General features: G+C 37.2%; 1 pseudogene; it reads right to left on the bottom strand.

The window, feature by feature from the left end:
• Positions 1 to 48,271: 48,271 nt before the first annotated feature.
• On the bottom strand, positions 48,272 to 49,874 carry LOC103232337 (CTD small phosphatase-like protein 2; annotated as a pseudogene).
• Positions 49,875 to 72,089: the final 22,215 nt, after the last annotated feature.

Below are 72,089 nucleotides of genomic sequence, written 5' to 3'. Positions count from 1 at the left end.
CCAGCCGGGCGCAGTGGCTCACGCCTGTAATCCCAGCACTTTGGAAGGCCGAGGCAGGCAGATCATGAGGTCAGGAGATCAAGACCATCCTGGCCAACACGGTGAAACCCCGTCTCTATTAAAAAAAATTTTAAAAATTAGCCGGGCATGGTGGCAGGCATCTGTAGTCCCAGCTACTCGGGAGGCTAAGGCAGGAGAATGGCCTGAACCCAGGAAGCAGAGCTTGCAGTGAGCCGAGACTGCGCCACTGCACTCCAGCCTGGGCAACAGAGCTGTCTCAAAAAAAAAAAAACAAAACAAAACTCAGGTAACCTTTCTGAGCTTTACTCAGACAAGAAAATTCACTGTCCCTAGATTACATTTTTGTTGTAAAGAACCAAATGAAAGTATCCATGGAAAGTATTTGTTATGCTGTCTGGCCTTTAGTACAGATCACTACATGACTTTTGTTACTATTAACATTATTATTATTGTTGTTGTTAGAATCATCATCATAATTATTTTACTAGCCTCAAAAATAGACTGTAGCAACTGTGGCATAAATTGGATAAAATAAGTGACTTCCAAATGAGTTGTACTTTTAAGTTGTACTTTTAAGTTGACACTAGACCAATAGAGAAGAAGAAGAAACAATGAAAAAATTACGCAGGACCATTGTAGCATTATACTTCACAATCAACAGATCTGAATTCACAACTTGACTTGATCACTTACCAGCAGTGTGACCTTGAACAAATTTTTTAACCTCCCTGAGCCTCAGTTTTCTCACCTGTAAAATGAAGACAATAATATTCCTTCACAGTTATTGTAAGACCATATCGTATATGTAAGTCATTTGTCATAAGGCCCATTATAGAGTAGGCATACAATAGATGTTAGTTCCCTATCCTTTCTCTAAATTATATCACCAGCTCAATCAAGTCTTTTTCACTCTCCTTTTCCCTTCTTACCTTCAGACATTACAGTGGCATAAGAAGTTTTACAGTTCAAGGATTCAGTTTATAATTTCAGTTGAGAAGCTTACATAGATAAGAGTTATATAGACTTACATATTATGTGTTTATATATATATTATATATGTGAGTTTTATATATATGTATATATTCTTCATTTCAAAAGGGTTGATTATTTTTGGAAGGTTCAAATTGGTAAATTACATTTCAGGAAGATCATGCAAATCTAGTTCAAGCATCAAGAATGCTGGAGGTGAAAAGGTAACTTTCTATATATATGATTCTCCCAAACTTAGGTTGTGATTTTTACCTGGTCTCATTAACTAAAAAGGATTAGGATTAGTCAATGCTTCTATTCAGGATCGTAGTAAACAATCAAGATTTATTGAGCTGGAAGGCAGCAACTTTCTTTTTGAGTCAGGGCTAAGCTAATATTCTAGCATAGTTCTGTGGGTTTTACTAAATTATAAAGCTCACCCACAAGTCATAACCAACTTGACTCAATGAAGATTATGTAGATGACACTGAAAGGCTGCAGAATAACAAATTCTAATTCCAGTATTGTACCAGGAGGTGGCTATTGCTCCCACTTCTTCTTCTCTGCCTCTTTCCTTCCTTGGTTCCTCATAACTGAGTACAATGGTGCCCTAAATTGCAAACCTAAATTGTTCCCAGCTCCTGATCCAATTCAAATTGAAGGAGATATCAGCAGATCCAGACGCATCATCCATTTTAGTTTCAATTTCAATGAGCCTCCCTGAGATCTGATGGCTCAGTTAACATCTCCAACGCTTTTGCCTTTTTTCCCACACCCCCTTTGCTACCGACCCACAATAAAAGTCAGTAGTGAATAGTAATTATTTGCATGGATTCTGAAGTAGACTGCCTGAGTTAAAATTCTAGCTCTGTCAATTACTTGCTGTGTGGCTTTGGGCAAATCATTTTACATCGATATGCCTCAGTTTCATCATCTATAAAATGGGGTAATGATAGTATCTAGCTCATAAACTTCTTGAGAGGATTAATGGTGAGAAGACTTGTAAAGTGCTTAATGCCTGGAACATAATAAGCACTTCATGTTCATGGTAATGAATTTTAAAAGTCTGAGATCCATTTTCTCAGGGAAATGCTTCCCCTCTCCCTTTCTAATTTGTAGCTCTTCTTCCCACCCTCTCCTTCAACACCCACTCCCATGTTGACATTGTTCACTAAGCTTCTGACTTGGTCACTATTCTAAATCCCTACTAGATTTCACAGCCTAATACCTCAATCCTCTTCCAGGTTTGGGCAGACTTGAAGAGAAATATGAGATGATGAGCTGAGCACCAACTGACCGACTTAACATCTGACGTTCTGTATCTATGCTCCACCAGTCTAACCAGGTTTCCCAATACCTACAAGTTTTCCAAATTGTGACTAAGACAGAATGTCTGTCTCTGGAATAGCATGTCCAACCCACCTAACTGAAGCTCTGTGGTCCTCTACCTTTTCCTCCTCTAGTTGCTGGTCCTCTACCTTTTCCTCCTCTAGTTGCCCCCAGGATGCAAGGAACAGACAAGGTGTAAAATCTAGGGATGCAAAGCAATGTCTAAATAAGATGTCCTGTCCTCCCTAGGGCAGTATTTCTAAAAACAAACAGGCAAAAATTCTGTTTCACAAATGAGTAATCCCATCTTATTTAGATAGAGTTCCTGGATGATTGAACAACACCAAAAGGCAAACGCCGATCTTATTCCAGACAGACTACAAGAATAGAAAGCACCATTCAAAAACTAGAAAAGATATTACAAATATGAAAACTACATTAAATGTTCTTATTTGATGAAGGGAAATTAAGAACAGGAAATAAAGGGCTTTCCCTGCTGAGTCTTAAGTCTGAATAAGCCTATTACAATAAATTAAAATATATTATGTAAATCTTCCATTTTTATTTGTAGAATATTTTCCTTCCCAGGATCTCAAAGCACTTTGCAAACATTAATTACCTATCAGTATCTGCCTGTGGTAGGACTATTATCATTGCCTCCTAGATGATGAAACGAGAACAGAGAAAGGTTAAGAAACTTGCCCAAAGCCACATGGGGCAAACTCTGAACAAGAACCATTTGTTGTTTCTGAGTTTACAATAATGAGCAAATTAAAAGTGCAATAATTTTCTTTGTAATTCAGAAAACAACGTTCTTTTAACAGTCGTCCCTAACCATAAAAAAAGGAAGTCTTTTTAACTTCCCTTAATGTGGATACTTTTTTTCAGATAGTACCTAATTATGGTAAATTGCTTCATTCCCTAATTGTTACTGCAAGGCAACTAAACATTGTTACGTTGACTACTCAAGAGTGGATTGTTAATGGCCTTAATCATCAGATAACCTGGCAATATAATCAATGTAACTGGGAGATACCTTGTGGAAACAACAAGTAAATCAAGTATAAAACATAAATTTACAAGGGAGTGTTCAATTCTATTGTTTTACGCTTTGTACGATAAGTTGAAAAATCTAATTTCACAAAGAAGCAGAAGGAGATGTTAATACTATTTTGTTTACTCTTTGCCAGAACCCCACATGCCTTGATGTATAATGCTGGATTCTCATCACACCAACTTAGAACATCTTCACACCTTTCTGGCAGATATGAAAACAGTTTGATAATATTCCGTTTGTATGGCTGTGGGGTTTATTAGGCTGTTCTTGCATTAGATAATACATGTTTTTCAAATAATAAAAAGCAAAAACATCTTCTTCCTAACCCTAGCTCTTCCATCTCCAGTTCACATGCCCCTAAATGGTAACCACTATTAATAATTTGTATTGTCTTTCAAGAGCTTATTTTTATTGTTTTTTTGTTATTTTTGTTATTGCATTTATAGACGAATAGAAATATATTTTCTCTGTGTCCTACCCCAAACATAGATTACCATTTTGAATTTTAAATATTTTACTTAGCAATACATCTTAGAAATATTTTCTTATCAGTACCTAAAGAGTATCCTCATCCTTAAAAAAAAAATGTTACAGTTCCATGGTATTCTATTGCCTCAATGTACCATATTTTATTAGCCAGTTCCCTACCAATATAAATTTAGAATTTGTCCAATCATTTCCTACTACAAACACAGATACAATCAGTAACATGGAACATATGTCATTTTACATATGAGAATATATTTGTAGAATATGTTCATAGAAAATATATTGCTAGGTTAAAAGGCAAATATACACTATGGTTTTGATGGATTGTCCTCCATAGGGATTGTATCAATTACATTCCACCAATAATGAATAAGTAAGAATGTCTATTTCTCCATGATATAGCTTGGATATTTGTCCTTGCCCAAATCTCATGTTGAATCGTAATCCTCAGTGCTGGAGGTGGGGGCTGGTGGGAGGTGTTTGGGTCATGGGAGTAGATCCCTCATGGCTTGGTACTGTCTTCACAACAGTGAGCTCTCAAAAGATCTGGTCATTTAAAAGTGCACGGCACCTCCCACCCTCACTCTCTTGCTCCTGCTTTTGCCATGTGATGTGCCTACTCTCCATTTGCTTTCTGCCATGATTGGAAGCTTCCTGAGGCCTCCCCAGAAGTAGATGCTGCTATGTTTCCTATACAGGCTGCAGAACTGTGAGCCAATTAAACCTCTTCTTTTTTTTTTTTTTTTTTTTTTTTTTTGTGAATTGCACAGTCTTGGGTATGTCTTTGTAGCAATGCAAAAACAGCTTAATATACCTCACAGCCATACTAACAGAATATTATCAAATTGTTTTCATGTCTGCCAAAAAGGTGAAAATGGTATCTCATTGCAATTATCTAATTATGAGTGAGGTGAGCATCTTTTCATATGACTAAGAGCCTTTTCTATAAAATATCAATTTGTATTCTTTGCTCCGTTTTCAATTGATTTTTAGTATTTTCTTATTGATTTATAGGAAACATTTATATATTAGAGATAATAGCCCATCATGGATATAAACCGCAAATAAATTTTTGCCAGTTTGTCAATTATCTTTAAATTTTGGTTTGGTGGTTTGCCATAAAAGATTTTTTAATTTTTAAGAAATAATATTATTAATATTTTATTATTTTCATTTTATGTCATAGTTAGAAATGCTTTTGCCACACCCAGATCAAAAAACATCCCCTCTCTACAGTATAAAGATTTGGGGGGCTTTATGTTGGTGTGTGGAGGGGAGTGAAATAGGAATTATAAAGATGACTTCAAAATAAAGATCTGGTCTTAAGAAACAAATATAAAATAAAAACAAAAGGACCAACCCTATTAAATAAAAAGGCAAACGAAATGTTTTAAAGTTGAACCCTCACTAGGATAACCAGAAGATATTTTGTGTTTTTAGCATATATTATGGGCCAGGGGATGATTCTTTGAACCTAGAAGGGCTAACAGATGAATTGCACAGATCAAGAAGCAACAATTTTGGTTGCCTGTTGAATAACCAGGGCCTCCAGATAGTGTAGAAGTGCTGTATATAGAGAAAAGCATGACTCTAGAGAGCAACAATTCAGCAAATTCACTACGGAATCAGCTCAGTGAACAACTAACACCATATGTGAAGTTGTTAATAATGATCAATTTAGACCTTAAAGAAATGAGGAGACACATGAAAGCTAGCATGAGTTTGTCAAAAACAAACCATGTGAAACCACAATGCCATCCTTCCTTCAACAGGATAAGTTTAGTGTATATACACACATACACACATACACACACACATATATATACATACATATAAAATATATGTGCATATATATATACACACACACACATATATATAAAACTTGGTGGAGACTTGGACTAGCAAATAACTTTTTAAAGAGGCAAATTAGGTGAAAGTTCCATAGATGATATGTTAGATGTAAAACTAGTTCAAACAAATAGAGTAAAAAGAGTATTACTAACAATTCAATACTGGACTGGGTGGAGGTGTCAAGTAGGTCCCTTAGGGGTCCACTCTGAGTTCAATACAATTCAATATTTTCATTTACTACTTTGAAAATAGAAGATAGAGGATACTAATAAAATTTGCAGGTGTTCCTGCACAATGCAGGATAGGCATAAAATAGAATGTGAGCAAGACAAACTTTTTAAATGGACAGAAATCAATAAAATAAGATTCAATAAAGCATTCATAAATGTAATGTGATTCACAAAGAATAATCAAATGCACCAATGTAAAATGGAATTACAACAGAGTCTAAGAGTTATAGTAGAAAGTAAAATGAACATGTATCAGCAACAGGACTGTCAAACCCCAAAGGCAAGTGCTGATCAAATTACAAAAATGAATCTGTTTCCTAATAGAAGAAAAGGGGGGAAGGTTATGATAGTCTATAAGCACTTCAGCATCTGTCCAGGGTGTCAACCTAAAAGATAATAGATAAGTGGGGTACAGAAGAGTGTAAAACCAAAAGAATTCACATAGGAAAAAAATAAAACAAGTATAAAATAAAGATAAATGTAGAAGCTAAGTGAAGGAAGTAAAAGTACATACAGTTGATGAGAGCAGAAGCCAGAGAGAGGCACAGGGAGAGGGTAAAGTAGTGGAAGGGAGGAAAGTGGAAAGCAGAGAAAGGCAATGGAGAAGGGAGGGGAAGGGAGAGAAGGAGGAAAGGAAAGGAGGGTAAAGGAGTGGAAGGGAGGAAAGTGGAAAGCAGAGAAAGGCAATGGAGAAGGAAGGGGAAGGGAGAGAAGGAGGAAAGGAAAGGAAGCAAGACTTTTTTGTAGGGTTTTTTTTTTTAATAATACTTCAAGTTCTGGGGTACATGTGCAGAATATACAGGTTTGTTACACAGGTATACACGTGCCATGATGTTTTGCTGCACCCATTAACCCATCATCTACATCAGGTATTTCTCCTAATGCTATCCCTCCCCTAGTCCCCACCCCTCTACAGGCCCCAGTATGTGATGTTCCCCTCCTTGTGTCCATGTGTTCTCACTGTTCAACTCCCATTCATGAGTGAGAACATGCAGTGTTTGGTTTTCTGTTCTTGTGTTAGTTTGCTGAGAATGATGGTTTCTAGCTTCATCCATGTCCCTGCAAAGAGCATGAACTCATCCCTTTTATGGCTGCATAGTACTCCATCGTGTATACATGCCACATTTTCTTTATCCAGTCTATCATTGATGGGCATTTGGGCTAGTTACAACTCTTTGCTATTGTGAACAGTGCTGCAATAAGCACACGTGCACATGTGTCTTTAGAGTAGAATGATTTATAATCTTTGGGGTATATACCCAGTAATGGGACTGGTCAAATGGTATTTCTGGTTCTAGATCCTTGAGGAATCACCATACTGTCTTCCACAATGGTTGAACTAATTTACACTCCCAAAACCAGTGAAAAAGCGTTCCTATTTCTCCACATCCTCTCCAGCGGCTATTGTTTCCTGACTTTTTAATGATTGCCATTCTAAGTGGTGTGAGATGGTATCTCATTGTGGTTTTGATTTGCATTTCTCTAACGAACAGTAATGATGAGCTTTTATTCATGTTTGTTGGCTACATAAATGTCTTCTTTTGTGAAGTGTCTGTTCATATCCTACGCCTACTTTTTGATGGGGTTGTTTTATTCTTGTAAATTTAAGTTCTTTGTAGATTCTGGATATTAGTTCTTTGTCAGATGAATGGATTGCAAAAATTTTCTCCCATTCTGTAGGTTTCCTGTTTTCTCTGATGATAGTTTCTTTTGCTGTACAGAAGCTCTTTAGTTTAATTAGATCCCATTTGTCAATTTTGGCTTTTGTTGCCATTGCTTTTGGTGTTTTAGTCATCAAGTCTTTGCCCATGTCTATGTCCTGAATGGTGTTGTCTAGGTTTTCTTCTAGGGTTTTCATGGTTTTAGGTCTTACATTTAAGTCTTTAATCAATCTTGAGTTAATTTTTGTATAAGGTGTAAGGAAGGGGTCCAGTTTCTATTTTCTACTTATGGCTAGCCAGTTTTCCCAACACCATTTATTAAATAGGGAATCCTTTCCCCATTGCTTGATTTTGTCAGATTTGTTGAAGATCAGATGGTTGTAGATGTGTGGCATTATTTCTGAGGCCTCTGTTCTGTTCCATTGGTCTATATATCTGTTTTGGTACCAGTACCATGCTCTTTTGGTTACTGTAGCCTTCTGGTATAGTTTGAAGGCAGGTAGAATGATGCCTCCAGCTTTGTTCTTTTTGCTTAGGATTGTCTTTGCTATATGGGCTCTTTTTTGGTTCCATACAAAATTTAATGTAGTTTTTTTCTAATTCTGTGAAGAAAGTCAATGATAGTTTGATGGGGATAGCACTGAATCTACAAATTACTTTGGGCAGTATGGCCATTTTCACGATATTGACTCTTCCTATCCATGAGCATGGAATGTTTTTCCATTTGTTTGTGTCCTCTCTTATTTCCTTGAGCAGCGGTTTGTAGTTCTCCTCGAAGAGGTCCTTCACATCCCTTGTAAGTTGTATTCCTAGATATTTTATTCTCTTTGTGGATTTTTTTTTTTTTTGGAGACAGAGTCTCGCTGTGTCACCCAGGCTGGAGTGCAGTGGCGTGATCTTGGCTTACTGCAAGCTCCGCCTCCCAGGTTCATGCCATTCTCCTGCCTCAGCCTCCTGAGTAGCTGGAACTGCAGGCACCCGCCACCAAGTCTGGTTCATTTTTTGTATTTTTAGTAGAGACAGGCTTTCACCATGTTAGCCAGGATGGTCTCGATCTCCTGATCTCGTGATCCGCCGGTCTTGACCTCCCAAAGTGCTGGGATTACAGGCTTGAGCCACCTCACCCAACCCTCTTGGTAGTAATTGTGAATGGGAGTTCACTCATGATTTTGCTCTCTGTTTTTCTATTATTGATGTATAGGAATGCTTGTGATTTTTGCACAATAATTTTGTATCCTGAAACTTTGCTGAAGTTGCTTATCGGCTTAGGGAGATTTTGGGCTGAGACGATGGGGCTTTCTAAATATACAATTATTCATCTGCAAACAGAGATAATTTGACTTCCTCTCTTCCTATTTGAATACCCTTTATTTCTTTCTCTTGCCTCATTGCCCTGGCCAGAACTCCCAATAATATGTTGAATAGGAGTGGTGAGAGAGGGCATCCTTGTCTTGTGCTGGTTTTCAAAGGGGTTTCCAGTTTTTGCCCATTCAGTATAATATTGGCTGTGGGTTTGTCATAAATAGCTCTATTTTGAGAAACATTCCATCAATACCTAGTGTATTGAGGAGTTTTTAGCATGAAGGAGTGTTGAATTTTATTGAAGGTCTTTTCTGCATCTATTGAGATAATTATGTGGGTTTTGTCATTGGTTCTGTTTATGTGATGGACCACGTTTATTGATTTGCATAAGTTGAACCAGCCTTGCATCCCAGGGATGAAGCCATCTTAATCGTCGTGGATAAGCTTTTTGATGTGCTGCTGAGTTTGGTTTGCCAGTATTTTATTGAGGATTTTCATATCGATGTTCATCAGGGATATTGGCCTGAAATTTTCTTTTCTTGTTGTGTCTCTGCCAGGTTTTGGTATCAGGATGATGCTGGTTTCATAAAATGAGTTAAGGAGGAGTCCCCCTTTTTCTATTGTTTGGAATAGTTTCAGAAGGAATGTTAGCAGCTCCTCTTTGTACTTCTGGTAGAATTTGGCTGTGAATCTGTCTGGCCCTAGACCTTATTTTGTTGGTAGGCTATTAATTATTGCCTCAATTTCAGAACTTGTTATTGCTCTATTCAGGGATTTGACTTCTTCCTGGTTTAGATTTGGGGGTGTGTATGTGTCCAGGAATTTATCCTTTGGAAGCAGGACTTTTTAAAGGGATGAAGAAGGACAAGGGGAGAATCCATTCAAAAGAAGTTTTATTTGTGTGAAAGCACAAACGAGTTACCCAAAAATTGGCGGTGGGCTTCCCAATAAATATTTTAATTGGAACGTTTCCAAAGAATACACTTGTAGTAATTTAGATCCTTCATTGAATATGATCTTCAGATCAGCAAAGAAATTATAAAAAAATCACCACAGGCTTATAAGAAATTTGGGGGCAAAATCACACTTAAAACGGTAGAAGAAAGTACTTTTAATTTTTTTTTTAATTTAAAAGCTCCATGAGTTTCAAAGCAATGCAAATTAGCCAGGAGCATGTCAACAAAAGGAAAGCAAACAGAGCCATACATTTCCCTTATAAAGTAACATTTGTTATTTATTTAATATCAGAAGTAAAACGTGGCCATAAGAAATTTTGAAAATTATTGGAAAATATTTTTGTAGTTAAAATTATCTATGGTCTCAACATCATTAACACTGATGTCTTTACTTGACTCACTCAATATATATTTTTAATTTGTATAATTTTGTATCTGTGATTGTATATCTGCATTTTTATTGTTTATCATTATTAATATCTTCCCAAGTGAATATTTTTTGAAAACATGACTATTAATAGCTGCATTATATTCCATTTATGAATGTTTATAATCATCTTGCTATGGTTGGATATTTAATTATTAACTTTACATCATTATAAATAATGCTACATAGTTTAATATTTTCTTAGCATGCATTCTGAGAATGTAAACATAAAATGTGAGCATTTTATAGTTTCATATATGTTGTATGTTATATGTGCATATGTGTATATAAACACACATTTGGAAAGAGACAGAGAGAAAAAAAAAATTGTTTTCCAGTAAGGTGGCTTGCATTCTTCCCAACAATATATTAAAATATGCATTTCACTTTATGCATGCCAGTATTACATGAGCAATAGTTTTAAGTTGTATTTTTTAAGTTACTATATTTGATTTTTAAAATTTCTGTGAACTCTCTTATTTATGTATTTTGTCTAGTCAACATCATTTTTGTTAAATTCTTATTTATATATTAAGAGCATTAGTCTTTGACCATATCCATCAGAAACATTTTCCTAACTTGCTTTCTGATTATAATATATTTTATGCTTCTTAGTGGATAGAGAATGTAATATTTATGTACATAAACACATTGAGTTTTTACTTCATGATTGCCTCTTTGCTTTTATGCTTTGAAAGTTCTTTTCCAACCTATTATCAGTTAATTATTCACTTATACTTTATTCTAGTATTTATGGTTTCATTTTTCATATTTAGCTCATGAATTAACTTGGAATTTATTTTAGTGCATGATGTGAGGTGAGGCTTTCTTTTTCAAATAGTTAACCAGTTTTCTCAACATTGCAAAATAATCTAATTCTTACCTCACTGATTTCTTATGATCCTTTATCATATAACAAGTGTGTTCATTAATTGGGTGTGTTTTAAGGATTTCATGAAAGATAAACTGACACGGAATATCCAGACAATGCAGGATAAAGAAGAGTACTTCTGCAAAAAGTAGAGAGGAGTAAACACAACAGAGGAAGCAAGGGAAAGAAGACACAGTAACCAGAGACGAGCAAGCAGGACAGCTGAGGGAATGTGATGAGTTTCCAATGCTTATAAGAGACTGTGTAAAGTTACACAGACGACAAAATGGACGAAAGTACTTGAGTAAATGTATGTGTGGTGACAGTGGGGAGGGGCACAAAGAAAGACCAAAGTGAAAGAGAATAATAGACCTTACTCTGTATGGAAGCTGACTATCTGTAAAAAATAGGCGGGAGGAGGAAGAGCTCTCAGAAGGAAGGAAGTAACACAGAATTTGAAGCATGTCAAAAGACACAGAAAGAAAGGCATAAAAAGACAAAAAAGATGTGGTAAAGAAAACGACAGAAGCTAAAGGTCAAGATCCAAAAAAAAAAAAAAAAAAGAAAGTACTATCAGGAAAGTTTTACACAAAGAACCATCAAAGAGGAACCAGGCTCATAAAGTAAAAATTGATGGACTCCTGAGGACATTAAAAAATGTCTAAGAAGCAGAAAGAAATAGAATATGACCAGGGTGAGGATGAGTCTTGTAGAACATTCTAATAACAAACAGGAAGTTAAAATGTGAGGGCAGCAGGAAAGATCTCTACCCAAAAGAATAGCATGTGGAGGAGGAAATGTAAGCCTTAGCCAATAGACTCTAAAAATGTTACATCATGACAATTTAGCATATTTAGAGAACACTTGGACACAGGGCAAGGAACATCACACACGGGGCCTGTCATGGGGTGGGGGGAGGGCGGAGGGATAGCACTAGGAGAAATACCTAATGTAAATGACGAATTAATGGGTGCAGCAAACCAACACGGCACATGTATACATATGTAACAAACCTGTATGTGGCGCACATGTACCCTAGAACTTAAAGTATAATAAATAAATACATAAATACATAAACGAAAAGTATAATGTAATACACTTTGAATAATTATAAGGTAGTATTAAATCAAAGTTATATGAGGTTTTTTTTTTAAATGAAGTCTTACTCTGTCACCCAGGCTGGAGCACAGTGGCATGATCTTGGTTCACTGCAAATTGTGCTGCCCGGGTTCAAGTGATTCTCCTGCTTCAGCCTCCCATGTAGCTGGGATTACATGGATGCACCACCACACCTGGCTACTTTTTGTATTTTTAGTAGAGACGGGGTTTTACCATGTTGGTCAAGCTGGTCCCGAACTGATCTCAAGTGATCTGCCTGCCTCGACCTCCCAAAGTACTGGGATTACAGGCATCAGGCATCAGCCATCACACCCGGCAGGAAGTAATTGTTTTTGACTAAGCTCTGCACCAGGCCCCAACAGGACAGACTAAAAATCAATCAAAATGGAGTCACCAAACCAAAACAATAAAAATGGAGTCACCAAACCCAAAATAGGCTGTTATCGGACCTTCGCAAATAGACCAGCTAAATCTTCAATCGACATAATAATGAAATTCCCTCTGCTTCAATCTTTATGCAAAAGAACCAGCCTGAAGTAACCGGATGTTAACTAACCAGCTATTTTCTCTGATCTGTCTCCCTATCCCTGCCTTATAGGAAAAGTAGCTTTGAAACAACGAATACACTATTTGTTCTTTGTTTCTGCTTTCTGCAACTCTTCTCTGCCTACAAAGCCAACCTCTTCTGCTCAACTCATCAGAACATTTATTCTATTTTATGGAATGAAGTGTTGCCTGATTCTAGAATTGCAATGAGCCCAATACAATTAAATAAATAAATAAATAAATAAATAAAATAAGTAGTCAAATTATAGCTTTAAAATGTTTCATAGAGTCTTTTTTAAAGGAAAGGGAATGAAAAAGGTAAAATAATTATGATCTTGGGTATTAAGACCCTCTGGAGAGAAAAAAAATCAAAGGAAATTCCAATGCCTATGAACTAACTGGAGAGCCAGAAGAAAAAGCAGCTGAAAGGATAAAGCATATAACTTGTTCACTCCTCATCAATTAAACAAATATGTATGGGGGCCACCACATTAAGCAAGGTGGGGGTATGAAAGATGAATGCTAGCCTCTGCTCTCAAAGATGTCCTACCTAGTGTAGAAAACAAAATAATAAATACAACATTCCAATGCTGTAGGATACATGCTCTAATCAATTATGTACAATGTATTATAGAAATAAGAGGAATGATTGACTACCTGTGTGGGGGATGAGGTAAGGAAAGAAAGTGAACTTTGAGCTGAATCTTAAAGGTTTCTTAGAAGCTGGCCACCTAGTCCAGGAAACAAACAAGGTATGAAGGTATAAGGATGTATGGTGTACTTGGAGTACAGAAAACAATTAAATATAACTGGATCATGGAATATGTAGGAGAGTTTAGTAGAAAATGAGGCCAGAAAGAGACAGAAAATAGGTCTTTCAACTATGCCAAAGACAACGGGAAGCCTTCAAAGATCTTTAAGCAAGAGAGTGAAACGACAAGATTTACCCAATAGAAATGCCAAGCTAGTTTTAATTGGAAGAAGGAAGGACTGCAGATAAGGAATTAGAAGCTTTCACAATAGTACAAATACACCATGGAATACTATGCAGCCATAAAAAGGAATGAGACCATGTCCTTTGCAGGAATATGGATGGAGCTGCAGGCCATCATCATTAGCAAACTAATGCAGGAACAGAAAACCAAACACCACATGTTCTCACTAATAAGTGGGTGCTAAATGATGAGAACACATGGACACATAGAGAGGAAGGTGGAGGGTGACAGGAGGGAGAGGATCAGGGCAAAAAACTAATGAGTGCTAGGCTTAATAAGTGGGTGATGAAATAATCTGTACAATGAACCCCCATGACACACATGTACTTATGTAACAAACCTGCACTTATACCCCTGAACTTAAAATAAATGTTTAAAAAAAAAAAAAAAAAACAGAAAAAGAGATTATACGGCATAGATTAGAAAAATGACAGCAGAAATAGATAGAAATGATTAGATTTGAGACATATCAAAAAGGAAAATTAGCAAAGCTCGGTAAAAGATTGGCTATAGAATTTGAGAGATCATTTGAAAGATGCAGAGATGCTGCTAAGGTGTTTAGATTGCACTAGATGGATGATATTGGAAACACTGGAAAAGTTTCATGCTTGTAGAAGAAGATTGTGAGCTTGGTTAGGGATGGGATGAGTTTAAACGGCCTCTGAAACATTCAGAGGACATGCAGAAAGTGTTGGATATATATGCTCAGAGCTCAGTAGAAGGACCTGAGCTAGAGAAAGAAATTTTGGTCTACAAGTACAAAAAAAGAAAGTGAGTGGATTCGAGCATTTTAAGTGATAAAGGAAACGAAATCTGTGATTTATGGGAAAGAGGACAGTAAAAGAAATGTGTCAAGAAAACAATAAAAATTTAGTATATAGAATTTATGGAACATGAATAGCTTATGTTGTTAGAAATTCTAGTGTTCTGTAAGATATGAAAGAAAGAGCAAATATGTATACTATATGGGTAATTATTCTTTTTAAAAAGCTTTGACAATAAAATTAAATAAAAAATGCCAGAGTATTTTTGCAATGTTAAATACCAAGTACTAAGATTTTTCTAATGAACTGCTCTTAAATCCACTTATCCCCTCCCCCCCGTCCAGACACAGTTATTTTCACCATCTGCCAGCAGTAGTCCCTCTCTTTAAAAAAAAAAAAAAAAAAAAAAAATTTTGTTAATTTTTCTTATGCTCAAAAATTACAGAACAAATGAGAGATGGCAGAGCATAGCTGCTAAGAGCTATCAGAATGAGTGACAGCCCAAAAATGGAAATGAATTTTGACAAACTCCCTCAGCAACTACATACTCCTAAAGATGGCGAGGGCCTATCCAGTATGTTTCAGCTAGGACTTTTTCTTTTCTTCCCTCTCTCTCTTTTTTTTTTTTTTCTTTTTTGGAAATTGTCCAAGTTCTGATACAAACATGAAAGCATTGGAAATGCAATAAAAAAAATTGCAAAGACAGGCTCTCTTTCAAGATTTACCCGAAAGAGAAATAGATTTGAGAATCGTCTAGCATGATGATTCCCTTTACACAATAAGTCAGGTTCAAGGTCACAGGCTCAGGGCATTAAAGATTGGCTATGGGGTAACTGTAGTTTTTCACATGATGTGGAAGATGCCATGATTTTAACACCCCTTCTTCCTGCAATTCAGCTTTATTGTTCACCAAATCAAGGCCCCATGAAATTAACATCATTATGGCACTAAAAGGACTGATTAAAATTTAAAAGATTCTAAATTTAATAAAATCACCCATGCTGCCCCAGATTTGAATTATATTTTCTCTCTGATTTTTCAAACTACAATCCTGTGTTCTTTTCCTTTCAGGATATTCTTTTTGGTGCAGCAGTCTATATACTAAAATACAAAAGCTACAATGAAGAGTCACCCTGAACAAAGCGAATATAAAATCATGTGTGTTTCATGTTTTATTCTTTTCTGCTTAAGAAAGTACCTCAAATACAAGAATAAAATCTAGTGAAAGTATAACAGGGAAATAGTTCCTATATTATGTAATTACTCAGCATTTTAATTAGAAAAATTATAAGCCCCTGGCCAGGCATGGCGGCTCACTCCTATAATCCCAGTACTTTGGGAGGCCAAGGTGGGCAGATCGCTGGAGTCCATGAGTTCCAGACCAGCCTGGGCAATATGGTAAAATACTATCTCCACAAAAAAATGCAAAAGTTAACCGGGTATAGTGGTGCAAGCCTGTGGTCCCAGCTATTTGGAAAGCTGAGTTGGTAGGATCTCTTGAGCTCAAGTAGGTCCAGGCTGCAGTGAGCCATGATTGAGCCACTGCACTCCAGTCTGAGTAACAAAGTGAGACTTTGTCTCCAAAACAAACAAACAAACAAAAAAGAAAAATTACAAGCCACCAGTAGATAAATGGCCCACAAAAAAACTGATAAGGCAGTTCTCACAAGAGAAAATGTAACTAACAAACAAAGACATAAGAATATATTCAATCTTGGAAGCAGTCAGAAGAGTTTAACTTAAAACTATAATGAGGTAATATTTTCAGTGACTTAATTTAATTTTTTTTCTAGTTTTCTGAAAAGGTTGGGGTGAAATTAGTCAATTATTCTAGTGTTTTTGGAAATCAATTTGGCAGTATTTTTCAACAAAAATCCAAATATTTATACCCTTTCACCCAGCGATTAAACTGCTAAAAGTTTATACTGAGGAAATAATTCAAGGGGTTATAAAAGTTTTATGCAACAAGATGTTCATCACATTGCTTATAATAGCAAAACATAAGAAACAACCAGAATGACCCATGACAGATTAGTTAAATCATGCTGAATTGCCCTAAGGGAATATTGTACAGCCACTAGAAATTATCATTATGAGGAATATGTACTATATGAGAAACCCACATTAAAAAGAGCACACAAAAGCATCTCCATTATGTTTACAACTTTGTACAATTGTGTATATGTGAAGGGCACGTGGAAAAAAACAATTAATATGTAGTGATATTGTGCTTTTTATTCCTGTATTCTTATTGTTTTTATAATATTGTGCATTGATAAAATCAGTAAAAATAAACAAGAACCTCCCTCCTGACTCTTCCACTTACCCTTCCTTTCCTCAGTTTGACAGGCACCTGGTTTCTGATGACCCCTGGGATTTCCATATAAACCCCAGACAATTCTCTGGACTACAAAGGTCACCCCCGGAAAATCTGGCTGCCTAGAAAGGTCAGGCCTTGCTTCTGGCTTGGACAACTTTCATTTTCTTCCCCAGTTTCCCTGCCAATGGCCTAACCTCCTCTTTGTTTGCCTTTAAAGCTGCTATAGCCATTTGGGAAAACACACTTGAAATGGATTTACTTTCTGGGGCTGAAAATTTAATATGCTTGGTGTGATAAATATGTCTTCTCTATTACCATTAAAGCAAGCGAGGAAGAAGAGAATAATACAAGTGGAAATGAGATTCTGAAATCTCTGGGGTGAAACATTTTTAAGCAAACCATGGTAGATCCTGAGCCTTTCAAAAGTTGATTCCTCAGACAATTTATTTCAGAAGATTTAGCTTCCTAGATAATTGGTCTTCTTTATCCTTATTGTGGGGCACTGCTGTAGTTCTCCTGAGACTGCCAACTTCCTCCATCTGGAGTCACAGCATGGACAGTTGTTTTCTGTCTGGACCAAATTACTTGAAGTGTTACATTCATGCCCTAAATGGTTCAACATCTATTTAAATTCAACAGATTTTTGCTCCTTGACCTTTAGTAGATCTAATTCCAATTCTGATAGAGATTGGAATAACACAGTGGAGAAAGTGCTTGGCCTTTTTTGAATGGCATGTATATGAGGGGGCACTATTCTAATAAATTAGATACTGCTATATAAGTTGTTGACAACCTGTACTTACTTGTTTAATCCTCCTCTTGGGCCTTTTTCATGTGCCAAGGGACTCAAAACATAAAAATGGCTTTGGCCTCTCTCAATACTGCTTCTAATGACCCCTGTTTGATTGCCTTCCCACCACTCCCATCCCTGAAGACAATATAAATGTTCATTTCAATCTAATTTTGTCTACATACAGATGATGAAGGGGGAAGATGCACATTGTGATTTTACCCCAAGCGCCATGTCCACCTAAGGATGACCCTGGGCTCAAAAGCCCCAAAATATAGATACACAAAACTGCCATATACTCTCAGATCCATTATCTTGTGCTTTCTTTACCTAAGTGCTTCAGCACAGCCAATCCCTGGCAACATGGTGTTCACTGGCATTCATAATGCTGATTTCACGGCTCTGTGTCAGTTTGAAAATGCCTTCTAAATCTTCACAGAAAGGAATTTTCTTCAGCCTAATTTTCATGCTGCATTTTATCATATTCTAATACATTGAAGAATGAAGTATGGAATTTCATAAGCTCACTGATAACCTTCTATTTCCTCAGCCGTGCTGGATCCAGGAGAATTTACTTCAATCTCTAAATACATGAATATGTGGCTACCTGGCAAGTCAGCCCACTGGCTAAAGACCCTGCCACCAGCCTTTCCCTAGAGCTGCAGGGTTAAGTCAGAAATACACAGGCAGGCTTCAGTAGGGAAAAACATACGTTTGTGGAACCAGCCTGCTTGAACTCCACTCCCAGCTGCAGCATGTCTTTGCTATGACTTTCTCTTCCCCATGACAGTGCGATCCCTCAATATAGCATTTACAGAGCATCAGATAAAAGGGGGTTATTTAAGGAGAAATTGTTATTTCTATTAGAACTGTTATTCTGTCTTTTCTGCATGAATGTCTGGGGAGAGAGATACTTTAGCCACCAAAAGAGAGAAAAGATTGTATGCAGCCCCTTTGAAGTGGCTTGAAGAGAGTGAGATAGAGACAGATAGACAAAGACAAGATTGTTGCTCATATTTTACAGCCCTGACTATCAAGTGAAAAGTATGTATGCATTTAATGGCAGCCCAGGGACTGAGTTGTGTGTCTGTGTTTTGAGATGCAGTCTCGCTCTTTCACCCAGGCTGGAGTGCAGTGGCATGATCTCGGCTCACTGCAAACTCCGCCTCCAGGATTCAAGTGATTCTCCTGCCTCAGCCTCCAGAGTAGCTGGGATTACAGGTGCCCACCACCACACCCAGGTAATTTTCATATTTTTAGTAGAGATGGGGTTTCACCATGCTGGCCAGGGCGGTCTTGAACTCCTGAATTGAGGTGATCTACCCACCTTGGCCTCCCAAAGTGCTGGGATTACAGGCATGAGCCACCTCACCCAGCCAGGACTGAGTTATTTTAAGCAGGAGTATGCCTAGATGGAAAAGAAAAACCATTGAGAAGGATAAGCTGGTAAAATGGAGGCAGTCCTTTATGTATCCTCCCAAATACATGGCTATTTGTTCATGTCTACTCTGATTCAAGTCCAGACTTTGACTTTTAAAATCACTTGACTATACTCAAAGTAGATTATCATCCATAGCTCAAGAAACATGAGCCCTGTGATGGGCATGCCCTAGGGTAACCTACAATGTACAATCCCTTGTGTAATCTCCCCTGGAGGGGAGGTAAAACCTGTAAACTTCTAAGCAATAAAATATGGCAAAGGTGATGAGATGAAGCTCCCCTGTTTCTGTTATTTAATAAAGCAAAAGCAAAAGGGTTTTTCAGATGCAATTTTACCTTTAATTAATCAAAAGGAGATTATTTTAGTTGGACCTGCCCTAATCAGGTAAGCCCTTTAAAAGAGGGATGAGGGCTGTCTTCAAATGAGAGAGTCCAAGCATCAGAGGCTCTCCATTGCAGCCTTTCAAGAAGCAAGCAGCTATGAATTGTAAATTCACAAGGTACTAGATTGTGCCAACAGCTTGATGGAGCTTGGAAGCAGATCCTTCCCTAGTCGAGCCTCCAAATGAGAAAGCAGCCTGGCTGACAACTTGACTGTAGCCTTATGAGACCAGAAGCAAGGATCCAGCTAAGCTGTGCCCAGATTTTTGATGCATGGAAACTGTAAGATTATAAATGTGTAATGTTTTAAGCCACTAAACTGAGAATTTTTTATGCAGCAATAGAAAACAAATACAAACAAGCACATTTATTTTCCTCCGTTTTCTAAGGACATCCTAAGAAATGTGGATGCAATGACAAGTGTGAGTAAGTGGGAAGAATGTTAGATGAGGCATGAAGGCATGGTTCAAGTCCTGATTTTGCATGACCTGGAGCAAGATACTTTACCTCTTTAAGTCTATAACCTCATCTGTCAATGGGGTTAATTTAATCTGCCTAGACTTTCTCACAGGGTTCTGAGGGAAGACTTTGAAAACTGTAAAATGCTGAACTCATGACACTTACCATGCTCCAGGTAGTATTCTAGTTTTCCTATATGTATTAACTCATTTAATCTTCAAACAAACCTTTAAAGTAGATACTTTTCCACAATCATCTTCATTTTATAGATGAGAGAAATGAGAATCAGGGAGGTAAAAAATCTTGTCTAAGATGGCACAATTATTAATAAGTAAGAATAAACATTTAAACCCAGGCAGTCTGATTCTACATTCTGTACTCTTAAGCATTACACTGTGTTGCCTCTTAAATCTTTAATAAGTCTAGGAAATCCACTCCCTCTGGAGCAAGCTGAACTGGGATACCAAGATGTTCTGAAAAAGATTCACGATCTTCCGATGAGCGTGATCCTTATAAGCCCTTACTTTGATGTATTCTTCCAGATTTATCTCAGTTTTTCTGATACACACAACCACACACTATTCAAAAGAAATTCACCAGGAGGCAATAATCCTCTTTTTCTTCTATAAAGTGTATTGGCACCATCCACAGGGCTCAGTCCCGCTGCCTCATACCCAGCACCACCTCCTTCTACTGTTACCCATTATTACTTAGCTGAGAGCACATGAACATCTGCTTACAACACACACACTTAATTTCTCCTCAAATACAGATTCACATAAAAACCAAGCATAAAGAGAATAGGAGCATTTTCATTGAATTGCTTTTAGGTACACTGCATGATTTCCATTATGTCTACTGTCTGATTTTGCAAATCACCGGGCATGCAGAATCAGCTCTCAATTTATCAGGAAAAAAAAAAAAAAAAACACCTGAGCTAGAAGAAGATGCCTTGCTTAAAGGATTATATGGCACATTCCCCCCCTGGCTTTGGAAAGTTTATTTTTTACCTTTAGATCTTCCTGAGGTTAAAAAAATTCTTAACTCTTTTAATGGGCCATTATAATGCTTAAGCTAATATTTAAAAGTTCCTCCAGAAGTCCAATTGAAACCTCCCCTGCTTCAATTTAAGCAGGCAAGATTCTATTCAAACTTCAAAATCAGCTTTTAAAAAATCACTTTCTCTGACACCCCTAGATTAAGTTAACGCCTTAACCCTTCAGCATTCTAGGCACACATACTTTTATTACACTATTTATATAATAATGTTGTTGTTTTAATATATTTGCAATCACACCAACAGAGGTAGGACACAATTTATCTTTGTGTCCATTACACCTGGCAGAGTGACTGACACATATTAGAAAATAGAAGGAAACATTTTTTTTCTTTTCCTTTTTTTTTTTTTTTTTTTTTTTTTTTTTGAGATGGAGTTTCGCTCTGTCGCCAGGCTGGAATGTAACGGAGCAATCTTGGCTCACTGCAACCTCTGCCTCCCGGGTTCAGGCGATTCTCCTGCCTCAGCCTCCTGAGTACCTGGGATTACAGGCACCCGCCACCATGCCTGGCTAATTTTTGTATTTTTAGTAGAGATGGGGTTTCACAATGATGGCCACGCTGGTCTCAAACTCCTGACCTCAGGTGATCCACCCGCCTCAGTCTCCCAAAGTGCTGGGATTATAGGTGTGAGCCACCGTGTCCAGCCTTGTTGAAGTAAACATTTTAATGAATTAGTGAATGAAGCAAATTGTATATTGTTTCATATATAAGCAGAGCAGCTTTCTACTCATAAAACCTTTCTTACAAAGACCAACTTTAGCTCTCTCGTTTTGTCCCTTAATAATTAAACAGTTCCCAATTTTTTTTTCCTGTCCATAAGATCTATTTTTCTAAACTGTAGGCCACAGTTTCCTTGACTAGTGATATCTTCATATCTATTTCAGCGAGACAATCAAGATCCAAGTCATTGTGCCATATACATTGATAACTATGTTTAAATGTACTTACACAATTAGCTTCCTTACAAAAAGCTGGTTGCGAAATGAAATAATACAAATCCATTTCTACATTAAATTCACCAGGACAGCTTATTATTTGGAGAATATCCAAATAATTTCAAAATTTTAAAAAGTATTTTTAACATGAGTAATATTTCTCTAATTTTTTTATTAAGAGGCAATATGATGTAGTAGGAACCACATCAGATTTGAAGGTAGAAGACCTGAATTTAAACCCAAAACTTCCTGTATGCCCTCAGGCATTTCGCTTGGCTTTTCTGAGTTTTTCTCTTCTATTAAATGGGGATATACTAATGAATAACTCACAGGGTTGTTGTCAGGACCAAATAAACTAATAATGCATGTAAGAAGACTTTGCTCAATGTAAAACAAATATTAGTGATTATTCTAAGTAATAACAATAACGTAACAGGATGTTTTCTTAAAACTGGATTCCTCAACCTACCAGGAGAATCACTTCTTGCATTTAACACAAGTTGTTTTTTTCTCCATGGTACTGCATTGCCTGTTCATATTTAGCTTTAGATCAACTGTGACTCTCAGTTCTTTGTCTGTGATGCTTGGGATGAACCAATCTTTTTCAACTCTGTTGTTGTGAATTTGGGTTTTCATCTCCTTGTGATAGCCCATCCTTTTATCTTTTTTCCAGTAAGATACTTTTTCCTAATTTATCAAGGTCATTTTGAGTTTTTCTCTCTAACACCTGTCAAAATACTTAGCAACAGACACCCTAGAAATGTATAGATCAGCCAACAATCTGCATGTTCTTCCTCCATACAGGATGAATGTGACTATGGGGTTCTCTCTATAGTGGGATCAAAGATACAAGAAGTAACTGCATTTGAAACAGTATTTGAAAATATCTATTGCAGATGGAAGAGGAAAACATCTCTCTCTGCTAGCAAACAGCACAACCTTCCCACATACATACAGAGTGGCCAAAACAGCACTCAGACATCTTTCTTTAAGTGAGCCTTTTGATAAATGAGCTTTTATCTGGCTTCGTAGGCAGATATTGAAAGGGCTTACAAGTGGAGGGCACACCAAAGCCTGGAATATTTTAAGACAGAAGCAAAATAAACTACTTATTGGATGGAAATGATCTGAACTGATGCTATTTGCATATTTTGTAGCATGAGCAGTACTTTGCAAGATGGCTAAAAACAATAGCTTTGAGGATTATGGTCAGGCTCAGTTATAATAATAGCCCAGGATTTTAGCAGTAGGATTAAAGTGAAATGACTGGGTAAGCCTAGTTTTAAATAAATGTCTAGATCTAGTAAACACTATGACTTGAATTAGAGGGGAAGGAAAAAAGGAGGCATTTTAAAAAGAGTCCAAATATGTTGAGGTAAAGCTACAGATCATGATGAGGAAAAAGGAGGAAAAAAAATGTCAAGTCCCACTTAGTACATGATGGGTTCAGTTTTGTCAGGATGTTGCCTCTACTTCTCCCTAGAAGAGTCTGCATAGAATTAAAACTTGTTAAATGTATGACATGACATTGGAAGACAAACGTACTCTGGAAAAATCATAGCTGCCAGAGTCCAAAAGGGCACTCAGACTTAAAAACAAGAAGTAGCCAAAGAATACCCTTACGTGAGCTTGAATTCCAAAGATCCTAAGGTACAGAGGGAGATTTGAATATTTATAACACAAATACACAAACATAAATTTCACAACCATTAAAGACAATCTAAAAATTGAACCAAAATTAATTGTGCAAGGCACTAAATTGGCCAAAATAGTGGCAGGTAGGAGTAATAAATAGATTAATAAAGCACAGCCTTTGTCCTTAAATAGCTAACCATCTCTTTGGGATATGTATATAAAAACATTTGATTTTGGGGGGAGAAAAGAATAATGATGGAAGATTGACTCTACTGTATACTAAAACACGAATAATGATGGAAGATTGACTCTACTATATACTAAAACACTCCAAAGTTACATTAATTAAAATAATTCGGAACTGGTGCAAAAGCAAACAGATATATCAATGGAAGAAAAGCACAAACAGACTCTAGAGCTAAGACACCATATGAATCAAATAAATAAATAAAGTGCCATCATAAATGAGTAAAAGCAAGGGTTATTCTATAAAGACAGAATGTAAGTTATGTCAGGATGATAATCCGTTTGAAACTTTGCATCCTATATCAACATAATGGACTAAAGAGTTAAGTGTTTTAACAATTTTTAAAGAAGAAAATATGTCAATATTAACCTGCTCTTGGAGGGAGAAAGAACTTACTGAGTTTAATAGCAATAGAAGAAAAGACAAAGATTGACAGATACAACATTTAAAATGTTCAAACTTCTCCAGTGAGAAGGACTACATAAAAAAATATTTAAATGAACTGAAAATTTTTGAAATATGTTCAAGGGTTTAGAATATTAATATATAAAGAGCTCATTTGAATAAATAACAATCACAAAACCCCTAATAGATTCATGAATCTATTATTCATGAATAGATTATTCATGAAGTATCCAAATTCACTGGTATTTAGAAAAGTGCTTAATAAAAATATAGTATTTATACCGAAATTCCAACAGCTTTTTTTTTCACAAGCTGTTGGTGAAGAGCTGATCTTCAAATTCGTATGGAATTTCCCAAAAACCTAAAACACCCTTGAAAAAGAAGAATGAAGTTGAAGGACTCACACTTTCCAACTTTGAAACTTACTACAAAGCTATAGTAATTAAAACAGCACAAGGACTTACATATATACCAATGGGAGAGAACAGAAAGCCCAGAAATAAACCCTTTATCTTCACCATATACAAAAACTAACTAAAAATGGATTTTAAAAACAAAACATAAACGTAAGAGCTAGAACTATAAAACTCTTAGAAGAAAACTTCAGGGAAAATCTTAACATCAGATTTGGCAACAGTCTGATGGATATGACACTAAAAGTGCTGGCAACAAAAGAAATAGATAAATTGGACTAAACAAAATGAAGAAATTTTGTGCATCAAAGGACACTATCAAGAAAGTAGAAAGACAACCTACAGGATGGGAGAAACTATTTGCAAATTATATATCTGATAAGGGATTGATATCCAGAATATATAAAGAATTCCTAAGACACAACAAAAACCCAAACGACACAGCACAATGATTCCACTGGACTGAAAGTTAAGAAGACTGCCAACAAACCACTTTGAGCTCTTCACACCTCTGAATCAACAGGTCAACAAGGGAGTTATGATGTTGGCTGGGGTGAGCAACCCAGACTGCTAAGAGGAAACTGGAGTACTACAGCACAAGAAAGGTAAAAAAAAGTTTGTTTAGAATACCAGAGATCCCTTGTGGTGTCTCTTAATATTATCACGCCCTATAATTAAGTTCAATGAAAACCAGCAACAATCCAATCCAGGTAGGACTATTAATGATCCAGACCCTTCAGGAATGAAGGTTCAGGTCACCCCAGCAGGTAAAGAACAACAACCAGCTGAGGTACTTGCTGAAGGCAAAGGGTACAGAACAAGTAATGAAAAAATGTTATTTATAAATACCAGCTATGACTACATGACCAGTTACAGAAAAGGGGACTGTACTTGTCATGAGTATTTCCTCCTTATTTTGTTATGAATAAATATGTATGTGTGTGTGTATATATATACACACACAAATATATTAAGCAAATATCTTTGTTTAATCTCTTCTTATTTCATTATCACGTTACATAAGATGTAATGACTTTATATCACTATTTGGGTACAGTCCTACCACACTATCCATGGGGGATTGGTTCTGGTTCCAAGACGTCCTACAAATACTAAAATCCATGGATGCTCAAGTCCCTGATATAAGTAATGTAGTATCTGCATATTACCTATACACATCTCCTGTATATTTTAAATCATCTCTAGATTATTTATAATACCTACTGCAATGTAAATGCTATGTAAATAGTAGTTACACTATACTGTTAAGGAAATAATGACAAGAAAAAGGTACAGATGCTATTTTTTCTGAATTTTTTTTTACATGGTTAGTAGGGGTGCAGAAAATACTACACTTAAAACTTACTATGTGCTTGGCATTTTCGTTAGTTCTAAGGATTTTAGTGTTTTGGGGTTTTTTTAAAGTATTTACAGGTTTTAATTATTATTGTTATACTTAAGCTCTTGGATACATGTGCAGAACATGCAGGTTTGTTACATACACCATGTGCCATGGTGGTTAGCTGCAGCCATTGATCTGCGGTTGGTTGAATTCACAGATGCAGAACCCATATATATAGAGGGTTGGCTGCATTATTAGTTTTACATCATAGTAACTACCTTGGCATATCAGGAAATTGAACATCACTCAAGAATTTTATGTCCTCTTCTAAGTAAGGGATTGGTAAGTTTTTGGTTGTATGAAGAATACCTGTGTCATATCAGGCAGAATTATGACCTTGTTATTGTCTTTATTTGTATATTAAGTTTGATCTAAGAAGATGCATATGGATACCAAACTCACCAGGGATGACTTGTGATGGTTAATTTAATGTGTCAACTTGACTAGGATAAGGGATGCCCAGATAGCTGTTAAAACATTATTTTTGGGTGTGTCAGTGAGGGTGTTTTCAGAGGAGATTAACATTTGAATCAGCAGACTAAGTCAAGAAAATCCATCCTTGCCAGTGTGAGTGGGCATCATCCAATTTGTTGAGGGCCCGAATAGAACAAAAGAGTGAAGGAAAGCTGAATTCTCATTCTCTCCCTCTCTCTCTCTCTCTCTCTCTCTCTCTCTCTTTCGAGCTGAGACATTAATCTCTCCTGAGCCTTCCTGGTTCAGATTAGGACTCCACCGTTCCCCCACACCACACCAGGGTTATCTGGCCTTGGGACTCAGACTGGGACTTATATCATTGGCTCCCCTGGTTCTCAGGCCTTTGAGCTTGGATCAGAACAACAGCAGCTTTCCTAGGCCCGCAACTTTCAGGCAGCAGATCATGGGCCTTCTCAGCCTTCGTAATCATGTGAGCCAATCCATAATAAGAAATCTCTTTCTGTATATCTCTATATACTTCATTTGTTCTGTTTCTCTGAAGAACTCTAATGCAGATTGATAGAGATAGAGATAATTATATATATATATATATATATATATATTTTACAATGCCTAAAAAGAAGGAAATATAATGATGTTAGCAGGGTTTACTGTCAAGTGGTAGGACAGTGAGTCATTATTTATGATGTGTACTTTATTACACATTTCAAACTTTATACAAAGAATTTGTACTGTCTGTATAATCATAAAAATATACAAAGGAAGTAGGAATATGAAAAAAAGGTAATATGGTCAGAGAAAACTTCCCAAAATATCTAGGATTCAGCAAATTCTAATAAGCTTAAATAATGCTTAAAGGCATCCTAGGAAGGAAGAATAGAGGTGAGAATCCAAATGGCATATCAGCCCAGTTAGAGTTTATATAAGGAAGAAGGCATAAACTGGCAACCATCTTTTAACCGTGCAGCTTTTTAAAGGGGTTAGTAACATCTAAAAATGATAAGATTTTATATAAGAATCTGAATTTCTAATTTCTCTTTTAAAAATGAAAACCTCTGGCACCACTGGGCTTGCAATCCCCACATGGCAACAAACAGCCTAAGTTTAGCCACAAGCTATATACTTCAAATGGAAAATTTGCTTCCCAGGTTGCCACAGTCCTCACCAACCCAGACTCATCAATTTGCATTACCTGCCTGATGTTTATGGGCACTTGAGTTTCCAAACTCTCACAGAAGAAATGAGTGAGAGGAGAGGGAGTTCAAGACAGTACTTGGGGTCAGAATATAGGTGGCTCTAAATGTGAGAATATGAAATTTGCACCTTATTTAATAGGTAGCTTACTGTTATTAAAGGTATTTAAGTGGATGAGGAACAACAATATTGAGAGCTGGACATGAGAAACCTTAAGCAGTGTACAGCTTACATAATGAATTTGAGGTTGAAAAAAAAATTTGTAACCATCCCAGTATGAAGAGATAAGACCCTGAACACTGGTATTAAGGGGGACAAAAGAGAAAGGGTTATATACAAGAGTAAAGAACTGGTACAATATGGTGACTGAACTCATGTGGAGCAAGAAGGAAAAGAACAAAGGAAGAAGACAGCTCAAGGAGAAGAAATGCCAAGATAACTAGATAAACCTGGGTGAGGAAGAAAATGATGGTGTTATTAAGGATGTAGGAAATTTTGGAGTCAGAGATAGTCTAAGGGAATACAGTAAGTTCAGGTCAACTGTTATGCAGGTTTTTACATCTGTTTGTCCTATTAAAATGCAGGACCATGTCTTATTCTTCTCTGAATCTTAAGTACCTAGCATAGGGTCTGGAATACAAAACATTCCCACTAAATGCTATTCGACTCCAGTATAATTTAAGGTGCTATAGCAAAATATTCAAGTAAAAATGTTGAAGGTGGTAAACTGGAGCTCAGGAAAGAGGTTAGAGAGAGAAATACAGGTCTAGGAGTCATCCATGTGAATAAGGAAATAAAAAATATAAAAAAGGCATAAGACCACTGAGTAGAAATTCAGATGAACAGAAAGCAGAGGACTAAAGCTCAGAGAACAAGCACACTGAAGATATGGGAAGAAATCAGGAAGGAAACCAAAAGAAGAAGGATAAGCAAGGTAAAAAGAGATCCAGGATGATAGAAAACCAACGGAGAAAATACTTCTAAAATGGAGTACTTCTGTGAAAATGTTTTTTTAAAAAGCAAGAGGATTATTAATACAAATTTCAAATTAGTAATTACTTGGAGTATGGGCAGGGAGAAGGATGTAGGGAAAAGAAATAGAAGGTAGGCAAATATTCTATTTCATAATCTGGTGGAGATTACATGGGGATTTGTTATATTATTAAATTGTCCATGTTTAAAAAGAGAGAGACAACTGAATAGCATTTCCAAATCTAGAAATTTTACTGTGGATATATTCACACAAGCAATCAAATCCAAATGCATTTGCTTCTATAAGCATGTTCACTGCAATACTGTGATAGCAATAATTTGGATATGACCTGAAGGTCCATTGATGGGAGATCAGTTCAATGAGCTATGATTCATCCTTACAAGAGATCACCACTCGGTCATTTTTTAAAGAGATAAATTTGTATATGCCAATATGGAATACTCTACAGGACTTATTTTTAAGTGGAAAAAGAAATCTATGGAACATATTATACATAATGTGACTCTGTTTATATAAAAAGATGTTTGATCATGCACAGAACATTTCTGGAAGGATATACAATAAACTGTTTCATTTATTGCTTCTTGGGATAGAAATGAGGGATCCAGCACAAGGTTGGGTAACTTTCACTTTTTATTTTGCACCTCTCTAAGTCATTCCCCAAGGAAGTTGATTTGCCTATGGCAAAGTTGGAGAAGGAGTGAGGAAGAAGAGAAAGACTTGGACAGTCCACTATATGTGATGATTTTAAAGTCACTAGGGGCGTTGAATAGAATACTTTATTTAGAGTGGTGGGGACAAAAGATAGACTGTGGGTAAAGGAAATCAGAGGAACAAGAATAAGCTATTCTTTTGAAAAATCTGGTGGTAAAAGGAGGAAAAAACTAGACAGTTGCTAGTAAGAATAACAAATATAACATAAATTAAGGGTCCTTTTAGGTCAGATTTTTTATGATTACAGTTGTAAAGAGCTTGTAGAACTGAGCTTGTTTATAGGAAAAAGAGAAGAAGTCAGTGAAAGAGAGAGAGATGTTAATGGTAGTAAAAGAGAGAGTCTTAAAACGTTCAGAATAAAGCCAAGGCAAGGGAGGGATGACCTGAAGCATTTCAAGAGAGCAGCTGAAAGAAGAAGACACTGATAGACAGGCTCTCCCTTGAGAGAGCATGAACTCAGAGAACCCAGAGGAGGGACAGTTGATGTCTGGGGCAGCAGACTATCAAATAGGATTAGCACAGAAAAGCACTCTCTTAACATGGACAAAAGAAAGACTTTTTTTTAAGCCTATGGAAGAAGTTTCATGAGGAAGGAAAGTCAAAAGTGAACTCTAAGGGATCAAGGAGAGAACCAGAGAAAAGGACATCCAGGTACAGAAACTCAAAAATATGTCACTGATATTGCAGGTAAAGGAGAAGGGAGAGAAATATATGTGTATATATAAATTATATTGCATTCAGAGGACACAAGACAGGGAGAAGAGCAACAATGGCATATCAAATTGAATTCCAAAATATATTATTTATTATTATTATAGTTTACACATGTCAGGGGGAAACATGCACACAAGAAATAACTTTCCACAAAGTTTCCTTCAGGCCTTTGGACATTATCACACTGTGCTGCTTTTACTTTCCTCAGGGCACTTTGAAGTCAGCTCCTGTGCAGGACCCTGAAATCCGGCCCACTGAGGGGCTTTGGCTTCAGGTGCCAAGAACTCTTAAACTCAGAAGGGAGCAAGCTCTGTTTAAATGAAGCAGTCCACGTTTTCCCTTCCATGTGCAAAAGGATAAAAGAAGATAAGCTCAAATGTATCCTTTTTATAGAAATAATCTCCCCCTTGGCCTCTCTGGACGAGTCTGCTCAAAACCAGCTGAAAACAATGTCAAGGCTGCCCTCCCTGGCCTTTGATTCTTGGACTCAGAATTTATCTTCCAATAATGGTTTTTACTTTTTTGACCTGCTTTTTTTAAAAAAAAAAAAAAACAAGGCACACCTTTTATTCCCCCATTTTCACATGCAAGGGCTTTATTTTCATGATGGACTGAGTCTCTTCACAGTGTCATGCATGACATAATCCTTGAAAAAAATCTAATGTGACATGACAGATAGCACAGCCACAAAAAGCCAAAAAGAAAATTTTACAGTGACCTTCTTAAAACACAGACTGTAAACACATAACTATTTTCTTAAACCTAAAGCATCTCACAAGATGAGGGTCTAGCAGCCTTTGTAGGGTAAAGTTAACTAGTTAATTGAAAAAATACTAGCCCGATGAGTACATACACTTCCTAATAACACATACAAACAAAATCACTTTATTTAGACACTAAAAATGGTTGATTGCAGACAATAAAATGTATAATTGGATCAAAAGGATGTGAAGTATACTTAGGTATCACTTGGGATATTTCTTCAGTCAAAAACAGACAGACTTGGGGAGGGTGGGCCCACCAAGTCAATACCAATAGCAACTGCCTGTGTTACAAAATGGGTAGGGTACTATGAAATTCTAAAGTAAGTGCCCCCAAACCCTATTTCATTAGGATGGACTCTGATCGTTTCAGTTTTCTATGGTGAATATAGTTCTTGAGTTTAGTTAGGCCTTGTAAAGAAGGCACTGGGGTTGGGAGTGTGCCAACCTTCAGAAAGCAAGGCCCTTAAGTTTTACTAAGTGAGAATAGATAAGTAGAAAGAAACAAGTCACACATCAGTACCACTGACAGTCATTATTCATGGATTCCATATTTGTGAATTTGCCTACTTGCTAAAATTTATTTGTAACCCCAAAATCAATATTCATGGAGATTTTGCAGTTATTCACAGACACATGCATGCACAGAACACTGAAAAATTTGCATCACACCCAGGCATGTTCCCTATGGTGTTAAAACAAAGTGGCACCTGCCTTCTTGCTTTGGTGCTCATACTATAAACAAGTATCCAGTTCACGGTATATTTAATGTCACAATTTTCTTTTTTTTTTTCTTTTTGCTTTTTCTTGGTGATTTTACTGTTTTAAATGACCCCCAAGTGTAGTACTAAAGTGCTGCCTAGTGTTTCTAACCTCAAGAAGGCTGTGATGTTCCTTAAGGAGGAAATACATATATCAGATAAGCTTTGTTCAGATGTGCATTATGGTACTATTGGCCATGAGTTCAATGTTAGTGAATCAACAATATATATTAAATAAAGTGTCTCTAAACACAAATACACATAACCAGGTTACATTTTGACCCACTGACAAAAATTCTGTGGTCAAAGGCTATAAGGAACTAACCCTGTATTCCTCCTAGAGGCAATAACTCAGTATTCACTAACTCTGTATTTGTAGTAACATTAGAAAACATAACTATCATAAATGAAAATTGACAGCATTTTCCCATGTTCTGATCCTGTCCAAGAAATACCACAGGGAGGGAAGTGGCTGTAAGAGTCAGGAATTCACCATCACTCATTCTTTATTGGTCAGCCAAGTGAGAATGCTACTTATAAGGACACATTGTGAGAATACTAATGATAAGGAAAACATGTAAGAGCTAATTGATGAATGCAATCTAGCACGTAACATTTGAATAGGAATACAAGAAGCTACGTCCCAATTCACTACCAAGAACCACTGGAAATCAACAGACTAAAAAACTGTTGGAGTCCACACAGAAAAGGTAATAATTCACATTTCCACCAGCAAGAACAGAGAGATCTTGTAATACATAGATTACAGGCTAAAGTCTTTAGAAAGACTTTGCCTTAGTATTGTAGCTAAATTAGTCCATTAAGCACACTACTAAAGCTTAAAAGCAAAGCTCAGAAGTAACACGAATGTATGGCAGAACAAATTCCAAAACACTTAAAAAAAATACAACAAAGCGTAGCACTCAGTAATATAAAGTTCACAAGGTCTGGCATACAATCAAAAATTGCCAAGCTTACAAAAAATCATGGAAATATGGCCCATGACCAAGAGAAAAATATCAAGTGATAGAATAATATCCAGAATTGACAGACATTGTGAAATTAGCACATAAGATTTTTTAAATGATAATATAAATATTTTTCATATTTTCAAAAAGGTCAAGGAAATTGTGAATATGAGAAGAAGAAAAATAGAAAGTATTAAAAAGACAAATGGAAATTAAAAAGACAAAAGACTTGATTGCACAGAAAATAAGATATAGCAGAAGAAATGATCAGTGAACTTGAAGACATGGCAATAGAAACTATAGAAAATAAAGAACAAAGAGAAAAAAGTCTAAAAAGATACACAGATCATCAGAGTCTTGTGTGACAATATCAAGCAGTCTAACATAAGTGTAGCTGGAGTCCCAGGAAAATGAGAAGGGACAAAAATAATTTGAGAAAGTAGTGGCAAAAATATTTTCAAATTTGATGAAAATTATAAGTATAATAAACCAAGAAACTCAAAAAATCCGAAGTAGAAGAAACATAAAGAAAATCCCAAGGTACAACATAATCAAATTGCTGAAAACCAGTGATAATTTTAAAAATCCAAAATGAAGGCAGTGGAAAGGAACACATTACATATAGCATAGCAGACATAACAATTACATCACACTTCTGTTCAGAAACCATGGAAGCCATAAAATAATAGAGACACATTCCCAAAGCACTGAAAGAAAACAACAAAAAAAGTGTCAACCTAGAATTCTAACCTCAGAAATAATAGGTTTCAAAAAAAAGCCAAATGATTTTTTTTTCAGAATAGCAAAAGTTGAAAAAAAACTTACAGTCAAAGACATATTAAAGGAAATCCTTCAACCAGAGGAAAATTACATTAAATAGAAATGTGTATCCACTCAAACACTGAAGAGTGCCAGAAATGGTAATATGGACAAACATAAAATATATTATCATTTTAAATCTCTTTATTAATTAACTGTAAAAGCAAAAAAGTAATAATAATATTGTGAAAGTTGTAACATATATAAAAGTAAAATGTATAAAACAAGAGCATAAAATATTGGAGGAAAACAGAAGTATACTCTTGGAGGTTATTACACTATACACAGAATAATACAAGATTATTTGAAAAGGTATACGTGAGATCATAAAATGCATATTTTAAAGACTCAGGAAATTACTGAAAAATATATCAAAGACATTAGCTAATAAGAGAAGAAGAGCGCATGGAATAAAATACTTTAAAAATGCACAATCCAAAAAAAGTCAAGAGAAGGTAAAGGAAATAAAGAAGAAAAGGACAAATAGAAGAGTCAATTAAACCAAAATATACAAACTAAAGAAATAATAAAGATAGGAAATTAACGAAAGAGGACACAGAAAAAAATAGAGAAAAATTAATTATATCAAAATCTGGTTCTTTGAAATAAGCAATAAAATTGATATACTTCTACTAGCCTCAGCAAGAAAAAGGAGTGGGAAGGCACAAATTACCAATATCAGGAATCGAGAAGAGAATATCACAACATATTCTACAGATATTTAAAGGGATAGTAAATAACTCATTCCAAGTAACATTAAATAAATACATGCCACTCTTTCTGTCCAACTGATTACAAATATAAACCCAGACGGAATTCATGGACTAGCCATTTGAGGAGAGAAAATTAAATTACAACAGATTGGAGGATACCAGAATTCTAAGTAAAACAAAACCAGTGGTGATTTTACCAATTGTTTTGTTCTAGTATTTCGATCTTCAACTCAATGAAGTCTGAAACACAATACTGAGTCCTATGGTGCAAACAGAGAGATAACCAGGAGAAACTTGACTCAAGGAATAGGAAAGAGAACTGGTAAACCTCAAAGAAAGTGGAGAAAAACACTAGGATTTTTTTCTCTTCATTTTCTCTGTCCTCTCCCATCCAAGCTTTCAAGTAGTCCTGTAGTGACAATGGCAAGAAAAACATCCTCTCCATTAGGTGGGGAGCTAAGGATTCAAGAGGATGAGATCAAACTCCACTGCTTTTTTTCTTCCCTTTCTCTTTCTCTCTCTCTCTCTCTCTCTCTCTCTCTCTCCCCCCCCCTTCCTCTCTCTCTCTCTCTCTCTCTCTATCTGTCCTCCCACACCTTATCCCCAGAAGCAGCACAATATTGGTGGTTTCTGACTGAAGAATTTATAAAGAAGCACCAGGGAACCAGCAAATACCAAAAAATAGAGCATGAGGAGCTCAGGAAAGAGAACCCATAAAGTTTTTAAGAACACCTGGGCACAGCCCTGACCTGCACATGGATGGATATTATCCTAGTGAGCATAAGAAGACTTTGAGAACTCAGCTAATAAATAGACTTCTGCTCATGTTTCAAACTGACCATTGGGTGTCACACATGAAAAAGTTTCAAATAGCATAAAAAATTGAACTGACATTGGAATCTCAGCCCTTAGAAAGCAAGTTGGACCTTGCAATCTGAACCTAAGGAAGTCAATTGTCTACTAAAACAAAAAGTATCAATATCCTCTATAATACTGAAACAACACATAGAGTCTCAAACTAATATCTAAAATGTCCAGAATATAATCCAAAATATTTGACATATGTATAGCTACAAAAATTTTAACTGCATGGGAAAATACAATCAGCATACAATAGTAACATTAAACAATTACAGACGCTTGAAAGCATCCACTTACAATGCTCAAATGAGTAACCACACTCTTGAAAGAACTATTAAAACAGAAAATAATCAGCCAAAAACAAGAACTTATGAAGAAAACTCAAATAGAAAATTTTAAACTGAAAACTATAAAAACTGAAATAAAGAAACTCCCTGGATGGATTCAATCACAGAATGGAGATGATAAAAGAGTGAATGAACTCGAAGACAGATCAATGAAAATTATTCAATATAAACAACAGAGAAAAAATCTTTTGGAAACAAACAGAGCTTCAAATACCTGTGGAAAAAAAATACAAAGTATAAATCTGTGTCATGAAAGTCCCAGAAAAAAAGGAGAAAACAATGTGCTGCTAAAAATTGTTGAAGAAATAATGGCCAAAAACTAACCAAGTTTAATGAAAGTTATACACTGTATTTTCTATTGCTGCTGTAGCAAATTACCACGAATTTAGCAGCTTAAAGCAACACAAATTTATTATCTCACTGTTGTGTAGGTCAGAAGTCACATATACTATGGTTCAGCTGCTTTATCTGCTGAGTCTCACAGGCCAAAATGAAAGTGTCAGCCATCCTGGTCTCTTATCTAGAGGCTGTGGGTTAGAATCTACTTCCTAGCTCCAGTAAAATTAAGTTTCATGTAAAACTACAGAGGTCACCACTTTCTTACTGGTTGTCAGCCATGGCTTGTCCTCAGTTTCTAGAAGTTGGCTGCATTCCCTGGCTCATGGCTCCTGTCAAAGCCAGCAATGCAAATCTAGTTTATCTCATGCTTCAAATCTCTCTACCTTCTGTCCTTCTGCCTCATCTCAATAATACGTCTTCTGCCGTATCTCTATAACTTTTCTCTATTCCGCTTCTACTTTTAAGGATTCATGTAACTATACTGAACTTATCTGGCCTGTATTAAATAAGTTGATTGGTAATCTTAGTTACATATGCCAGATAACTATATATATGTATGTATATGTATTTTTTCCACAGGTTCTGGAGATAAGAGTATGGGCATCTTTGGAGAAAAATTACTCTGCCTTCCACATAAACCTGCATATTTAAGAAGCTGAGCACATCACAAACAGAAGAAACCCAAAAAAATCTACACTCCTCAGGTACATCATAATCAAACTGCTAAAAACTAAATACAAAAAGTATTGAAAGTAGACAGAAAAATGATACCTCATATAAAAAGAATAACAATTCATATAGATAATGATTGCTCATTAAAAACCAAGGGACAAGAGACAAAAGGTAAGTTTCACCATAATATTCAAATGCTAAAAGCAAAGAATTGTCAACCCAGAATTTTGTGTCCATCAAAATTACTCTTCAGGAATAAAGAGGAAGCCATATTTTTAGATGATATTTTAGATCATATTTTTAGATGAAAGAAAAATATGATAATTCATTACTAGCAAGTATGCTCTAAAGACTTATTAAAGTAAGTTATTAAAGCAAAGGGAAATAATACTAGAAAGAAAATTGGAACATAAGGAATGAAGGAGGGCAACAGAAATGGTAAATAACTAGTTTCACTATTAAGATACAATTTTAGAAAATGTGGCACATATACACCATGGAATACTATGCAGCCATAAAAAAGGATGAGTTTGTGTCCTTTGTAGGGACATGGATGCAGCTGGAAACCATCATTCTCAGCAAACTATCACAAGAACTGAAAACCAAATACCGCATGTTCTCACTCATAGGTGGGAACTGAACAATGAGATCACTTGGACTCGGGAAGGGGAACATCACACACCAGGGCCTATCATGGGGAGGGGGAGGGGGGAGGGATTGCATTGGGAGTTATACCTGGTGTAAATGACGAGTTGATGGGTGCTGACGAGTTGATGGGTGCAGCACGCCAACATGGCACAAGTATACATATGTAACAAACCTGCACATTATGCACATGTACCCTAGAACTTAAAGTATAATAATAATTTTAAAAAAGCAAAAAAAAAAAAAAAGATACAATTTTTTACTAGCGAGATACAAGTGTTACCAGTAAAAATACACTTTTCTCCTTTTCAGTTTTTTAAAACATGTTTGATAGTTCAAACCAAAATATACAGCACTCTCTGAAGATATTTTCAATGTATACAGATGTTATGTAGAAAAGATGCCTACAGTGTAGAGGAGGAAGGGAAAATGTACTTATATGGTAGTTTCTACATTCCAGTAAAAGTAGTAAAATATTGATATTAAATAGACTTAAAAGTTAAGTGTGTATTTTGTAATCCCTAGATAAACCACTAAAATTATTATACAAAGACATACAGTCAGAATTTTAATAGATAAATTAAAATTGAACACTAAAAATTATATAAATAATTCAAAAGAGGGATGAAAATGAGAAACAGGATTACAAGACAGAAGAAACAGAGAAAACAAATAATAAAATGGTAGACATAACAAAAATTACATCAAGTGTAAATGATCTAAACACACCAAATAAAAGGTAGAAATTGCCTGAAAGGATGAAAAAGACATGATTCAATTACATGCTATCTGAAGAAATTTACTTCAAATGTAATATAAATATGTTAAAAGGAAAATAAAAAGATACCATACAAGCACAAAGTGAAATAAAGCTGAAGTGATGCATTAATATAAAAGTAGACTTCAGAGAAAACAAAATCAGAGGATTAAAAACAGACATTACATATTGACAAATGAGTCAATTAACCAAGAGAAGACATAAAAATTCTAGGTACATATTCACCTAATTACAAACATTCAAAGAACATGAAGCAAAAACAGATAGAACCAAAAAGAGAAATAAACAAATACAAAATTATAGCTGAAGAATTCACTCCTTTTTTCAGCGACAGAACTGGTAGACAAAATCAGCAATAAGAGAAAAGAACTGAATAAAACAATCAAACAACTGAATCTAATTAACATTTATACAACAGTCAACCTACAACAACAGAATACACACTTATTCAAAAGGCACATGGGACATTAACCAAATGATATGGTTTGGCTCCACCCAAATCTCATCTTTAATTGTAATTCCCATAATCCCCACATGTCATGGGAGGGACCCAGTGGGAGGTAATTGAATCATGGGGGCAATTACGTCCATGCTGTTCTCATGATAGCGAATGAGTTACCATGAGATCTGATGGTTTTATCAGTGGCTTTACCCCCTTCACTTGGCACTTCTCCTTGCTACCACCATGTAAAGAAAGACGTGTTTGCTTCCTCTTCTGCCATGATTGTAAGTTTCCTGAGGCCTCCCCAGCCCTGCAGAATTGTGAGTCAATTAAACCTCTTTCCTTTATAAATTACTCAGTCTTGGGTATGTCTTTATTAGCAGCAAGAGAACGGAATAATATAGTAAATTGGTACTGCAGAGAGTGGGGCACTGCTGTAAAGACACTGGAAAATGTGGAAGCGACGTTGGAAATGAGTAACAGGCAGAGGTTGGAACCGTCTGGAGGACTCAGAAGGAAAAAGGAAAATATGGGAAAGTTTAGAACTTCTTAGAGACTTGTTGAATGCCTTTGACCAAAATGCTTCATGGTGATATGGACAATGAAGTCCAGGCTGAGGTGGTCTCAGACGGAGATGGGGAACTTGCTGGGAACTAGAGTAAAGATCACTCTTGCTATTCAAAGAGACTGGTGGTATTTTGCACATGCCCTAGAGATCTGTGGAACTTTAAAATTGAGAGAGATTATTTAGGGAATCTGGCAGAAGAAATATCTAAGCAACAAAGCATTCAAGAGAAAGCAGAGCATAAAAGTTTGGAAAATTTGCAGCCTGATGACGTGATAGAAAAGAAAACCCCTTTCTCTGGGGAGAAATTCAAGCCAACAGCAGAAATTTGCATAAGCCAAAGGTTAATCACCAAGACAACGAAAAAAATGTCTCCAAGGCATGTCAGAGATCCTCACAGCAGCCCCTCCTATCACAGACCCAGAAGCCTAGGAGGAAAAAATTATTTCCTGGGCTGGGTAAAGGGTCTCCTTGCTGTGTGCAGCCTTGGGACTTGGTGCCCTGAGTCACAGCTGCTCCAGCTGTAGCTAAAACGGGCCCCCTATCACTCAGGCCATTGCTTCAGAGGGTGCAGTCCCCAAGGCTTAGCAGCTTCCATGTGGTGTTGGGCCTGAGGGTGCACAGAAGTAAATTGAGGTTTGGGGACATCTGCCTAGATTTCAGAGGATGCGTGGAAAGCAATCCCCACAGCATCTTCACTGGGGCACTGCCTAGTGGAGCCGTAGGAAAAGGGCCACCATCCTCCAGACCCCAGAATGGTAGATCTACCGACAGCTTGCATCATACACCTGGAAATGCCGCAGACATTCAATGCCAGCCTATGAAAGCAGTCAGGAGGGGGACTATACCCAGCAAAGCCACAGGGGCAGAGTTTCCAGGGTGTGTGGGGGCCTACCTCTTGCATCAGCATGACCTGGATGTGAGACATGGAGTCAAAGTAGATCATTTTGGAACTTTAAGCTTTAATTACTGCCCTGTTGGATTTCTGACTTGCATGGGGCCTGTACCTCCTTTGTATAGGGCCAATTTCTCCCATTTGGAATGGCTGTATTTACCCAATGCCTGTACCCCCATTGTATGTAGGAAGTAACTAACTTGCTTTTGATTTTACAGGCTCATAGGTGAAAGGGACTTGCCTTGTCTTAGATGAGACTTTGGACTTGGACTTTTGAGTTAATTCTGGAATGAATTAAAACTTTAAAGGACTGTTGGGAAAGCATGACTGTGTTTTGAAATGTGAGGACATGAGATCTGGGAGGGACTAGGGGTGGAATAATATGGTTTGGCTGTGTCCCCACCCAAATCTCATCTTGAACTATAGTTCCCATAATCGCCACGTGTCATGGGAGGGACCTGGTGGGAAGTTATTGAATCATGGGGGCATGATTCACTTCCATACTGTTCCTGTGATAGTGAGTCCTCATGAGATCTGATGATTTTACAAGGGGATTTTCCCCTCCCTCACTCAGCACTTCTCCTTGTTGCTGCCATGTGAAGAAGGACGTGTTTGTTTCCCCTTGCACTATGATTGTTAAGTTTCCTGAGGCCTCCCCAGCCCTGTGGAACTGTGAGTCAATCAAACCACTTTCCTTTATAAATTACCCAGGCTTGGGTATTTCTTCACGGCAATGTGAGAATGAACTAATACACCAAAATAGACTCTATTATAGGTCATAAAACAAACGCTAACAAATTTAAAATAACTGGAATCATATAAAGTATACTATTTTACCACAATGTAATTAATCTAGAGATCAATAACAAATAGATTAAAATCTCCAACAAATTCAAAGTTAATACACTGCTAAATAATACACAGGTCAATGAGGAAATCGCAAGAGAAATTTTAAAATATTTGAATTTAATATAAATGAAACATATCAAAATTTGTGACATGCACCTAAGCAGTTCTTAGAAGAAAATTTATAGTATTAAGTGCTTATATTAGAAAAGAAGGAAGGTCACAAGCAAATCATCCAAGTTTCTACCTAAGAAAATTTAAAAAAGAAAAAAAGAAAAAAACCCTAAGCAAGAACAAAGAAGGAAGTAATCAAGATAAAAGCTAAAATCAATGAAATCCAAAAACTGTATAAACAATAGAAAAAATTAATTAACTCATAAGCTGCTTCTTTGAAAAGATTAACAAAATATATAAACCCATAGCAAGATTTATAAAGAAAAAAAGAGGGGGGCCACGAATTACCCATGTAAGGAATAGAAAATGAGATATCACCACAGAATGCACAGATATTAAGACAATAAGAAAATATTACAAACAATTCAACATATAAAAATTTAACAACTTTGATCAGAAAGACCATCTCTTAGAAAACTGAAAATGACTGAAACTCACCCATGATAAAATAGATAGCTTGAACACCCTGATAACTATTAAAGAAATGGAATTTGCGGTAAAGAAAACAAAAAGGAAGAAATCTCTAGGTCTAGATATCCATTTCTGGTGAATTCTAACAAGCATTTAAAAGAGAACTAATACCAGTACTGTACAGCATCTTCCACAAAATATGGTTACAGGAAACACATCCCAATTCATTTTACAAGGCCTGTGTTATCTTGATGCCAAAACTAGACAAAGACACACACAAAAAATAAAACTACAGAACAATATCCCTCGTGAACACAGACACAAAAGTTTTCAACAAAATATTAGCAGACTGAATCCAGCACTGTATAAAAAGTATAATACATCACAACAACGTGAATTTTATCCAAGGAATACAAGGCTGGCTCAATCTTTGAAAAATTAACCCATGTAATCAAACATATTAACAGTCTAAAAAAAGAAAAATCACATAATAATATTAACTGATGCCAAAAAGAACCTATTTAATAAAATAAAATATCCACTGATAATAGAAACTCTTAGCAAATTAGAAACAAAGGAGACTTTCCTCAACTTGATAAAGGACATTTATAAACTCCTACAGCTAATATCATATGAGATAAAGGAAAACTGAATGCTTCCCCCTAAGGTTGGAAACACTGAAAACTACAAAATCCTGCTGATATAAAGAAAACCTCAATAAATGGAGATACTATAAATACTGAGTCCATGAGTGGATGGCACAATTTTGTTAAGACATAAGTCCTACTGAAATAAATCTGTAGATTCAATGTAACACAATGAAAATCCCAGCAAATTTTTTAAAAATAGAAAGTGACAAGCTGATTATACAATGTTTATAGAAATTCAAAGGAATTAAGATAGCCAAAGAAATTTTGAAAAAGAACAAAAGGTTTAAATTATTTGATTATTGCAGCTTTATAGTAAGTTTTGAAGAAAATTTAGTATTAAAGAAGATTTTAAAAAGATCAGTGTAACAGAATGTAGAGTGCACACATAGTCCCACACATATATAGTATTAATTTTCAACAAAGTGCCAAGTTAATTCATTGAGGAAAAATATTCTTTAAAGGAAATTATGCTGAAAAAATGGGTATCTGTATTTTTAAACTACTCTTGATCCTTACCTTACACCATATAAAAATTTACTTAATGTGTCATGTATCTATTTCTTTAATTTTTTAATGACTTTTTTTTAAAATGTGGGTGCATAGTAGATATATATATTTATGGTGTACATGAGCTGCTTTGATCCAAGCATGTCATGTGAAATAAGCACATCATGGAGAATGGGTATCCATCCCCTCAAGCATTTATTCTTTGAGTTACAAACAATTTAATTACATTATTTAAGTTATTTAAAAATATACAATTATTATTGACTATATTCACCCTGTTGTGCTATCAAATAGTAGGTCTTATTCACTCTTTTTATTGTTTTTGTACCCATTAGCCACCCCATCTCCCCCACAACGCCTACCCAAACTCTAGTAATTATCTTTGTACTCTCTGTGTTCACGAGTTCTATTGATTTAAGCTTTACATCCTACAAATAAGTAAAAACATGCAGTGTTTTGCCTTTCTGTGCCTTGCTTCTTTCACTTAACATGACGAACTCCAGTTTCATCCATGTTGTTGCAAATGACTGGATCTAATTCTCTTTATGGCTGAATATTACCTCATTGTGTATATGTACCACATTTTCTTTAGCCATTAATCTGTTGATGAACACTTAGGTTACTTACAAATCTTGGGTATTGTAAACAGTGATGCAACAAATATGGGAGTGCAGATCTCTCTTCAGTATAGTGATTTCTTTTCTTTGGGGTATACATCCAGCAGTAGGATTGCTGGATGTATAGTAGCTCAATTTTTACTTTCTTGAAGAGCCTCCAAACTGTTCTCCACAGTGGTTGTACTGACTTTCATTCCCATTAACAATGTACAAGGGTTCCCTTTTCTCCACATCCTCACCAGCATTTGTCATTGCCTGTCTTTTGGATATAAGCCACTTGAACTGGGGTGAGATGATATCTCATTGTAGTTTTGATTTGCGTTTCTCTTATAATCAATGATGTTGAGCACCTTTCACCTTTTCATATGTCTGTTTGCCATTGTATGTCTTCTTTTTAAGAAATGTCTATTCAAATCTTCTGTGATTTTTTTTACCAGATTATTAGATTTTTTTCCTATAGGGTTGTCTGAGCTCCTTATATATTATAATTATTAATCCCTTGTCAGAGGGATAGTTTGCAAATATCTTCTCTCATTCTGTGGTTTTTCTTTTCACTTTGTTGATTGTTTCCTTTACTGTACTGTAGCTTTTTAACTTCACGTGATCCCATTTGTCCATTTTGTGCATTGGTTGCCTGTACTTGTGGAGTATTGCTTAAGAAATCTTTGCCCAGACCAATATCCTGGAGATTTTCCCCAATGTTTTCTTGTAGTAGTTTCATAGTTTGAGGTCTCAGATGTAAGTGTTTAATCTATTTCGTTTTGATTTTTGTATATGGCAAAAGATGGGGGTCAAGTTTCATTCTTCTGCATACAAATATTGTTTTCTCAGCACCATTTATTGAAGGGACTGTCTCTTCTCCAGTGTGTATTCTTGTCACCTTTGTCGAAAATGAGTTCACTATATGTGTGGATTTGTTTCCGAGTTCTGTGTTCTGTTCCATTGGACTTTGTGTCTGTTTTTATGCCAGCACCATGCTGTTTTGGTTGCTATAGCTCTTTAGCATAAATTGAAGTCAGGTAATGTGATTCCTCCAGTTTTGTTCTTTTTGCTCAGGATAGCTTTGGCTATTCTGGATCTTTTGTGGCTCCATATAAATTTTAGGATTTTTTTTTTCTGTTTCGATGAAGAATATCATTGATATTTTGATAAGAATTGCATTGAATATGTAGATTGATTGCTTTGGGTAATATGAACTTTTTAACAATATTGATTCTTCCAACCCATGAACATGAAATATTTTTCCATTTTGGGGGGTCCTCTTCAAATGATTTCATCAGTGTTTTATATTTTTCATTATAGAAATCTTTCACTTCTTTGGTTAATTCCTAAGTATTTAATTTTACATGTGGCTATTATAAATGGAATTACTTTTTTTTATTTCTTTTTCCCACTGTTCACTGTTGGCATATAGAAATGCTGATTTTTTTTTTAATTTCCAACTTTTATTTTAAGTTCAAGGGTACATGTGCAGGATGTACAGGTTTGTTAAATAGGTAAATGTGTGTCATGATGATTTGCTGCACACATCATCCCATCACCGGGGTATTAAGCCCAGCATCAATTAGCTATTCTTCCTGATGCTCTCCCTCTCTCCATTGCCTCCCCTACCCCCAATAGGCCCCAGTGTGTGTTGTTCCCCTGCATGTATCCATGTGTTCTCATCATTTAGCTCTCACTTGTGAGAACATGTGGTATTCGGTTTTCTGTTCCTGAGTTAGTTTGCTAAGGATAATGGTCTTCAGCTCCATCCATGTCTCCATAAAGGACATAATCTCATTTATTTTTATCACTGCACAGTATTCAATGGTGGATATGTTCCCCTTTTTCTTTATTCAGTCTCTCATTGATGGGCATTTAGGTTGATTCCATGTCTTTGCTATTGTGAATAGCACTGCAATGAACACCCAAGTGCATGGGTCTTTATAATAGAACAATTTATACTCTTTTGGGTATATACCCAGTAATGGGATTGCTGGGTTGAATGGTATTTCTGCCTCTAGATCTTAAGGAATCACCACACTGTCTTCCACAATGGTTGAACTAATTTAAACTCACACCAACAGTGTAAAAGCATTCCTATGAATGGGATTGCATTCCTGATTTGGCGCTCAGCTTGACTGTTGTTGGTGTATAGGAGTGCTAGCTATTTTTGTACATTGATTTTGTATCCTGAGGCTTTTCTGAAGTTGTTTATCAGCTTAAATAGCTTTTGTGGCAAGACTATGGGGTTTTCTAGATACAGGACCATGTCTTCTGTAAACAGGGATAGTTTGACTTCCTTTCTTCTTATTTGAATGCCTTTTCTTGCTCTTGCCTGATTGCCTGGCCAGAACCTCCAATACTATGTTGAATACAAGTGGTGAGAGAGGGCAACCTTGTCTTGTGCCAATTTTCAAGGGAAATGCTTCCAGCTTCTTCCCCTTTAGTATGATATTGGCTGTGGGTTTGTCATATATGGCTCTTATTATTTTGAGGTATGTTCCTTTAATACCTAGTTTATTGTGAATTTTTAACAGAAAAAGATGTTGAATTTTATCAAACGCCTGTTCTGTGTCTATTGATACAATCATGTAGTTTTTGTCTTCGGTTCTGTTTATGTAACAAATTACATTTATTGATTTGTGTATACTGAACTAGCCTTGCATCCTGGGGATGAAGGTTACTTGATCATGGTGGATAAACTTTTTGATGTGCTGCTGGATTCAGTCTGCCAGTATTTTGTTGAGGATTTCTGTATCAATGTTCATCAAAAATATTGGCCTGAAGGTTTGTTGTTGTTGTTGTTGTTGTTGTTGTTGTATCTCTGCCAGGTTTTGGTATGAGGATGATGCTGACCTCATAGAATGAGTAAGGGAGGAATCCCTTCTTTTCAATTTTTTGGAATAGAAATTTTCAGTAGGAATGCTAACAGCTCTTCTTTGTACCTTTGGTAGAATTCAACTGGGAATCCGTCTGGTCCTGGTCTTTTTTTGGTTCATAGGCTATATTTTACTACATCAATTTCAGAACTCACTATTGGTCTATTCAGAGAGTTAGTTTCTTCTTGGTTCAGTCTTGGGAAGGTGATATGGTTTGGCTCTGTGTCTCACCCAAATCTCATCTTGAATTGTAATCCCCATGTGTCAGAGGAGGGACCTGGTGGGAGGTAATTGGAACATAGGAACAGATTTTCCTCATGGTATCCTCACGATAGTGAGTGAATTTTCATGAAATCCGATGCTTTTATAAGGGGCTCTTCCCCCTTCTCTCTCTCTCCTGCCTCCATGTAAGACATGCCTTGCTTCCCCTTTGCCTTCTGCCATGATTGTAAGTTTCCTGAGGCCTCCTCAGCCATGCAGAACTGTGAGTCAATTAAACCATTTTTCTATGTAAATTACCCAGTCTCAGGTAGTTCTTCACAGCAGTGTGAAAATTGACTTCTACAGAAAATTGGTACCAAGAGAAGTGGGGTACTGCTATAAAGATTCCTGAAAATGTGGAAGTGACTTTGGAAGTGGGTAACAGGCAGAGGTTGGAACAATTTGGGGGGCAGAGAAGAAGACAGGAATATGTGGGAAAGTTTAGAACTTCCTAGAGACTTGTTGAATGATTGTGACCAAAATGCTGATAGTGATGGACAGTGAAGCCAAGGCTGAGGTGGTCTCAGATGGAGATGAGAAACTTGTTGGCAACTGCAGTGAAGGTCTCTCTTCTTATGCTTTAGCAAAGAGACTGGTCGCATTTTGCCCCAGTCCTAGAGATCTGTGGAACTTTGAACTTGAGAGAGATAATTTAGGGTATCTGGCAGAAGAAATTTCTAAGAAGCAAAGTGTTCAAGATGTGGTTTGGCTGTTAGGAACAGCATATAGTAATATGTGTTCACAAACAGATGACATGAAACTGTAAGTTAGGTTTAAAAAGGAATCAGAGCATAAAAGTTTGGACAATTTGCAGCCTGACTATGCTGTAGAAAAGAAAACCCAAAACCAATTTTCTGGGGAAAAATTCAAGCCAGAAGCAGAAATTTGCATAAGCAACAAGGAGCTGTGAGAAGCTGTTAATAGCCAAGCTGTTAATAGCCAAGACAATGGGGAAAATGTCTCCAGGGCATTCCTGAGATTTTTGCAGCAACCCCTCCCAACACAGGCCCAGAGGCCTAGGAGAAAAAGATGGTTTCCTGGGCCAAGCCTGGGTCCTGGCTTCTCTCTGTAGCCTCAGGACTTGGTGCCCTGCATCCCAACCACTTCAGCTTGGGCCATTGGTTCAGAGGGTACAAGCCTGTATAATGCGTTTTCATGCTGCTGATAAAGACATACCCAAGACTGAGCAATTTACAAAAGAAAGAGGTTTATTGGATGTACACATGACTGGGGAGGCCTCTCAATCATGGTGGAAGGTGAAAGGCATGCCTCACGTGGCAGCAGACAAGAGAACAGAGTTTGTGCCGAGAAACTCCCCCTTTTAAAAACTGTCAGATCTCATGAGATTTATTCATTATGATGAGAACACATAGGAAAGACCTGCCCCCATGATTCAATTACCTCCCACTGGGTCCCTCCTACAACCCATGAGAATTCAAGATCCATGGGTCTTGAATTTCATAGGCATGTGTTCTCATTGTTCAACTCCCACTTATGAGCAAGAACATTCAGTGTTTGCTAAACCATTTTCTGTTCCTTTGTTAGTTTGCTGAGGATGATGGCTTCCAGCTTCATCTATGTCCCTGCAAAGGACATGAACTCATTTTTTAATGGCTGCATAGTATTCCATGATGTATATGCACCACATTTTCTTTGTCCAGTCTATCATTGATAGGTATTTGGGTTGGTTCCAAGTCTTTGATATTGTAAATAATGCCTTACCTAAAAAGAATACATAATGAAAGTCTAATCTAATACAGGTCAAAAATGTAAAAAGTTCATGAACCTTAACAGGAAAAATTAAACAACTTTTGCTGGCCATTCCTATTGAAATGAGAACCATAAAGTAACGGAAAAGTGGCTACAAACCCACCTAGAACACCAAACGGAGAGAAAATAAGTCAATTTTCATCTCTATTATTATCATAAAATCCTGTGTGACTACAGGCCAAACTTCTGGTGGCAGAAACAGAGTTCTTTATAAACTGCAGATGTCCTGTACATTAAAAAAAATTTCATGGGAGTTGCACTAGTTCTAGAGACTTTTCTGTTTTAGCCTACCTACTGTATGTATCCAATCAAAGATAGATAAAGCCTCTTTCTGTAACCCCTGATTATTATTGGGCATCGAAGGTAAGAAAAGCAAGATGGGGTACAAAAATGCAAAATTTCAACAGTAATGACAATCTTTTCATCTTAGTTCAAAAGGGTCCTGCAATCTCTCCCCTTTCAGTGATTTGACAAGTCTTTGTACTTAATCTTGGGTCAGCAAATCATGCAAGTGAAATCTGTCTCTGATATGTGGTTGAATATCTTCACTCAGTTCTACAAGCTTCTCCAGGAATGAAATCAATTTTAAGAGTTCATTGTCATTTGTATCCATAAACCAACTTTCTATAGGGGTTCCATTAGAAAGCTTGTATGCAAAGGTTTGTGGTGGGTTGTCAATTATTACAGTTTTTGAAAGATCTCTTCCAAGAATATTTAAGTTCTATGTATGATTTCCTTGTACACAAACACAATGTTCACAGAAAAAATGGTGCCTGACCAGTTGCTTTTTAGGGTCTACTATGTTCAGTAACGTGCCTGCACACACCTTCTTAGAAGCAGTAAAAAGAATAATATCATACATCTGAGAAATTCATTCCAGGAATTCCCTGAAAAATGTATTAATATCACATAAACCTGATAAATGACATCTTGGAAAAGGACTGGAAAAGTAAGTGCTGCATCTTCTACCTCATTTAGACTACAGTGCACTACTGTTTCATCCAAGTCTAAATCTAGGGAGAATTTCAGTGTGCTTCTTGTTTTCGATGAAAAACAGATTTCCTATTTAGTTGTTCTTCTGTCAGTGGTAGGACATGTTTGATGAAATAATAGGGGTCAAATACTTCCAAGCCTTCTTCATAGGTGGCCTCTGCGTGGGCTGATGAATAACCACTATCTGGAATGACTGGTCCTATAAGGGGTGGGATATCACGATTAACTGTTTCTTCTGCTTCTTCTAAACCATTGTGGGTTTTTTGTTGTTGTTGTTGTTGTTGTTTGTATTTTTAAAATTATACTTTAAGTTCTGGAATACATGTACAGAACATGCAGGTTTGTTACATAGGTATACATGTGCCATGGTGGTTTGTGGCACCCATCAACCCATCATCTACATCAGGTATTCCTCCTAATGCTATCCCTCCTCTAGGCCCCCACCCTGTGACAGGCCCTGGTGTGTGATGTTTCCCTCCCTGTGTCCGTGTGTTCTCATTGTTCACCTTCCACTTATTAGTGAGAACATGCAGTGTTTGCTAAACCATTATTTATTGCTGGTCTCACCTGAACTGCTTGATTTGAGTAAGCTGCTCCATTAGTTGATGTAGTAGAACTGGTAGTGAGCTCATCCACCCGTTCCATATCAAGTTGTTTTACTATTTCTTCAGCTCCAACAAAGTAGTCCTTGGAGGACTGCCAAAGGAAGGATTATTTTCTAATTTTCCATTTTATTTTATATGTTGATTTGTCATTTCATAACTACCAACTTCTCCATTTGCTTGACTTTTCTGTCTTACTCGAGGTATCTATATGTTAGGTTTCTCTCCTGCTCTTGGTGTTGAGGTGATCAAATTATTACCTATATCACGTTCAATTCTACTCCATTTTGAAGGATTTTCTCTCACTTCCTTAGGTGTGCTTCCTTTAATGAATTTTTTAATTGAAGACAAGCCAGTTTCATTCTTTGGTGGTTTTTCTCCTTCTGAAGGCAGGGGATCATCATCCTATGAATATTTCCTCTTTGCTCTGGCAGTGAGTTGTGTTTGGATTTGATTTGACTGTTGAGAAGCTTTCCATGTTATCAGCCTCATCTTTTATGGGTGCCACACACAAAACTGACTGTGATGACAGAGAAGTGTCCTCAGGCTCCTGTAATGGTCCCAACTGGACAATACATGGTGTCTTTCCCACTTACCCTGTAGCAGCAACAGAACCAGCTCCTTCAGTCAGTTGTCATTTCTGGTCTACCTGAAAGTGATCTTATTTCTCCGTTGCTTATGAAGCTTAGTTTGGATGGATATGAAATTCCGGGTTGGAAATTCTTTTCTTTAACAATGTTGAATATTGGCCCCCAATCTCTTCTGGCATGTAAGATTTCTGCTGAGAGGTCTGCTGTTAGTCTGATGGGCTTCCCTTTGAAGGTGACATGGCCCTTCTCTCTGGCTGCCCTTAACATTTTTGTTTCATTTTGACCTTGGAGAATCTGATGACTATGCCTTTCGGGAATAATATTCTTATGGGGTATCTTTCTGGGGTTCTCTTCATTTTTCTGAATTTTAATGTTGGCCTGTCTATCTAGGTTGGGAAAGTTCTCCTGGACAATATTTAAAAATGTGTTTTCCAAATTGGTTCAACTCTCCCTGTTTCTTTCAGGTACCCCAGTGAGTCATAGATTTGGTCTCTTTACATAATCCCATATTTCTTGGATGTTTTGTTCATTCCTTTTTATTCTTTTTTCTCTATTCTTGTCTTATTTCAGAAAGACAGACTTCAAGCTCTGAGATTCTTTCTTCCGCTTCGTCTATTCTGTTATCAATACTTGTGATTGCATTGTGAAGTTCTTGTAATGTGCTTTACAGCTCTATCAGGCCAGTTACATTCTTCTTTATACTGGCAATTTGGGTTGTCCACTCCTGCACTGCTTTGTCATGATTCTTAGGTTATTTGCATTGAGTTAAAATGTGCTCCTTTAGCTCAGTGAACATCATTTTTATCCACATTCTGAAGACTAATTCTGTCACTTCTGTTACTTCAGCCTCAGTCCATTTCTGAACCCTTGCTAGAGAGGTGTTGTGGTCATTTGGAGTAAAGAGGCACTAGGGCTTTTTGAGTTTTCAGCATTTCTGTGCTGACTCTTTCTCATCTTTGTGGGTTTATCTACCTCAGATCTTTGAGACTGCTGACCTTTGGATGGGGTTTTTGTATTTTTTATTGTTGTTATTGTTGTTGTTTGTTTTTCTTTTAACAGTTAAGTTACACTTCCCCGTAGAGCTACTGCAGTTTGCTGGGAGTCCATTCCAGACCCTAGTCACCTCGGTTTTTCCAGTACCTGAAGGTATCACCAGTGAAGGCTACAGAACAGCCAAAATTGCAGCCTGTCCCTTTTTCTGGAAGCTCTGTCCCAGGGGGGTACTGACTTGTTTCCGGCCTGAACATGCCTATAGGAGGTGGCTGAAGACTCCAGTTGGGAGGTCTCAACCAGTCAGGAGGAATGAGATTAGGGACCCACTTAAAGGAGCAATCTGGCTGCATATTGATAGAGCAGTTGTGCCGTGTTGAGGATCCCTTCAGTCTCCAATCAGTTTGGACTCTCCAAGGCCCTCATGCTGGACTGGCTGAGATGCCCATCAGCAAAGATGGCCACCTGCCCCACCCCCAGGCACCCGCTCCCAGGGAAAAATTAGAACTCTGTCAGCCATAGAACACAGGCAGGGGTGGACAGAGGCCCAGACTGGGAGGACCCACCCCACGAGGAGTGGTTTGGGGTCCCATTTGAAGAAACAGTCTGGCTACACCTCATCAAAACAGCCATGCCATGCTGGGAAGCCACATCTGCCCCAGCAGCTTGGACTTTCAAAACCCCACAGGATTGAACAGTTGCGTCATCTAAACAACTAAGATGGCAGCCTGCCACTCCCTCTTGGCACTCCTTCCCAGGGAGAGATCAGAGCTCTGTTCATAGAATATGGGTGGGCCGGGGTGGCTGGAAGCCCCAGCTGGGAGGTCCTGCCCAATGAGGAGGAATAGAATGAGGTCCCACCTAAAGAAGCAGTCTGGCCATTCCTCAACAAAATAGCCATACCATGCTAGGGAATCACCTCTGTACTGGTCAGCTTGGACTCTCCAAAGCCTACAGGCTGGGACTGCTGAGTCATCCAAACAACCAAAGTGGTGGTTCACCCCTCCCCCTAGGAACTCCATTCCAGGGAGAGATCAGAGCTCTGTCCATAGACAGCTGGGAGGTCCCAGTTAGTGAGGCGGAATGGATCAGGGTTCCAGTTAAAGAAGCAGTCTGGCCACATTCTGGAAAAGCAGGTGTTCTGCACTGGGAGCAGGGAACCTTCCTTGTCCAAACCATTTGGAGTGTCCAAAGCCCACAGGCGGGAACAGCTGAGTTGACCAAACAGAGAAGACGGTGGCCTGCCCATCCCCACAGGGGCTTCATCTTGTCTCAGGCAGACTCCACCCTGTTGCTGGTGACTGGATAGAATTCCAAGCCAGTGGGTCTTATCTTGCAAGGTGCCATGGAAGTGGGGCCCATAGACCAATGCTGCTCAGCCCCGGGATTCAGCCTTCTTTCTAGGGGTATGTATGAACCTCTCACCTTCCTGGGGATCCTGGGTGTGCAGTATGTAAAGTTCCTGGGTCTCTGTGCATGTCTGAGCAGATGCTCTGCTGAGACTCCACACAGATCTTTGTGTTGAACCCAAGGCTCTGGTTGTGTGGACTCACAAGGGGATCTCCTGGTCCAAGGGTTGCAAAGATCTCCAGAAGAAGCTTGGTTTCCCAGGGTCATACATTCACTCACTGCTTCCCTTGGCTCCATGTCACTCCCAGGTGGGCCATCGCCACACCCTGCTTTTCTTTATTCCCCTTGGGTCAAGTTGTTTCCCTGATCAGTCTCAATGGGAATAACTGGATATTTCAGTTGACGGTGCTAATTCACTCTCCCTTTTAGTTCTTCTCCGTGAATGCCATGCACCACAGATGCTTCTACTTGGCCATCTTAACCAACCAGCACTAGTAATTTTTGTATGTTGATTTTATATCCTGCACCTTTACTGAATTTGCTTATCAGTTCTGAGTTTTCTTGTGGAGTCTTTAGGTTTTTCCAAGTATAAAATCATATCATCTACAAACAAGAATAATTTGACTTCTTTCTTTCCAATGTGAATGCCCTTTCTATCTATCTCTTGTCTGATTGCTCTATCTAGGGCTTCTAGTACTATGTTGAATAACAGTGGTGACAGTGGGCATCCTTGTCCTGTTCTCAATCTTACAGGAAAGTTTTTCAGTTTTTCCCTATTCAGTATGCTACTAGCTATGGGTCTGTCATATATGACTTTCATTATGTTGAGGTATGCTCCTTCTATCCCCAGGTTTTTTAGTGTTTTTATCATTAAGGGATGTTGAATTTTATCAATGCTGTTCCAGCATCAATTGAAATGATCATATGGTTTCTATCCTTCATTCTGTTGATATGATGTATGACATTGATTGATTTCAGTATGTTGAACCAAACTTGCATCCCTAGGATAAATCCAACTTGGTCATGATGAATGATCTTTCATTGCTGAATTGGTATTGTTGAATTTGCTTCACTAGTATTTTGTTAAGGATTTTTGCATGAATATTCATTAGGGATATTGGCCTATAGTTTTCTTTTTATCATATATCTTTGTCTGGCTTTGGTATGAGGGTAATACTGAACTCCTAGAGGGAGTTTGGAAGTGTCTCCCTCCTTTTCTATTTTTGGCATAGTTTGAGTAGGATTGATATTAGTTTTTTAAATGTTTGGTAGAATTCAGCAGCTAAGCCATTAGATCCCAGGATTTCCTTTGATAGAAGACTTTTTATTTTGGCTTCAAACTCATTACTCATTACTGGCCTGTTCAGGTCTTGGATTTCTTCCTGTTTCAATCTCAGTAGGTGTATGTATCCAGCAATTTGTCAATTTCTTCCATATATAGTTGCTCATAGTAGCCAGTAATGATCCTTAGAATTTCTGCAGTATCAGTTTAATATCACCTTTTTCATTTCTGAATTTATTTACTTGGATCTTCTCTCTTTATTCCTTAGTCTGGTTAAAGGTCTGTCAGTTTTGTTTTATTTTTCAAGAAAGCAACTTTTTGTTTTATTAATCTTTTTTATTGTTTTCTTCATTTCAGTTTTATTTATTTCTGCTCTGATCTTTTTTTATTATTATTATACTTTAAGTTCTGGAAAACATGCACAGAATGTGCTGGTTTGTTACATAGGTATACATGTGCCATGGCGGTTTGCTGCATCCATCAATCCATCATCTAGGTTTTAAGCCCCACATGCATTAGGTATTTCTCCTAATGCTCTCCCTCCCCTTGCCCCCAGTCCCCCGACAGGCCCCAGTGTGTGATGTTCCCTTCCCTGTGTCCATGTGTTCTAATTGTTTATCTCCCACTTATGAGTAAGAACATAAGGTGTTTGGTTTTCTGTTCCTGTGTTAGTTTGTTGAGAATGATGGTTTCGAGATTCATCCATGTCCCTGCAAAGGACATGAACTCATTCTTTTTTATGGCTGCATAGGATTTCATGGTGTATATATGCCACATTTTCTTTATCCAGGCCATCATTGATGGGCATCTGGGTTGGTTCCAAGTCTTTGCTATTGTGAATAGGGTTGCAATAAGCATATGTGTGCATGTGTTTTTATAGAAGAATGATTTATAATTCTTTGGGTATATACCCAGTAATGGGATTGCTGAGTCAAATGATATTTCTGGTTTTAGATCCTTGAGGAATCACCACACTGTCTTCCACAATGGTTGAACTAATTAACACTCCCACCAACAGTGTAAAAGCGTTTCTATTTCTCCACATCCTCTTCAGCATCTGTTGTTTCCTGACTTTGTAATGATCGCCATTCTAACTGGTGTGAGATGGTATCTCATTGTGGTTTTGATTTGCATTTCTCTAATGACCAGTGATGATGAGCTTTTCAAAATATGTTTGCTGGCTGCATAAATGTCTTTTCATGTCCTCCGCCCACGTTTTGATGTGTTTTTTTTTTTTTTTTTTTTTTCTCTAGTATATTCATTTAAGTTCCTTGTAGATTCTGGATATTAGACCTTTGTCAGATGGATAGATTGCAAAAATTTTCTCCCATTCTGTAGGTTCCCTGTTCACTCTGATGATAGTTTCTTTTGCTGTGCAGAAGCTCTTTAGTTTAATCAGATCCCTCTTGTCAATTTTGGCTTTTGTTGCAGTTGCTTTTGGTGTTTTAGTTATGAAGTCTTTTACCATGCCTATGTACTGAATGATACTGCATAGGTTTTCTTCTAGGGTTTTTGTGGTTTTAGGTTTTACATTTAAGTCTTTAATACATCTTGAGTTAATTTTTGTATAAGGTATAAGGAAGGGGCCCAGTTTGTTTTCTGCATATGGCTAGCCAGTTTTCCCAGCCCCATTTATTAAATAGAAAATCCTTTCCCAATTGCTTGTTTTTGTCAGATTTGTTGAAGATCAGATGGTTGTAGATGTGTGGCATTATTTCTGAGGCCTCTGTTGTGTACCATTGGTCTATATATGTTTTGGTACCAGTACCATGCTGTTTTGGTTACTATAGTTTGTTGTAGCATAGTTTGAAGTCAGGTAGCGTGATGCCTCCAGCTTTGTTCTTTTTGCTTAGGATTGTCTTGGGTATACGGGTTCTTTTTTGCTTCCATTTGAAATTTAGGGTAGTTTTTTCTAGTTCTGCTGAGAAACTCAATGGTAGCTTGATGGGAATAGCATTGAATCTACAAATTATTTTGGGCAGTATGGCCATTTTCACAATATTGATTCTTCCTATCCATGAGCATGGAATATTCTTCCATTTGTTTGTGTCCTCTCTTATTTCCTTGAGCAGTGATTTGTAGTTCTCCTTGAAGAGGTTCTTCACCTCCCTTTTAAGTTGTATTCCTTGGTATTTTATTCTCTTTGTAGCAATTGTGAATGGGAGCTCACTCATGATTTGGGTCTCTGTTTGTCTGTTATTGGTGTATAGGAATGCTTGTGACTTTTGCACACTGATTTTGTATCCTGAGACTTTGCTGAAGTTGCTTATCAGCTTAAGGAGTTTGGGGGCTGAGACAATGGGGTTTTCTAAATATATAATCATGTCATCTGCAAACAGAGACAATTTGACTTCCTCTCTTCCTATTTGAATACTCTTTATTTCTTTCCCTTGCCTTACTGCCCTGGCCAGAACTTCCAATACTGTGTTGAATAGGAGTGGTGAGAGAGAGGACTTCCTTGTCTTGTGCCAGTTTTCAAAGGGAATACTTCCAGATTTTGCCCATTCAGCATGATATTGGCTATGGGTTTGTCATAAATAGCTCTTATTATTTTGAGATATGTTCCATCGATACCTGGTTTATTGAGAGTTTTTAGCATGAAGCGATGTTGAATTTTATCGCAGGCTTTTTCTGCATCTATTGAGATAATCATATGGTTATGGTCATTGGTTCTGTTTATGTTGTGGATTATGTTTATTGATTTGCATATATTGAAGCAGCCTTGCATCCCAGGGATTATGCCAACTTGATCATGGTGAATAAGCTTTTGTATGTGCTGTTGCATTCAGTTTGCCAGTATTTTATTGAGGTTTTCCACATTGATGTTTATCAGGGATATTGTTCTGAAATGTTGTTGTTGTTGTTGTTGTTGTTGTTGTTGTTGTGTCTCTACCAGGTTTTGGTATCAGGAAGATGCTGGCCTCATTAAATGAGTTAGGGAGGAGTCCCTCTTTTTCTATTGTTTTGAATAGTTTCAGAAGGAATGGTACCAGCTCCTTTTTGTACCTCTGCTAGAATTCGGCTGTGAATCTGTCTGGTCCTGGACTTTTTTTGGTTGGTAGGCTATTAATTACCACCTGAATTTCAGAACTTGTTCTTGGTCTATTCAGGGATTCAATTTCTTCCTGATTTAGTCTTGAAAGGGTGTATGTGTCCAGGAATTGATCCATTTCTTCTAGATTTTCTAGTTTACTTGCATGGAGTTGTTTATAGTATTCTCTGATGGTAGTTTGTATTTCTGTGGGATCAGTGGTGATATCTTCTTTATCATTTTTTTGTGTCTATTTGATTATTCTCTCTTTTCTTCTTTATTAGTCTGGCTAGTGGTCTATCTATTTTGTTTATCTTTTTTAAAAAACCAGCTCCTGGATTTGTTAATTCTTTGAAGGGATTTTCTTGTCTCTATCACCTTCAGTTCTGCCCTGATGTTAGTTATTTCTTGTCTTCTGCTAGCTTTTGAATTTGTTTGCTCTTGCTTCTCTCGTTCTTTTAACTGGGATGTTAGGGTGTCAATTCTAGATCTTTCCTGCTTCTTGATGTGGGCATTTAGTGCTATAAATTTTCCTCTTAACACTCCTTTAGCTGTTTCCCACACATTCTGGTACATGGTCTATTTGTTCTCATTGGTTTCAAAGAACTTGTTTATTTCTGCCTTATTTTCATTATTTACCCAGTAGTCATTAAGGAGTAGGTTGTTCAGTTTCTATATAGTTGTGCAGTTTTGAGTGAGCTTCTTAATCCTGAGTTCTAATTTGATTGCAGTGTGGTCTAAGAGACTATTTGTTATGATTTCTGTTCTTTTGCATTGGCTGAGGAGTGTTTTACTTCCAACTATGTGGTCGATTTTAGAATAAGTGCTATGTGGACTGAGAAGAATGTGCATTCTCTTGACTTGGGGTAGAGTGTTCTGTAGGTGTCTATTAGGGCTGCTTGGTCCAGAGCTGAGTTCAATTCTTCAATATCCTTGTTAATTTTCTGTCTTATTGATATGTCTAATATTGACAGTGGGGTGTTAAAGTCTCCCACTATTATTATGTATGACTCTCAGTATCTTTGTAGGTCTCTAAGAACTTGCTTTTGGAACCTGGGTGCTCCTGAATTGGGCACATATATATTTAGGATAGTTACTTCTTCTCGTTGCATTGATTCCTTTATCATTATATAATGCCCTGCTTTGTCTTTTCTGATCTTTGTTGATTTAAAGTCTATTTTATCAGAGACTAGAATTGCAACCCCTGCCCTTTTCTGCTTTTCCTTTTCTTGGAAAACTGTCCTCCATTCCTTTATTTTGAGCCTATGTGTGTCTTTGCATGTGAAATGGGTCTCCTGAACACAGTAAACTAATGGGTCTTGACTCTATCCAATTTGCCAGTCTGTGTCTTCTAATTGGGGCATTTAGCCCATTTACATTTAAGGATAATATTATTATGTGTGAATGTGATTCTGTCCTCATGATGCTAGCTGGTTATTTTGCACATTAGTTGATGCAGTTTCTTCACAGTGTCATAGGTCTTCATATTTTGGTGTGTTTTTGTGGTGGCTGATATCAGTTTTTCCTTTCCATGTTTAGTGCTTCCTTCAGGAGCTCTTGTAAGGCAGTCCTGGTGGTGACAAACTCCATCAACATTTGCTGGTCTGGAAAGGATTTTATTTCTCCTTTGCTTATGAAGCTTAGTTTGGATGAATATGAAATTGTGGGTTGAAAATTCTTTTCTTTAAGAATATTGAATATTGGCTTCCACTCTCTTCTGGATTTTAGGGTTTCTGCAGAGAGATCCTGTTAGTCTGATAAGCTTCCCTTTGTAGGTAACCTGACCTTTCTCTCTGGCTGCCCTTAACATTTTTTTCCTTTGTTTTGAACTTGGAGAATCTGACAATTATGTCTCTTGGGATTGCTCTTCTCGAGGGGTATCTTAATAGTGTTCTCTGTATTTCCTGAATTTGAATATTGGCCTGTCTTGCTAGGTTGGGGAAGTTCTCCTGGATAATATCCTGAAGTGTGTTTTCCAACTGGGTTCCATTCTCCCCACGTCACTTTCAGGTATACCATCAATCATAGGTTTAATCTTTTCAATAGTCCCATATTTCTTGGAGGCTTACTTCATTCCTTTTCATTCTTTTTTTCATCTAATCTTGTTTTCATGCTTTATTTCAGTAAGTTGATCTTCAATCTCTGATATTCTTTCTTCCACTTGATCGATTTGGCTATTGATATTTGTGTGTGCTTCACGAAGTTCTCATGCGTGTTTTTTCAGTTCCTTCAGGTCATTTATGTTCTTCTCTAAACTGGTTATTTTCGTTATCAGTTCTTGTAACCTTTTATCAAGGTTTTTACCTTCCTTGCATTGGGTTAGAACATGTTCCTTTAGCTGAGAAGAGTTTGTTATTACCCACCTTCTGAAGCCTACTTCTGTCAATTCGTCAAACTCATTCTGCATCCAGTTTTGTGCCCTTGTTGGAGAGAAGTTGCAGTCATTTGGAGGAGAAGAGGCATTCTGGTTTTTTTGAAATTTTCAGCACTTTTGCACTGGTTTTTCCTCATCTTTGCGGATTTACCTACCTTTGATGCTGACAGCCTTTGGATGGGGTTTGTGAGAGGGCATCTTTTATGTTGATGTTGGTGTCATTGCTTTCTGTTAGTTTTCCTTCTAACAGTCAGGCCCCTCTTCTGCAGGTCTGCTGGATTTTGCTGGAAGTCTACTCCAGACCCTGTTTGTCTGGGTATCACCAGCAGAGGCTATAGAATGGCAAAGACTGCTGCCTGCTCCTTCCTCTGGAAGCTTCATTCCAGAGGGTTACCTGTCTGATGCCAGCTGGAGCTCTCCTGTGTGAGGTATCTGTTGACCTCTCCTGGGAGGTGTCTCCCAGTCAGGAAGCACAGGGGCCAGGGACCCACTTAAGGAGGCAGTCTGTCCCTTAGCAGAGCTTGAACACTGGGCTGGGAGATCTAATGCTCTCTTCAGAACCAGCAGGTAGGAATGTTTAAGTCTGCTGAAGCTGCACCCACAGCCTCCCCTCCCCCAGGTGCTCTGTCCCAGGGAGATGGGAGTTTTATCTATAGGCCCTTGACTGGGACTGCTGCCTTTCTTTCAGAGATATTATGCCCAGTGAGGAGGAATCTAGAAAGGCAGTCTGGCCACAGCCTCTTTGCCATGCTGTGGTGGGTTCAGCGTCCCTAACACTATGAGGGGAAAACCACCTACTCAAGCCTTAGTAATGGCAGACCCTCCTCCCCTCACCAAGCTTGATCATCCCAGGCTGACTTCAGACTGCTATACTGGCAGCAAGAATCTAAAGCCAGTGGTTCTTAGCTAGCTGGGCTCCATGGGAGTGGAACCCGTTGAGTGAGACCACCTGGCTCCCTGGCTTCAGCCCCCTTTCCAGGAGACTGAATGGTTCTGTCTTGCTGGGGTTCCAGGTGCCACTGGGGTATGAAAAAAAAAAAACTCCTCCAGCTCTCTCGGTGTCTGCCTGAACAGCTGCTTAGTTTTGTGCTTGAAACCCAGGGCCCTGGTGGTGTAGGCACACAAGGGAATCTCCTGGTCTGTGGGTTGCAAAAATCATGAGAAAAGTGTAGTACCTGGGCCAGATAGCACAGTCCCTCATGGCTTCCCTTGGCTAGGGGAGGGAGTTCCCTGGCCCCTTGCACTTCTAGGGTGAGGTGATACCCTACCCTGCTTCTGCTTGCCCTCTGTGGGCTGCACCCATTGTCTAACCAGTCCCAATGAGATAAGCTGGGTACCTCATTTGGAAATGCAGAAATTACCCACCTTCTGCATTGGTCTCTCTGGGAGCTGCAGACCGGAGCTGTTCCTATTTGGCCATTTTGCCAGACTCCCCTGCTCTAATCTTTATTATTTCTTTCCTACTAATTTTGTGTTTGGTTTGCTGTTGCTTTTCTAGTTATTTAACATGCATCATTTTTGTTTATTAGAAGTTTTTTCTCATTTTTTATATAGGCATTTATAGCTATAAACTTCCCTCTTACTACTGCTTTTGCTGTATCCCACAGCAAAAGGCAGCGGGTTCCCTTCTCTCCTAGAGTGTATCTAGAAACATCATCTGGGAGCTACGGCCTGGAATGGGGGCCTCCTGACTCTGACTGGTGCCCTATCCTCCTGTGGCTGAGCTGGTATCCAGGATTCATGACGAAGTGTTCCCCACTGATATGGTTTGGCTGTGTCCCCACCTAAATATCAACTTGAATTGTATCTGCCAGAATTCCCACATGTTGTGGGAGGGACCCAGAAGGAGGTAATTGAATCATGGGGGCCAGTCTTTCCCATGCTGTTCTCATGATAGTGAATAAGTCTTACAAGAGCTGATGGGTTTATCAGGGGTTTTTGCTTTTGCTTATTCCTCATTTTTCCCCTGCCACTGCCGTGTAAGAAGTGCCTTTCACCTCCTGCCATAATTCTGAGGCCTCCCCAGAATTATGTAAGTAGAACTGTAAGTCCAATTAAACCTCTTTTTGTTCTCAGTTGCAGGTATTTCTTTATCACCAGCATGAAAACGGACTAATATACGCACTTTTCTTTCTCTTCCTTCTCCTCTCCTCACATGGAGGAAAGAGGTCTCTTTTGGAGCTGTGAGCTGAGTATCCTGTGGTTAGGAGAGGGGTGATTCCAGCACCCCCTTGGCTACCCTGCCTAGTATCTCAGTATTTCACATGCCAGCTGCACCCCCAAGTCCACTATCTCTGGGCCTAGTTCAGCCCTAGGACTGGCCTACAAGTTGCAGTCCTTATGGCCTAGGCTGCCTTTCAAGTTTGCTTGGAAACTGGGAGCACTTTGACCCTTGGTGGCAAGGTTTGTAGGCACTTAAGTTTGGACTGCAGGATCAGCGACTGTCCTCTTGGTAGGGCTGGATTAAATGCTCCCTCTGTGGGGTGGGTGTTTGCTGAGTTCGGTCTTGTTTTCCTTTCTGGTCTAACATGACAACACTGAGTTTAACATCTCAGAGTTGCTGTGTTCTTCCTCTCCAAGTGCCCAGAGAGGCTCTCTGGACCATGCAGTTGTTGCTGGGGTGAAGGTGGGGTGGCGTCAGTGATTCAGAACTGTTTTTTCCGTCTCTTCAGTGCATCTTTCAGTGATAAGGAGTTAAAACCAGGTACTGTGAGTGCTCAACTAATTTTTGGTTCTTATAAACGTGCTTTTTCTGTGTAGATAGTTGTTAACTTGGTGTTCTTGTTGGGTGGTAGGCACCATCAGTGGAGCTTTCTATTCTGCCATCTTGCTTCACCTCCCTCTTGCATCATGTATTTATATGTAAAACCTAAGAGTATACAACTTCCTAAAGAAACCATAGGAGAGAATTTTTGGGACTTTAAATTCGGCAAAGATTTCTTGAATGTAATATAAAAAGCACAAATCATAAAAGAAGAATGATAAATTGGACTTCACCTATATTAAAAGTACTCTTCAATACTCACTATCAAGAAAATGAAAAGGCATGCCACAGACTGTAGGAAAATATCTGCAAAACATATATCTTTTAAAGGACATGTATGCAAAGTTTATACATAACTCTTACGATTTGATAAGAAAAAGAGAATGCAATAAGAAAATGGACAAAAGATTTGAAATAAACATGTCACAAAAAAATATAAAAATGGCAAAAGAAGCGCAAGAAATTTTGCTCAGCATCATTAGTTATTAAAGAGGTACAAATTAAAATCACTGTGACATACCACTACACACCCACTAAAACAGAAAGTATTAAAAATACTGATTATACAAAGTGTTGGTTTGGATGTATAATAACTGCAAGTCTCAAATTGCTGTGTTGTAAAATCATACAACTTTAGGAAATAAATTGATGATTTCTTATGTGCTAATTTTAATTTAATTTCTTATGTTAAATATATACCTATCCTTTGATCCAGCCATTCTAATCCCAGTTGTATAACCAAGAGAAATGAAAATGTATATACACACCAGAAATTGTGGACAAATGTTTGTAGCAGCATTAGTCACAGTAGCCAAAAAGTGGAAAGTACCCAAGTGTCCATCAACTAGTGAATAGATAAATCGTTATATTCCCACAATGGATTACTATTTAGAAACAAAAGGAATGAACTACTGATACATGTAACAACAGATATGAATGAATGGTTCATATCTGATATGATTCTATTTATGTGCAATTCTAGAAAAGTCTTATTATGAATTTATAGTGATAGAAAGCAGTGGCCCATGGTGAGAGTAAGGAATTCACTGTAAAGCGGATTGATGGAACTTTTTGAGTTGGTAGAATTGTCTACATTTTGATCATGGTGGTAGTTACACGACTGTATACATTTATCAAAACTCACCAAATTATACACTTAATATTGGTAAATTTTACTACTATAAATTATTACTCAATAAAGTTAATTAATTAAAATTGATGAAACTTAACTTAACTAATTATTTATTCTTTCTAGCCATGCAAGGGGCACCACCTATTATGAAGTTAAAATATTTTAAGGACATACCTAGGTAAAAAGTGGGTAGGATTATTTCAGTTTATTGGAGCCTCTACCAGGGGTTTGAAGTACGTGTTATATTACGTAATTTTTTTTCTTAACTATATATTTCAGTATCTACATCATTCCTGAATATTTAGAGGTAAATTCAATCAACTGGTTACCACTTCTTAGTTTGAAATTAAACTATGTGCCTTCCATGTCACAATTCCTTAAAACACACACACACACACACACACACACACACCAATTTTATATTTAAAATAACATTTAAAGTTAACGTTGCTATACAAATTTCATAACAATGTTCATACTGAGAAGACTAATCACGTTAGTAATTGCAGAGGGAAAATTTTGGTTTTAGGGTCTTTAGCTTTTTTCTGTAACTTATTCTGAAGGACTAATGGTATTTTACTTTTTGAATAGAGATGTAGGGACCCAGAGTCTATCTATATTTTGGGGCAAGTTAGGAGACTTTTCTTATAGTAAGGATCCTGGGAGACCTGAACTGTAAATCTTCACCACCTTGTAGTTATGCTTGTTCCAGTGAATCTCAGGAGTATCTTTGCAGTATGGGATCCAAATTTTATATTAAATTTTGACTCCAGAAGATAACATATCCTAGGAAATTATCCAAAAATACAGAATTCCTGTAACAATCCCCATATTCCGGTAACTATTTCCAGTTTCCCTGAAGCCAACCATATAAGGCATATGGGGAAAGGACATTGATAACTGAAAGACAAAGTGACCTTTTGAATCCTCTCACTTAATCGCGTGAAAGATGGTCATGTAGAGTAAAAAAAAAAAAAACCATAGGCTTGGAGAGCAACAATTTGACCACTTACTAACTTTATAACATTGGCCTAGTAACTTAACCTTGTTAAGCCTCAGTCTCCTCATCTGTAAAAGGGAGATGATATATACATAATTTATACACACACACACACACACACACACGTCTTGCAGAGCTATTGTGACTATTAAAACTAGAATATGCATATATGTGTATGTATATCTAACATCTATTATATTGCAGATGCCTAAAATATACTAGTTATTATTATTGTTATGGCTGCTATACTTGAGAATGTCATTTGCAAGGCACTGTGGGGATAAAGGACTCACTCTTCTTTTTTTTCAAAGATTAAACTCGTGTTGTTAATAAAAACTAACTCTGGACTCAAAAGCCTAATCAAAATTCAATTCTTTATTCCTTTGCTAGTTTCAATCTTCAGGCCTCCCTACCTTGTTTGATGTTCAAAATTAAATGTCATGAAAGAGGCCCTGATGTACCTTTTGGTCATCACCTCAAAAACAAATCTATAGCCATGAGATGTGGAACTCATCTTTGCAAGATGAAATAAAATTCAAACAAACTATATTCTTCTCAGAGCTGAATATTTGGAAATTAGTCTGCTTAGCTATCCCTAGTACTTCTCTGATGTCTCTCATAAATGCCTGCCAACAAGTTCCCACTCAAAAGTATAAATGGAAGACCACAGTTCTAGAAAACAAAAATAATTTGAATATAGGAACAGCAGCAGCAATAAAACTCTTTTTCATTTAAAAGAATTCCCAGCAAAGACTCAGGGAAGAAGTGAGGGACAAGGCAGCGATAGAGGGAGTGGTTGTAGTCATCAATAGGATTTTGAAAATATAACTTTTTCTTTAAAATATAATCCTTCAAACCTGCTGCTATATTCTCAGAAGCAGATAATAAAACAGAATGAAAAGCAGACTCTTATCTTAATACTGAATCCACATGCAAAGCAGCTATTGGATGCACTGCAGTGGAATGAATTCTTCATTTTATCATTATTGCAGGCTCATTCTGTGATTTCTCTCTCAATGGGTGACTGCAATAAGCCTGAAGGTACAGTTCACTCTTCTGAAAGAGCTATTAGAGTCACTCCTAAATGCCTGCCTCAAAGCTACCATTTTTTAAAACTTGGTTTTCCTTCCTCTCCCAAGCAGCTGCAACCCATGCTTTTTACTGCTTAGAGAAAGAAGAAAGAAAAAGACCAATAACTCCATGAAATCTCAAAGGAAGCTAGGTTGGTGATCTCAACTGGGATCTGGAGTGGTGGATTGAATTTTCATTTTCTTTGAGGAACTTGAAATCCACTTATGAGGAATTCACAATACGGTCAGATCTGACTGGGCAGGGCTTGATTCATATATTCTATAGAGGATTGAAGCAGGCCAGAGAGAGGACAGAGTCATGGCTTTGTCACAGGCAGAAGGGAAAAGTAATAGCAAGGGAAAAGACTAAGCCATTCCATTATCCTTATTCTGACTCCTTCTCTGAAAGGAGGGTTTGACCAGTGCTGCAGGCCATCAACAGAGAAGTTTATTCTTTGCTCCTATCTCTGTCAGGCTCACCCCAGAGGTACAGTGCAGAGGCTGAAGAGGAAGAGAGAAAGTTAAAATATTTTTTAACAACTTACTGACTCTGCTAATGTAGAAAGCAGAGATGTGCATAGCTAGCTACCTTCCAGCTTGGGCTGCCACCAAGTCAAAATCTGTCACAAAGTGACCTGGAGGAAAAGAAAAGATAGATGAGCTGAGAGAGTCCCTCAGCCCCCTCCTCCCATAAGCAGGCACTGATTACTAAGGACATTTCCATGAGTGGTGCAGGAATTTTTTTCCTTTGCACATGACCTTTAAAACTACCTGATAAGCTATTTGCACTGCCTACCCTAGAAGTTTCAATAGACAGAGAGAAGACGAACATTAACCTTAATGGCTAAATTACCCAATGTCACTCTAAAGGCCTTTCCCCTTGAGAGAAGCCTGTGCAGCAGCCAAACACTCACTCCTTTGAAAGTTCACAGAGAGGCTCCATTAAAATCAAAACTGCAGAGTTTTCCAAACTTGGGTACTTTAAAAGTCAACATGTTACCTCTAGTGATGGACTCTCTTTTTTAAAAAAAATTAATAATTTGGCCAAATAATTGGAAGAAATTTTATTAAAGCTCTCCAAAAAGAGACTGTATACTCAAATGCTACAGTGGAAACTGAAGAAAGTTTTCAGCTTAATACTGAGAGCACTGATGGACATATAGTTCCCTATTCCAGAAAAGGGTGGAAAAGACCTGTATGAATAAGAGAAGCCATCTTAGTGTTTCCAGACATTCCTTCATTCATTTATGAAGTGCTTACTCTCTACCAGGTACTATGCTAGATCCTGGGACTGTGATGGTAAACAAAATCAGATGTATCTGCCCTCCACCATTGGACTCGCAGTCTAGTAGAGGATGCAGACTGTAATCCAGGAATCACACAAATACAGAAAATATAGTGATGGTTCAAGTGAATGAGAGGTTCGTGGTGCTATGCTTATACTCTGATAGGTTTGGAGACAATGACTGCCCAGAAACTTCCATCTTCTCCAAAGAAAGAGAACACATATCTCCCTGACCTGTAGAACAAAACATGGATATCCAGTCCCAGACACATTCACTTAGCTTCTAATAAGTCAAGTGTTAGGAAACAGCTAGCAGTCTTATAAGTGATAGAATCGTCGTGGTCTCTGTTTGGCCTCAGAGCCTTGATTAATGTTTTTCTCATTCATTTCTTCATTCAGTCCACAAGCATTTATCGAATTTTTACTCTGTGCCAGAAACCGGGCTAGACCCTAGGTACAAAGATAAATAAGGCAAAAACCCTGCCATCAAGATACTCAGTCTACTGGGAAAGGCAGACACAGATAATTACAATACAGCACAATAATTGCTCTACTAGAGAGAAGTACAAAGCGCTATGAGCATTCGAAAGGAAAAAAAAAAAAAAGCTGCTTTCCTAATACTTTCTCAGGCCTAATCCATCAGCAAAATCCTCACTACACAGGGCTAACAGGAAAACACTGGCAGATCATTTGTCGTGTCACTTGGCATTCCAGCAGCAGTCAGAGGCTCCTGCCCAACAAAGGTGGGCAGGCAGTCGAAAAGAAAGCAGTAGCATTAACAAACATAGCACGTCATTCTAAACTCAGTGCACAAGTGAGTTTACTGCCTGGCAGCTTGTCCCTGACACCTCACTACAGTGAGAGAAACAAGCCCCTCCAACCCCACACTACTGCTAAGCAATTGTTAGGGATGGATTTGTATATTAGAAGCAACTTCTCTAACACATCTGTCTCAAGTGCACTTACCTGCCACCCAGAGCCCTTCACAGCCTTTTCCATTTTATTTTCCCTTTTGAAATAGTTCGAGACATAATTTATGTCAAGCAGGTGATGAGAGCTACTGCTTCACTTCAGTCTACCCTTCATCAAAACATTTTATCTGGGGATCTGAAAGTATGAAGAGACAAGAATTTTTAGAAAATAAAATAAAATAAATACTATATAAAGTATATACACCTTACCTCTCTTTTTCAATCATCAATTGCGGTGGAAGGAAGAAAATTCAAATAGCAATTAGCTATTGAATTGACCATATTCCCTTTTGCAGTAAGTTAGCAGATCTTATAACATGGCAGTCAGTCCTTTAACTCTTTCAGTTCATACCTGCAGCAGTATGTTAAAGCTCCAAACTGCCCCAGAATCCTGAATGAATAAAAGAAACTAATAGGTTTTTTTAAGGTAATCTCAAGCCTAAAGCCTGTCTTGCTGAAAGTCAAAGAACCAAGAGTTTCTAATGCTAAAACTACTTCCAATAGAAATATAATCATTTGAGAAAAGTAACATTAATGTTTTCAGGCAATTTTAAAGAGAATATACACTGGGAAAATCTAGCAACATAATGCATATTTTTTCCATCCGCACACAGTGTACATTCACATATACACACGTGACCATTATATGCCATACCTCTGCAATTCACATGAACAGTTCAGATGTTCTGCATGTATATTTATTTTAAACATGCAGTGACTCCTCACTGTGAGCCACATCCAATACTGATTGAGTTCTACTTAATTGTCACACATTTTTTTCCCTCCACTCCATTTGCAAGATTAAATAGACCTATTTCAGCATGGTAAAAAGAACCAAAATATCCCATGACTGCTTTTGCAAAGGTCACTCTCCTGCTTTGAGCATGGGTTATTTTTAATCACAGGTTATATATCTTAAAGGCAAGACGTTTATTGAAACCTCCAGTTCATTTTTAAAAGTCTCCAGACATATTGAATAAATCACAGCTCAGAAGTAAAATGTAGTGATACACTCTCTACCGCCTTACATGCAAGGCCCCAGGGAGCCAGTTTCCAAATGTCCCCATCTCCAATGCAGATTAGCTCTTCACTCAGCCAAGATCAAGATGATAGTGCTCATCTCAGCATACAGACTAGGAAACCTCAACCCATTGGGGGCCACCGTACTGGTTTTCAGTAAGACATAGAACAAAAGGAGCTGAGCTTTATGGGTCACTTAAGATCTCCAGAAAGCTTTTCAGGAAGAGAAGCAAAGGGATAATGTCCTGGTTTAAGTTCCAGGCTGAAGAACAGGGCAGAAGCTGGACTCTATGTTCCTTTAACTGTATAACTTCTATTGACTTGAGATGCCTCACTCTACAATTGTCTTAGTTTCTGTTGCAATGGCTCTGTAACAGTGATAACTGGATTTCTTTGGTGGCTGAAATTAAGGAAGTCTTATGGATAAAATTCATATTTGTTGAGACTAACAAAAGGTAATGTATAGCTATTTATGGATTTTATTCTTCTCAGGCTCTAGCATTTTGATTCACAATGTTGTTTATACCACTGTTTAAGGTTAAAGTTGTACCTTATACCTGGAAATCGTCTACAAATAGGCCAAATTTTGAATCAGCTTGAATATTCAGAAGATAAAATGACTGACAGAATTTTCATTTGTTTTAGTCTGAATGCCAAATAACAAATAGCTTTCTCCAGATCCTAAAAGCCAGCAAAATGAATCAACTTTTCCACGTTCTGTCATATTTTGTATTTAATATGTTAATATGAATTTGTTTCTTAGTTTTCAAAAAATTGCATTGGAAGATTCAATATAAGAAAAAAGAGGCATAAGCTTGCATTCTCCAAAATGCACTGGCCCTCAATCATCATATTTCCATCAGCAATAAGGGACTAGAGTGCATTCTGAGAAATGAAGTCCAATCATCACTGGGCAGTATTAAATATATTTGGCCCACCCACAGAGCATTCTACACAAATTTCAACACACTCTGCCATCTCATAATGACCACTAATAAAGCCCTCTCATGAGATTGTCAACCTCTCTTAAGCATTAACTTTCTCCTCCTTCTTGAGGAAACGGCAATAAAACGGCAATAAAACTTAAACTGCAGCAAGCACAGTTTTGCACAGATGAGCTTATGTTATGTATTATCATTATTAATGCAGTAACCACATCTGGCCTACTTTTCGGACAGGGTATTTTTTTAAGATGACTTAAAAATGAAAATTGTAGTCATTTCAAATTGTTTTTGTAAAATATTAAGGAGAGCTTTAATTTAAGGCATGTTTGACTCAAAAAGCTCTTCTGGAATAGCGAGTAAAACTTCAAATTAGATGGCAATTTAAAAAATAAATTGACATAAATTTTTAGAGTAACACTTTAGAGATCACAACAGATGAAATGTCACATCTAAATCATTTTATTGACAACATTCTCAATCTTCTCCGCTAAGGTCAATTCTTGCTTGATGAACAGGAATTTACGCTAATATAACATTAAGCTACCATCCCTCCATAATATCATAATGTCTCAAAACCTTTCAAAAGTATTTTTTTCTTTGAGGCTTTTAAAACAGTCATATAGTAGCAGATGTCCCTCTGTGCCTACAGTTATCAGAAACTACAAGAGTCCATGTCTTTGTTGTTTGTTTATTTTTTTTGCATTAAACAATAGTTGCCAGTACAGAAAGTATAGAAATAACGCCCCTCAGCTTAATTCATTCATAATTGTTAAATCATTTATGAATTAAAAGAGAAGAAAACCTCACTGCTCTTTTTCTGACTAAAAATTAATAGGAAGAGGAAGAATTTTGGGTTAAACAACATAGTATATTTTATGTACCTAGCTGACATTGTTGATTTTGTTTATTGAAATTCATTTCACAGAATTAAAGCAATTCAAAATTTAAAGTGTTTGTGCTTATTTTTTTAATAACGATTTGTATTTGCCACTAAAGAAAAATATTTATAACACGACTTCTTATTTTAATTAAATAAAACAATGTAAATGCCTGTTGTATTTGGTTTCATTTAGTTTGGTAAATAAAATAATTAGATAATCTTCAATTTTCTTATGGTGCTACAAATTTAGTCAAAGAAAGTATCACATAATTCCCTGCTTGAAAATGGATAGCATGAACCTTCTAAAAATAAAATGTTATCAAGTATACATATTATATGTTTATAAATATGCACAGTTCTCTCTAGAGCTGTCATCTTTTGGTCATGCCCAATTAAATGTAAGTTTTTGGTCTTGTTTTGCTTTTTAAATAAGAGATCAGGCCTTTGGTGATAACAATCCATGTTTCCAAATTCTGTCTCATTCTTCTCATTAAGAGATAGAGTCTGAGGTCCCTCCCCTTGAATCTAAGTAAAACCTTGTGACTGCCTCAATAAATATAATGCCACAGAGGTGACTTCTGAGACTAGGTTTCTGCAGCTTTCTCATGGGACATTATGCCAGGAGTCTTTAGTTACCATGTAAGAAGTCTAGCCACCCTTAAACCACCATGTGGAAAGACCACATGGAAAAGCTACACAGAAATAGAGGGACATGCCTGGGTGCCCTGACTGTTCCTATGACCAGCTGTTTGAATCTTCGCAGAATAGCCCATGGCATAGAGTTATCTTTGAGATAACCCCAACTCCATTCACCATCTGACTATGGCCACATCTCTGATAAAACCAGAGAACTGAGCAAAAACTCCCTAGCTGAATCCAAGCAATTCTTATATTTATGAACAAAATTAATGACTGTTATTGTTGTAAGCCACTATTTTGAGGATGGTTTGTTACACAGCCAGCACAATATGTTACACCTTTTTCTATGCTTCCAGTAGTGCTTAGTAAAATTTGAGTATTTGTAGGCAGCTAATTAGGTGATTATCAAACATTAAAAATAACTTAGTCAGCTATTCTTATATCAGACAAAACAAACTTTAAAACATGGGCAGTTAAAAGAGACAGAGAGGGACGTTATATAATGGTAAAAGGCCTTGTCCAACAGGAAAATATCACAATTCTAAACATATATACACCTAACACTGGAACTCACAAATTTATAACACAACTACTAATAGACCTAAGAAATTAGATAGACAGCAACACAATAATAGTGGGTCACCTCAATATTCCACTGACAGCACAAGACAGGTTATCAAGGCAGAAGGTCAACAAAGAAACAATAAAGTTAAACTCTACCTTGGAACAAATGGACTTAACAGATATATACAGAACATTTCATCCAACAACTGCAGAATACACATTCTATTAAACATCCCATGGAACTTTCTCCAAGATAGACAATATGATAGGCTATGAAATAAGCCTCAATAAATGTAAGAAAATTGAAATTATATCAAGCACTCTCTCAGACCACAGTGGAATAAAACTGGAAATTAACTTGAAAATGAACCTTCAAAACCATGCAAATATATGGAAATTAAATAACCTGCTCCTGAATGAGCATTGGGACAAAAACGAAATCAAGATGGAAATTTAAAAATTGTTCAAACTGGACAACAGTAATGACACAACCTATCAAAACCTCTGGTATACAGCAAAGGTGGTGCTACGAGGAAATTTCATAAACCTAAACCCCTACATCAAAAAGACTGAAAGAGCACAAATTGACATTCTAAGGTCACACCTCAAGGAACTAGAGAAACAAGAACAAACCAAACCCAAACATAACAGAAAAAAAGAAATAACCAAGATCAGATCAAAACTAAATGAAATTGATACAATAAAAAACAATATGAAAGATAAAACAAAAAGCTGGTTCTTTGAAAAGATAAATAAAATTGATAGACCATTAGCAAGATTAACCAAGAAAAGAAGAGAGAAAATCTAAATAACCTCACTAA

The sequence above is a fragment of the Chlorocebus sabaeus genome, chromosome X, assembly GCF_047675955.1.
Source record: "Chlorocebus sabaeus isolate Y175 chromosome X, mChlSab1.0.hap1, whole genome shotgun sequence".
Lineage (NCBI taxonomy): Eukaryota > Metazoa > Chordata > Mammalia > Primates > Cercopithecidae > Chlorocebus > Chlorocebus sabaeus.
Note: the sequence above shows the minus strand (reverse complement) of the source record. Positions and strands in the feature narration are given on the sequence as shown.